At 44.3% G+C, this 72,089-nt stretch overlaps 2 protein-coding genes across 3 annotated transcripts in view; both read left to right on the forward strand.

Moving 5' to 3' along the window:
- Positions 1 to 6,422: 6,422 nt before the first annotated feature.
- LOC121001119 (cytochrome P450 2C42-like) lies at positions 6,423 to 42,200 on the forward strand. 2 transcript variants are annotated; one of them, XM_040432052.1, is made up of 9 exons: positions 6,423 to 6,672; positions 11,371 to 11,533; positions 11,617 to 11,766; positions 11,874 to 12,034; positions 22,649 to 22,825; positions 23,819 to 23,960; positions 33,281 to 33,468; positions 41,135 to 41,200; positions 41,841 to 42,200. In XM_040432052.1, the coding sequence occupies exons 1-9, from the start codon at positions 6,496 to 6,498 to the stop codon at positions 41,922 to 41,924; spliced, it is 1,308 nt and encodes a 435-aa protein (XP_040287986.1). In that variant the 5' UTR covers positions 6,423 to 6,495; the 3' UTR covers positions 41,925 to 42,200. The 2 variants fall into 2 exon arrangements, with proteins under 2 accessions (XP_040287986.1, XP_040287985.1); XM_040432051.1 differs by having other exon boundaries at positions 6,496 to 6,672; positions 41,135 to 41,276.
- A 14,216-nt stretch (positions 42,201 to 56,416) lies between these two features.
- Positions 56,417 to 72,089, forward strand: part of LSM5 (LSM5 homolog, U6 small nuclear RNA and mRNA degradation associated) — a 22,859-nt gene continuing 7,186 nt past the window's right edge. The window contains exons 1-3 of the mRNA XM_040432199.1: positions 56,417 to 56,627; positions 56,753 to 56,848; positions 61,122 to 61,149. Coding sequence (XP_040288133.1) covers positions 56,582 to 56,627; positions 56,753 to 56,848; positions 61,122 to 61,149 — 170 coding nt within the window. The 5' untranslated portion in view covers positions 56,417 to 56,581. The remainder of the gene's footprint in view (positions 56,628 to 56,752; positions 56,849 to 61,121; positions 61,150 to 72,089) is intronic.

Below are 72,089 nucleotides of genomic sequence, written 5' to 3' on the forward strand. Positions count from 1 at the left end.
AGTGCGCGAGAGGCGGCCGAGCTAGCCGATGAATACGTCGCCATGCCCAGCACTAGGGCATTCAAAGACACTCTGTCCCGCCTGGGAGGAACCTCTTCATCTGCTTCTTCCTCCCGGCCAGCTTTGTCGGTTCCGGTCCAGCGACCCTTTCACAGGCCTGCACAAAGACCCGAAGGAGTCAAGCCAGCACCGACAGATGTGCGCAAGTGCTATGCGTGCGGCAAGCCAGGACACCTCAGCCACTCGTGCCCGGAGAAGAAGACAGCACCCCCTGGCAAGCTTGCCCGCAACCCATCATCTGTGCTGTTGGTGAATGGAGCTGCAAGACACACCGCAGACAACCTACAGTCGGTTACTGTGGGCAACCGGTGCACCACAGGCTTCCGCGATACAGGAGCCGAAGTCACACTAGTTCGGCCTGAACTAGTGGATGACGCAGACCTTATTCCCGGCAAAAGCCTCACCATCACGGGAGTTGGGGGGGTGAGCCCTAATGTTCCCCTAGCTCGTGTTTTCCTTGATTGGGGGGCTGGGAGTGGAGTAAGGGAGGTGGGAGTCTCTGCGGAGATCCCCACAAATGTTTTATTAGGCACTGACCTAGGACGATTGGTCTCGTGCTACGTGCCCCCTGGAAGCACACAGGACTCACCCGTCCCTATGGAGGTCCCTAAACATACCGAGGTACTGTGCAAGGATGTTTGCGTAACATCAGAAAACCTTGGGGATGGACCGCGGGAGGTGGGAGGTGGGGTGTGTGGGAGCAGTTCTCCTACGACAGGAGATGTAGAGGGGATGGCGGGTGTATGTACACAGGTAGCGGACATGTGTTTAACTGATTCAAGTTGTGCAAATGTTAAATGTGATGACATTATTGTGCCTGTGTTGCCCGTCACTCGCAGGGCTGCAAAAGCCGCAGCGGAACGCTCCATTGGGGAAGAGCAAGTGGAAGTGTCCCCTTCCACTGGTTCGGACCCCGTGGACTTAACCGCGTCAGAGCCTCAGCCACTGTCCCTGTTCGCCACAGGACAGCTGGCTGGGACTTGTAGTGCCGCCTTTGAGCAGGCCCTGCGAGATGACCCTACCTTGGAGCAGCTAAGAGGGTTAGCTGCCAGCCCTCCCACTGAGGGAGACAAATACCGAGTGTGTTGGGACAATGGGAAACTGTATAAGGAGGACATCTCCCACAGTGACAGTAGGGTGGGGCCACTCAAGAGGCAGCTTATTGTACCTGTGCAGTTCAGGGAACAATTACTGCAAGTGGCTCATGAGATCCCCTTAGCTGGTCACCTGGGAGTAACCAAAACAAAGTCCCGGGTGATGCAGAATTTTTTCTGGCCTGGCCTCGGGGCAGATGTCGCCAAGTACTGCAGGTCCTGCGACACCTGTCAGCGAGTTGGCAAAGCAGGAGACCGTCACCGAGCTCCATTGAATCCCTTACCGATAATTGATGAACCCTTCAGGAGGGTGGCCGTGGACATCATTGGTCCACTGGCCATCCCCAGCAGTTCGGGTAAACGGTTCATATTAACCCTGGTGGATTACGCGACGCGCTACCCGGAAGCAGTGGCGTTATCCTCCATTAGGGCTGACAGGGTTGCGGACGCCCTGCTGGGGATCTTCACGAGAGTGGGGTTCCCAGCTGAGCTTCTCAGCGACCAAGGACCTCAGTTCATGTCTGAACTAATGCAGGGGCTCTGTAGGAAAATACAGGTGAACCATATCGTAGCCAGCCCTTACCACCCACAAACAAACGGCCTCTGTGAGCGCTTCAACGGGACGTTGAAGCAGATGCTGAAGACGTTCGTGGAGGCGCAAGGGATGGACTGGGAACGATATCTACCTCACCTGCTATTTGCCTACAGAGAGGTTCCCCAGGAGTCAACCGGGTTTTCGCCCTTTGAACTCCTGTATGGGCGACGAGTAAGAGGTCCCCTAGACCTAATCAGAGAGTCTTGGGAAGGCAAGGTTGCCGGAACGGAAGTCTCTGTAGTGGACTATGTCCTCAGGTTCCGAGACAAAATGGAGTCGCTTGTAGGTCTGGTACAGGAGAATATGGTGCAGGCCCAAAGCAAACAGAAGCAGTGGTAAAACCGCACTGCCCGAGAGAGAATCTACCAGGAGGGGCAGAAGGTCTATGTCCTGCTGCCGATGCGGCAAAACAAACTGCAAGCTGCATGGGAAGGGCCGAACCCCTACTAGATCTGCTAGCTGACACTCGAGAGTTGGAGGTGGACTTAACCCTCAACCCTCAACTCTCGTCCCAGCAGAGATCTCAGCTCTTAGAAGTGTTGACGGCTCACCGTGACACTTTTACAGGGAAACCCGGGAGAACACACCTTGCAGTCCATCATGTGGACACAGGTACACATGCTCCCACAAAGCAGTCCGCCTACCGCGTCTCAATGGAGGTCCAGGCAGACCTCAGGAGGGAGATAGAGGAGATGAAGCAGCTCGGGGTCATTCAGAAATCCCACAGCGCTTGGGCCTCACCGGTGGTTCTGGTCCCGAAGAAAGATCAGACAACCAGGTTCTGTGTGGATTATCGGAAACTGAATGCCATCACAACCTCGGATGCTTACCCCATGCCCAGGATTGATGAACTGTTAGATAAGTTGGCAGGAGCCAGCTACCTGACAATCATGGACCTGAGCAGGGGGTATTGGCAGATTCCCCTGACCTCGGAGGCTCAGGAGAAGTCGGCCTTCATCACCCCTTTCGGCTTACACGAATTTACTGTAATGCCGTTTGGGATGAAGAATGCGCCAGCCACCTTTCAAAGGCTTGTGAATGACTTGCTGGAAGGACTAGAAGAATGTGCTGTCGCCTATTTAGACGACATTGCCGTGTATAGCCCCACGTGGAAGGAGCACCTGGTGCACCTGTCGCAAGTACTGGACAAACTTGCTGCGGCTGGACTAACTGTTAAGCCTAGCAAGTGCCAGCTGGGCATGAATGAGGTCACTTACTTAGGCCACAGAGTAGGAGGAGGCACACTGAGGCCTGAAATAGAGAAGGTGGAAGCCATTACGAGATGGCCAACACCCCTCACCAAGAAACAGGTCATGTCTTTCTTGGGAACGGCCGGGTACTATAGGAAGTTCATCCCGAACTATAGCACCCTGGCCAAGCCTCTGACAGACTTGACCAAGAAGAAGCTGCCCAGGATGGTGTCATGGACGCCGGAATGCGAGCAAGGCTTCCAGGCCCTGAAGGATGCACTAGCCAGTTCTCCTGTGCTTCAGGCCCCAGATTTCACTCGGAAGTTTGTGGTCCACACGGATGCTTCCGCCTTTGGTCTGGGTGCAGTCCTGAGTCAGGTGAACCAGGCCGGGGAGGAGCATCCTGTACTATACCTGAGCCGTAAGTTACTGGCCAGGGAGACCAGCTACTCCACAATAGAGAAGGAGTGTTTAGCTATTGTGTGGTCCCTGCAAAAGCTACAACACTACCTGTATGGACGCAATTTCACAGTGATCACCGATCACAATCCCCTCAGCTGGTTGGCACGTCTCGCAGGAGACAATGCGAAAATGCTGAGATGGAGCCTGATTTTGCAGCAGTACAACTTCACCGTGCAGCACAGAAAAGGTAGTTTACATGGAAATGCCGACGGGTTGTCGCGGCAGGGAGAATCGGCCGGAGACGGCTGGGTTGCTGTAGAATAGGCTTGTGGCCATTTCCCCAGGCAACCTTTTAAAAGAGGGAGGTGTGCCGGCATACATACATAATTCCTCTGGGTAGCCATTTTGTATGCTTCTGGCCTATGTAAAAGAACAGTGAACTCTCATCTTCCTGAAGCCTGGGTCAAGTATGATATAGATGGACACTTTTATTACCACTACTCTGTGAGGCCGGCTATAAAAGGTCATAAAGGCTATACCAGGCCCAGCTCATCTTGTCCTATAAGATAAAGATCAGCTCGCTGTCAAGCCTGGCTGGAGCGTGACGTCATTAATTTCCAGGTCTGGTTTGAGGAGAGCTAATAGCCCTTAATTAGCTCTGGGCATAAAACCAGTCCACTTTCATATTTCAGTTATGAATCAACTTATGCCCTTTCTGACACCAGATCCAGGCTCTACAGAGTATTGTGGTTAATTGGGTATCAAATATGACCAGAGGATGTGATTCTGTAGCTCACCTATGGGTGGTAGAAGAACTACAGGTCCCAGCATTACCGTGTGTGGTCTTATTCTGTATGTAAATAAATAAGGATCGCAAATATGTATTCTGTATAAAAATATGCCGATGTATCAGGGAGATACAGGCTTAAGTATAATCCTCATTGTAGGAACTGAACTTTGATGGGGGTCATAAAACCCTTGGAGGCCAATCCCTAGGCTTCACAGTCACTCTGCTGCCATTGGCTGACAGGAGTAAGTCTCCTGCCCATGGCAGAGTTCATAAAAATCTGTGCACAAGGACAGAGGCGAGAGACCCATGGAACATCACCATACACTTAATTGGACATTGACGGCATATCCCTGTTCAGAAGAACTTTGAGGGTCTCCCCTGATACATACTGAACGCGGTTTGCAAGGATTCAAAAAGGACATATGAACGACCATCTGAAAGCCTCCAGAGAAACTAAGTATTCTTTCACCTTTTTCCCTTTCATTTGAACTGTCGTGATTATTTATATTGTTATTATTATTCTGTAGATTTATAGTCATTTTCATTAGACTTGTATGCACTGCTTTTTACCTCTTATTAAAGATTATAAAATCTAAGTGGCCAAGTCTTCCATATTCTAAGCTGCTGAACAACGTACCTTGCCTTTGAAGAGACGTTACCAGGTAGTTAGTTAAATTGCATTTAGGAATTGTAGCTGGGGGTGATTGACTGCGGTTGGTCAGTAAGTGATATCCGGTTCATCCACTGATCTGTGTGATAGTGAATGACCCGGATAGTCGGCTCGTGGACCGGGAACCCACGTGGTGGCAGTTACCGAAGTGTAGTGGGGGGGTGTTAGCCGAATGGTAATACCCCTGTCACGTGAGGTCTCTGTGTGTGCGCAGACTCCGTCACAGACCACTACGTCAGAGCTGTGGGATCCGGAGCGATCGGATCCATAGTTCGTGACACCTTGAGTAATCACAGTTCCCCTATTAAACTAACCACCAAAAAAATATTGCACAGGAAAGTAAATATATACCAACCAATGCTTTATTGACAATTCATACAAAATGTATAAAAGATAATTGAGTAAAAAATAGCAATGGAAGTCATACAACAGCCTGCCTGTTTACCCTGTGTGTCCCACCATCTACACTTCAGTTGTCTTGTCTGGATCTCAGAAACCTGCATTGACCCATTACTGACTGTTCAATTATACCTGTGTTTTGGGTGTGGTTTCTGTATCTTGAGCTTTTGGTGCCACCAAAGTCCCTGAACCCTGTCGGTCAGCTACCAACTACACCGAGATTATCCCTGGAGGTAGCGGTCCAGTTGCTTCCTTGCAATGAAGGCCAGATCCCTGTACAGGGCTTAAAGGATAAATACCAGGGGAGCACTGGAATAACGCCTTTAGGGTTTAGCCCAAATTCAAACCAGTTATTTGGCACCGTGGGTTCGCACTCACTAATCTATAATAGCAGGGAGAGATCTGTAAAAGGTAAACTTGTCCTGCTCTTCCCAGCCTAGGCCTGTCAGCAGTTTTGCGTAGTATGGCTCCATTCTGTGTTTCTGGGTCCATGCGGGCACACTGCAAAAGATGAGACATGCCCTATTCTTTGTTGCATCTTTTAGATCTTAGACCCATTGAACTCAATGGGTCCGCACTGTGAGGCAGTATGCACATGGCTAGTATCTTTGTTGATCCACAGTTTTTACAGTCGTGTGAATGGAGCCTTAAACAGACTCTTATCGAATGCATACTTATGCACTTATTGCATTTTGACAAAAATCATGGCAAAAACTCAACAAATGTTTTAAAGCCTCATGTAAATATATCTTAAGGGCTTATTTAGTTGACCGTATTTATGTGTCCACATCCGTTCCACAATTTTGCGGAATGAATGTGGACACATTCATTAAAAAAAATGATAGAGCATGTCCTATTCTTGTCTGCAAATTGGCATTTCTATCATAGGGCTGGCCGGGGCGGAATGCACATGGTTGGTGTCCGTGTTTTGCAGAGCCGTAATTTGTGGACTGTCAAACACATACGGTTGTCTGAACAAGCCTTAAGTGACAGGCTGCATCTTCTCCCTGATCTTGTGCTCACTACACACTGACTTTATGATGCAGCTCTTTCCAATTCTATTTCTTGTTTTTCTAAGGTGTTTCTTCTCAAGTTCTGAAAGACTTTTGATCTCATGTTCAGTGCGATCATCCAGGAGCTGCTACATGGAGGAAGGGGTTTCTCCCATTCATGCAGGAAGGTGTGGCCAAAACTGACAAAAGGACTGACACGGAAACGTCCCACTGTTTACTGCACACATATTACAGAGAGCCTTTCTGTTTCCTAGAGCTGGAATCCCAGCTAAACCAGCAGATATGGAGCTTTCTGGGTTTGGGACACTATTATTGGTTTTTGTGCTTTCGTTCCTGGTAATCATGTGGGTCAGAACAAAAGGACAACAACCCAAGTTTCCCCCAGGACCTACTCCTCTACCTCTCTTGGGGAATATTCTGCAAATAGATTTCAAGAACATTGTAGAAGAGTTTGTTCAGGTCAGTTTGAAGAAATGTGTGTTTTTTAAGGACTTGCAGAAAACAAATTCAACATTCAGCTTTAATGTTTGAAGGAGATTGACAAACTGTACTTGTATGAAAAATTATATAAAATTGTAAAAAAAAAAAAAAAAAAGCTTATGCAATTGTGTTAAGGGGGAGGGGTGATACTGCACCATAGGAAAATCCAAAAGCTGGAAAGGTTCTGTCTTCAGTATTTTTTGCAGCTTTACAGGTTTTACTTGTAGCTTAACAAATAATGTTATAGTTTCTTTACTTATTTCTAATATTGTACAGAATTAATCATGTAAGCACAGACATACTGTAAACCTGCTGAAGACATGTGAAAAGTACATTCTTGTCTTCCCCGTAGAATCCCGAAGATATTCTACAATATACAGTTGGATACTTTGGGGTATATTTGGGGTCATGAGGGGATTTTATAAGTCAATTTTGCTCGAGTCCATTTTATTTAATAAATTTGGTGCATCATTCATAAAACATTTGTCTACAGACATTACTTCAGTTTTTTTTCAACTCCCGTACTGGAGTACTGTAAGTTTGCAACTTTGTGGTTTAAAAAAGCCACATTTGATAAACCTGACATACACCTTAAAGGGGTTTTCCCCCAAAAATTTCTAAGTATTTGATGACGTAATCGCGCGGTGATGTCAGCGCAGGTCCTGCTGAATGAAGATAGAAATCTTCTATCTTCATTCAGCAGGACCTGCGCTGACGTCACCGCGCTCACCACGTGGTTTATGTAATCAAAGGTCCTTTGGCAGGTCCTGAAAGAAGAAAAAAGAAGACATGCCAGCTTTGCGAACAACAGGATGAGGTGAGTTATTTTATTTTTTTTAACCCCTAAAGCCACATTTTAGTAAGCATTCTGTATTAAGAATGCTATTATTTTCCCTTATAACCATGTTATAAGGGAAAATAATACAGTAAATTGACTTTTATCAATTTACTTACATCATCTCCTAGCAACCATGCGTGAAAATCACACACCACATCCGCACTTGCTTGCAGATGTTCGCGATTTTCACGCAGACCCATTAATTTCTATGGGGCCTGCGTTGGTGAAAAATGCAGAATATAGAACATGCTGTGATTTTCACGCAACGCACAAGTGATGCGTGAAAATCACCGCTCATCTGAACAGCCCCATTGAAGTGAATGGGTCCGGATTCAGTGCGGGTGTAATGCGTTCACCTCACGCATTGCACCCGCACGGAATTCTCACCCGTGTGAAAGGGGCCTAACAGCTCATAAACACTCATTGTAGCTGAATTGCTTATCAGTTTCATAGAACTGCAGCTTAACTGAGTGTTTATTAGTTAGGGTTACAGAGATAAGGGTTACAGATCCAGCCATCAGGGAAGTTGCCTGACGTATTTAGTGTGAAACAGAGAGCTTGCTAGTCTGCCAATATACTGAAACTGAAAGCTGCAGAAGAAAACACTTGAACATCTTAATGAAGCCCAACTGATGGACTTGTGTCTTTTTTCAATTGTATTAATTATGCAGCTGCAAAAAATATTTTAGGCCAAAATTAGTAGAATGCAATAATTACATTTTTCTCCTCAAATGTTGTACATTTTAATCTGAGTACTTTGGTTCTTGGTTTTTCCTCAGTATTTGTGTGCCTTCTTGTCGTTATTCCCCCCCCCCCCCCTCTGCTTTTCCCTGGTCTGCCACTTTGAGCAGTCGTACAAGTAGGCAGGGAGAGAGGCGAAGGTGAAATTTCGGGTTCACTTGTTCCCCTAGTGACATGTGAATGTCCACCTTTTACCATGTGATTTTAGGTACAACATTATGTACAGATTAATTTTATGACATTTTATTATGGGAGAAAGAAATATTTCTCTGATATGCAGTGCCTATTTGAGATTGACTGATGTAATTTAGTATTTTTATTGATTAACTTAGTTTTTTTTCGTATAAGCTCTAAAAACAAAAAAATGTTCTCTTGATACCAATGTGTCTGCTCCGAATATTTGTACATAGTTTTTTAGTATTTGGTCTTGCTGTGGGCAGGTTTTTACAACTTACGGAGATTTACTCCTAGCAAGTCCTAACTGGATACTGATTGTAGTCCTGAGTCCCCCTTTTGAATGTGTGTTAGTTTGTGATAGTATAAGCTCATATGGATAAATTTATGGCAACTAACAGTCATATTTTTTTTATAAACGAAAAATACAAATGTGATAGCACTCTACATCCAGCAATTTGCCTCCATACTGGATGAGGCATTGGTGTACATTTTGGCCAAAGCGTAGTAAGCCACTCACCGCGTCAAGGTCGCCTCTATTTGAGTGGTCCCTAACTCTAGTTCCTACCTGTTCATGGGCCATGACAGCCACACAAAATCCAGGGAATGCAGGTCAGCGTGCACGCCTAGCACACTCTGCTTTTAACCCCGTCCGGTGCCATTACAGCTTTCATCGGATCCAGGGATGCAAGTACCAACATGCACGCTGAGCCCACCATATACTTCTCCTGGAGCCAAATGACTACTGGTAGGTTCTATATATGCAGACTCAGTTTTATACTGACTTTAAAACCAGCCTCCAGGACAGATTGACTGGTCAGGTGTGCAATGACTCCAAGGAGATCGCCACGCCTCCAATATATACTGCAAAGAAAAATTTTGGGGGAATTGGGTCAGCACAACCTGTATGTGGTGCACATCACTATGGCGAAATACATATACAAACGAAAAATACAAATGTGATAGCACTCTACATCCAGCAATTTGCCTCCATGGTTAAAAGCAGAGTGTGCTTGGCGTGCACGCTGACCTGCATTCCCTGGATTTTGTGTGGCTGTCATGGCCCATGAACAGGTAGGAACTAGAGTTAGGGACCACTCAAATAGAGGCGACCTTGACGCGGTGAGTGGCTTACTACGCTTTGGCCAAAATGTACACCAATGCCTCATCCAGCATGGAGGCAAATTGCTGGATGTAGAGTGCTATCACATTTGTATTTTTCGTTTGTATATGTATTTCGCCATAGTGATGTGCACCACATACAGGTTGTGCTGACCCAATTCCCCCAAAATATTTCTTTGCAGTATATATTGGAGGCATGGCGATCTCCTTGGAGTCATTGCACACCTGACCAGTTAATCTGTCCTTGAGGCTGGTTTTAAAGTCAGTATAAAACTGAGTCTGCATATATAGAACCTAGTGGTAGGTTGTGGTGGCTCACTAGCAAGTAGTTAAGGTATGGTGCTGCAAGCTCATATAGAGGGAATCACCCCACCCTCTCTTAAAGGCAAATGTAGTAATAGAGTAATGAGCGAGCACCCATACACTTGGCAACCAAATTGACATGTGCAGAAAATATTTATTATATCCCCATAAAATACAAGTAATAAAATTTATAAGAACAATGTAGCAATAATATACAACATTACAATCACATATATTGTGGTAGATATGATCAACACTATATTCATATCACTCAATAGTGTCGATAAGTTCAATAATATATATCACACCAAGAAACTTCAAGTATATGCTGTTATTTGGGAAAGAGGGGGTATTATCTTCTAGCGCTCTATCCCAATTTGGGAAACTGAATGTCACTGAAAATGTTGTAGGTGTATTCACTGGGAGCGCAACATGTTCATAAAGTGTCCACAGGAATCCTGATAATGTGAAAAGTCTCTTATAGCTGATCCTTTTATGGTCGATATGAGCTTTGGATTGAAGACTTTAAATCGATATTTGGCTTACCGTTTAGCGTCTGCTGTCTCCCTATTGCTTCAATGGAGCTTTAAATATTTGCCGGTTTATTCAGTCGCTCCATACAGCAAGCTGGTTTAAATTTCGCGGGAGTTCCAAAGATCGCGGGAGTTGCCACTCTGTTCCGCAATTTCCTTTGGTGCAGCTTTCGACGATAAGAATAGTTAATCCTTTACTGTAGAGATTTTCTTCTGTATGGCCATACAGTATTATCGGAGGCTTTTCAATGCAGGTACATCACTTGTTTCACCATACGCGTTACGGGTAGATTCACTCTCCCTTCCTCAGTGGTCGAAGTTTCTTGGTGTGATATATATTATTGAACTTATCGACACTATTGAGTGATATGAATATAGTGTTGATCATATCTACCACAATATATGTGATTGTAATGTTGTATATTATTGCTACATTGTTCTTATAAATTTTATTACTTGTATTTTATGGGGATATAATAAATATTTTCTGCACATGTCAATTTGGTTGCCAAGTGTATGAGTGCTCGCTCATTACTCTATTAATATATAGAACCTACCAGTAGTCATTTGGCTCCAGGAGAAGTATATGGTGGGCTCAGCGTGCATGTTGGTACTTGCATCCCTGGATCCGATGAAAGCTGTAATGGCACCGGACGGGGTTAAAAGCAGAGTGTGCTTGGCGTGCACGCTGACCTGCATTCCCTGGATTTTGTGTGGCTGTCATGGGCCATGAACAGGTAGGAACTAGAGTTAGGGACCACTCAAATAGAGGCGACCTTGACGCGGTGAGTGGCTTACTACGCTTTGGCCAAAATGTACACCAATGCCTCATCCAGCATGGAGGCAAATTGCTGGATGTAGAGTGCTATCACATTTGTATTTTTCGTTTGTATATGTATTTCGCCATAGTGATGTGCACCACATACAGGTTGTGCTGACCCAATTCCCCCAATATTTTTTTTATAGCTTGGATTGAAGTATGGACCGGTCTCCATGGCATATTTAGGGCCTAAGAAGATGGTGATATTGAATGGCTATGATGTGGTAAGAGAAGCTTTCCAGGAGAAAGGTGAAGTATTCAGTGACCGACCAAGACTTGCCATTCCAGAGATGGTTTTCAAAGATCATGGTAAGCCTATTTAATACTAGAAAATTGTATATTATCAAATGAAAAGTACAGTACTGTATGTATACAATCTTTTTATGATACAGGGTTGATCTTCACTAATGGCGAGAGGTGGAAACAAATGAGAAGATTCACCTTAAGTACTTTAAGAAATTTTGGAATGGGAAAAAGAAGTTTGGAAGAACGGGTACAGCAGGAAGCACAGTGTTTAGGACAAGAGTTGCAGAGGAGAACTGGTATTGCAAATTCTTTAAGCTATTTATTTTATACCAGCTTTGCACAGCAATTTGTTTTGTTGCACTTCATGTATGTATTTCATTTGACTCATTTCACACTTCAATAGGAACATTCTTTGATCCCACCTTGTTATTCAGTTTGGCTGTGTCCAATGTTGTCTGCTCCATCGTTTTTGAAGAGCGTTATGATTATGAAGATAAGGATTTTTTAGATATGCTTGTTCTTATGAAGGAGACTTTCCAAATGATTACCTCACCATGGGCTCAGGTTAGTAATACATCAATACAATTCTGAGTAGCACAATGAATGCTAGTATGTCTAGTGCACATTATGGTAGCTTGTGACTTTGCACTAGCAGAGCTGAATGCATTATGCCTCATTCACACATCAGTGTTCAGTCAGTGATTTTGAGCGAAAACCACAGAACAGGTTCAGATCTTTCCCTGGTTTTGGTTCACAATCACTGATTGAAATCACTGACCAAAACACTGACGTGTGAATGAAGCTTTAGGCTGTACAGCTGCAGAGCCGCAGGCAGGGGCGGAGTGGCCATAGACCTTACAGGGAAATTTCCCGGTGGGCCGATGCCCAGGGGGCCGTCTGAACCCTCCTCATGGCCGGCCATTGGATGTTTTTTTAGGATGTATTTTATGTTGCTGGCAGTATTTTGTGAAGGACTGATATTTGGCTCTGTTGGGATGGTATAATGTGCCACAATATGGTATTGCTGGCCCTGTCTTCCATCTATTTGCTGCAAAATCGCTATATTTCCCTTATGGTGTTAGGATGTGGTGTTTTATTCAATAACTCAAACAAATGTCCATTAGGACTAACTTACACCTATTATCCTACACCTCCTAGATCCTAAAACATAACCTTTAATAGTTGATCTTTAATATCATCTATAATAATTTATTAAAATGATCAGCGGTCACTCAGTCTTATATTATACTAGTACTAGCCTCCTGCCTATGATATCTATCTGGAGTGAGACTAATTGGCTTAACTGGCTGCGCGCTGCCAGTATTGGTATAAGCACAATGTGATATGTCTTCCTATATAAATAGGCTAGGTGACCTCACTGCTTAAAAACTAAATGTCCACACGTGGAGAGCGCCGAAAGCTAAGTGCTCTGACATGCGCAACAGGACGCATTGAGCCCTGGGACGTAAGTCCGATAACTAAGTATTGGTGCATGCGTAGATGGAGTATACCAAGTAGATGCGGCGGCGACCAAGTCAGAGGACATGCGCAGTAAAATGGGTCAAAGATAAGCCAGCGTGCAGTATCCCAAAGTCTATGTTTACCAGACATGCGCCGCGCAATTTGATGACACAGCACGGCGCATATCAAGTAAGGGTTAAAGTTGGAGGGGGCGTAGACATCAGCTGACAAGTGGCCTATCAGCCACTGGGAGACGGACGTATGCACCCTCCTAAGCCAGCCCACAATCTATGACATCACAAACGGAAGTGATATAATCCAGCCGAGCCAGTATACGTTCACACTCTGCCCAAACCCCTGAAGACGCCGGAGCACGGCGAAACATGTCGGGGGGCAGTGTGGACATTTAGTTTTTAAGCAGTGAGGTCACCTAGCCTATTTATATAGGAAGACATATCACATTGTGCTTATACCAATACTGGCAGCGCGCAGCCAGTTAAGCCAATTAGTCTCACTCCAGATAGATATCATAGGCAGGAGGCTAGTACTAGTATAATATAAGACTGAGTGACCGCTGATCATTTTAATAAATTATTATAGATGATATTAAAGATCAACTATTAAAGGTTATGTTTTAGGATCTAGGAGGTGTAGGATAATAGGTATAAGTTAGTCCTAATGGACATTTGTTTGAGTTATTCCATCTATTTGGACCCAACTACAGAACAAGGCCACTTTTAGCATTTTTTCCAGGGCCACTTTAAGTTCCCAGTCTGCCCCTGGCCGCAGGGCTTTAGGATAAGTTTACGTGTGGCTCTATCATAGTATGAGTTTATTGTGAAAATGCTAAATCAAATGAACCACCAGTTCCCATGTTTGAGTAAATCTTATTGCTCTCTAACAGACAGTCACTTCTCCAGAATAACTAATAGGCTCAAATAGGTTATGAATAATAGGGTAAGTTTATCATGAGTGTAATTTTTAAGTGTTTTCAGGCTGTGTTGACCTAACATGTGCCAAATTTATTAAATGTCCCATGTTTGATAAATTTGGTACATATTTAAAAATGGCAATTGTAAAAGGAAATAAACAGTAAGGCACTCACAGGTTCAAAATGTCTTCTATTGATTGTATATCAAGCCATTAAAAGGCAGGGATCCAGGATAGTGAGACTCCTCCATAATACATTTAAAAGTATTATGATAAAGTGAAAGGCAATCTGCAGGCATCATGTTATAGAGGAGCTGAGCAGATTGAGAGATGTTCACAGGGGTGGTCTTACGTTAGGAAAAACCGAAATATACAGTACAGACCAAAAGTTTGGACACACCTTCTCATTCAAAGAGTTTTCTTTATTTTCATGACTATGAAGGCATCAAAACTATGAATTAACACATGTGGAATTATATACATAACAAACAAGTGTGAAACAACTGAAAATATGTCATATTCTAGGTTCTTCAAAGTAGCCACCTTTTGCTTTGATTACTGCTTTGCAAACTCTTGGCATTCTCTTGATGAGCTTCAAGAGGTAGTCCCCTGAAATGGTCTTCCAACAGTCTTGAAGGAGTTCCCAGAGATGCTTAGCACTTGTTGGCCCTTTTGCCTTCACTCTGCGGTCCAGCTCACCCCAAACCATCTCGATTGGGTTCAGGTCTGGTGACTGTGGAGGCCAGGTCATCTGGCGCAGCACCCCATCACTCTCCTTCATGGTCAAATAGCCCTTACTTTCAAAGTTTTCCCAATTTTTCGGCTGACTGACCTTCATTTCTTAAAGTAATGATGGCCACTCGTTTTTCTTTACTTAGCTGCTTTTTTCTTGCCATAATACACATTCTAACAGTCTATTCAGTAGGACTATCAGCTGTGTATCCACCTGACTTCTCCTCAACGCAACTGATGGTCCCAACCCCATTTATAAGGCAAGAAATCCCACTTATTAAACCTGACAGGGCACACCTGTGAAGTGAAAACCATTTCAGGGGACTACCTCTTGAAGCTTATCAAGAGAATGCCAAGAGTGTGCAAAGCAGTAATCAAAGCAAAAGGTGGCTACTTTGAAGAACCTAGAATATGACATATTTTCAGTTGTTTCACACTTGTTTGTTATGTATATAATTCCACATGTGTTAATTCATAGTTTTGATGCCTTCAGTGTGAATCTACAATTTTCATAGTCATGAAAATAAAGAAAACTCTTTAAAAGAGAAGGTGTGTCCAAACTTTTGGTCTGTACTGTATGTATAAATTACAAATTTTACTGAATCTTTTCCCACAAAAACATATATAAATATTTTCAGCTTCTCCTGTTGCCTGTAGATTACACTGCATTTTGTGGTTACAGGTCCTCTTTAACCATGAGCTTTTACAAGGGGCGTAGCTAAAGGCTCATGGGCCCCGATGCAAGAGTTCAGCTTGGGCCACCCTTCCCTCAGTGCTTTGTGGCCAGGGAAGCACATAGCGTTTCTGCTGCCTGAGGCAAAAATTTAAATGGCACACTAGCCTCCCCCCTCCCCATAATGAATTTTTGACCTTACCCCTTCCCTCCAGCCAGAGGTGTAACTTGATCAGCATGCACTTTCTATAATACCAGTGTCTTCTTATGCACTGCAAGGGTCTTTGGGCCCCCAGGCTCCTGGGCCCGGTAGCGACTGCTACCTCTGCACCCCCTATAGCTATGCCCCTGGCTCTTACACTCATAACATTCTTTCACAAGCTCAATTAATCTCAAAGCACCTTCCCCAGTCCTCACTGAGATACTCTTCTCTTTAAAGGTTATGAACACCTTCAGGGGCCATTTTTGTTATTGCCTTTTTCTCATTTTGGGCTGAATACTTTTCTCAATTGGTCTATTAAAAAAAAAAAGAAAAAGTTTTTGTGCTATAGGGTTAAAGGGGTATTCCCATGACAGACAATGGGGGCATAATGCTAGGATATGCCTCTATTGTCTGATAGGTGCGGGTCCTACCTCTGGGACCCGCACCTACAACGAGAATGGAGCGGGGCTGGAAACTACCATCAAGCACTACTCCCCGCTGCTCCCATATAAGTGAATGGGAGCGCACCGCGCATGCACGGCCCCCGCTCCCGTTGATTTCTATGGGGCCGACGGAAATAGCCGAGGCAGCACTCAGCTATTTTCGGCGGCCCCATAGAAATGAATTGAGTGCGGCTGCGCATGCGCAGTGGGCCCTCCACTACCTTCCCGGCTCCGTTCTCCGTGTAGGTGTGGGTCCCAGAGGAGGGACCCGCATATATCAATGGGGGCATATTCTAGCAATATGCCCCCATTGTCTGTGATGGCAAAACCCCTTTAAATTTCAGCCTACTTGTAGAGTATCTTAGTTTCAGTTTTACACAGAGTTGTATCATGTTGCTGTTCTGCAGTTTAATAAGAATTTAGCTATAATGAGTGTGAGGAATATGGGTTAATATTTACTGTCAGCCATGTCCCCACACCCACTGTAACGGACCGTTTCAGCAGACAAGGGGTTAAAATCCGTTTAGGCGATAGGCCCCTTTCTGAGAGACAGGCACAGCTACTGCAGAACACCAAACTCCCGAACTGGATACAAAATAGCACTCCAAACTTGGACCTCACGAATAGCTGCTAGCAGACGAACAGGAATCAGCTTACACTCCTGGCAATCAGTCTCTAACAGCATACAGTAAATCCCCCCAATAACGAGACAAGGCTCCGTGTTGAGGGTCAAGCAGTGGTCTGAGGTCTGGCACACCCAGCCTGGTTTTTATTACAGTTGTTGCAAATACAGGTCCGCCCACAGGGAGGTATAAAACAACCAAGCCCATCTGGTGTACACGCCCCTAGGGGACCAGAAGGAAGACTGGGACACAGGACAGATATGCAGAGACAATACATCCCCACAATGCATCATGGTTTCCTCCTCTCTGCCCTGGAGACACCCGAGGAGCAATGCAATTATCTCTCAAGACAAAGGGAAATCACCAATACACATGTGGGAACAACAGGACAGACATCACCATTTAAACACACAATGGGACAATGGCACAATGGGACAATAGAAACACACCCAGCATATTCCTCCCCTCTGTCTATCCACTCAACTATCTCCCAAGCTGACAAGCTATACTTATTATAAATTGTTACAACTTTGTGAGTTTACATTGTCCATACATATAACTTACATCAATTTAACCAGTATAACCTGGGGACAAACCTATCCAAAATTCACTTGAATAGGTTCAGGGGTTTAAAAGTTAGTATGGGCCATAATCCTGAGGCAAGAGGCCAGCAGCCAGGCCCCTCCAAAACCCAGTAGCGAGGTTGGTTTCGCCACACATCTCCCCCTCCCAGGGAAGGCTAACCAGGTACCTGACCTCATGGTCAGTACCTGAGTTAGTCTGGCAGTCCACCCACAACCCAATACTGGACCTGTTGAATTTGGTAGCCTGTCTCTGTCCAGTGAGTCCACCAAGGTTGTGTTGGTAGCTGGTACTCCCGGTCTCTTTGTTGCTCCCTGGCTTGGAGTGGAGGTTGCTTTGTGGGCAGGTATCAGCGGTACTCTGCCCGGTTGCCAGCGTTACCATGGAAGAAGCCTGGTTGGAGCCTGGTTGTTGGAGGGGGAGACCGACTGTCTCTACCACCTGTGCTGTAAGTGCAGAGACCACGGTCCCATCTGCACTGTTGTGGGGCTTACTGTCTCCCCCTGGTGCGTTAAGCTGCCGCTGGGGAGAGGGGGTAACGAGCTCCTCTCCCATACATACTTCCTGCCGCTGGGGAGGGCGACCGACCGTCTCCGCTCCCAATACAGTGTCCTGCTGCTGGGGAAAGGAGACTGGGCTCTCTATTCCCTGCTGGACACTCTGCCGCTGGGGGACAGGACCGACTGTCTCTGCCCCCTGTAACTCCGCCTGCCGCTGGGGAATGGAGACTGGGCTCCCAATTCCCGGCACATCACTCGGCCGCTGGGGAATGGAGACTGGGCTCCCAATTCCCTGTACATCACTCGGCCGCTGGGGAATGGAGACTGGGCTCCCAATTCCCAAAAAATCATGCTGCTGCTGGGGGGCAGGGACAACTACCTCTGCCCCCTGTAACTCAGCCTGCCGTTGGGGAGGGAGGACGCTGCTCTCCTCTCCCTGCATTTCACACTGCCTTCCCAGCATATCACCCTGCTGCTGGGGGGCAGGAACAACTACCTCTGCCCCCTGTAACTCAGCCTGCCGCTGGGGAGGGAGGACGCTGCTCTCCTCTCCCTGCACTTCACACTGCCTTCCCGGCATATCACTCTGCTGCTGGGGGGCAGGAACAACTACCTCTGCCCCCTGTAACTCAGCCTGCCGCTGGGGAATGGAGACTGGGCTCCCAATTCCCTGCAATTCACACTGCCGCTAGGGAATGGAGACTGGGCTCCCAATTCCCTGCTGGAGACTCTGCCGCTGGGGAGAGGAGACTGAGCTCTCTCTGTCCCGCAACTGTAACTTCCGATGGAGGTCCACCCAACGTGGCAGCTGACCGTCACCTTCTGCCCGGTATAGTAGGGTCTTGAACACTAGACTCCTCACAAACTTCACGAATTTCTCAGCTGGATTGGGTCCGAAGAAGTTCAGCCGCAACCACATCATATGGTCAAATTCCTCAACAGAGTATCTGTACTCCACTGCTGGTTCCATCCTGGTGCTTTTAGGGTCGCTGTACAGAGACATGCGTTGCCCTTAAGTTGTAAAATCCAAAGAAATGGTGTCTCCTGTAGCTGTCCTTCTGGCTGTAGGAATGATCCCGCTGCTTGCCACCAATGTAACGGACCGTTTCAGCAGACAAGGGGTTAAAATCCGTTTAGGCGATAGGCCCCTTTCTGAGAGACAGGCACAGCTACTGCAGAACACCAAACTCCCGAACTGGATACAAAATAGCACTCCAAACTGGGACCTCACGAATAGCTGCTAGCAGACGAACAGGAATCAGCTTACACTCCTGGCAATCAGTCTCTAACAGCATACAGTAAATCCCCCCAATAACGAGACAAGGCTCCGTGTTGAGGGTCAAGCAGTGGTCTGAGGTCTGGCACACCCAGCCTGGTTTTTATTACAGTAGTTGCAAATACAGGTCCGCCCACAAGGAGGTATAAAACAACCAAGCCCATCTGGTGTACACGCCCCTAGGGGACCAGAAGGAAGACTGGGACACAGGACAGATATGCAGAGACAATACATCCCCACAATGCATCATGGTTTCCTCCTCTCTGCCCTGGAGACACCCGAGGAGCAATTCAATTATCTCTCAAGACAAAGGGAAATCACCAATACACATGTGGGAACAACAGGACAGACATCACCATTTAAACACACAATGGGACAATGGCACAATGGGACAATAGAAACACACCCAGCATATTCCTCCCCTCTGTCTATCCACTCAACTATCTCCCAAGCTGACAAGCTATACTTATTATAAATTGTTACAACTTTGTGAGTTTACATTGTCCATACATATAACTTACATCAATTTACCAATATAACCTGGGGACAAACCTATCCAAAATTCACTTGAATAGGTTCAGGGGTTTAAAAGTTAGTATGGGCCATAATCCTGAGGCAAGAGGCCAGCAGCCAGGCCCCTCCAAAACCCAGTGGCGAGGTTGGTTTCGCCACACCCACTATTTGCTGAAAGGTAGCAGTGGTAGTGAGCTCCACAGGGGTCCTGTCTTCAAGCAAGCCACTTGTTTACAAATTCACATGTCCTTCAGTCAGCCAGGAACCCAGCCAATCAAACAGGAAAAGCGTCCCTGCAGGGGGTCTAAGCCATTCCCCAGTTCAATGAAATCTAGCAGACAGCCTGGAACCAGCGATTTATAAGAAATTATGAATCGCCTGGCCATCACAGGCGCAAACCAGATACATATTTGTGTCCCTGTGGCCACGACGAACAGGTCTGTGGTCATGGTTTGGTGGTGGGATGCCAGGGAAGGGAGATATACATATCTCCCCACAGACACTAAATAACGGTACCATGCTTGGACTCTACTTGTAGCCGGAACCCATGCGATCTGTTGGTCCCAGACCCATCCCTCTGTGATGTTCTGGTCTGGAGCTATGAACCCTAAAGGGTTTTGTGGGTCATTTAATGCCAGCCCAGAAGAGGGGGAGTGGACCCTTCCCAGAGGAGGGGCCGACTACAGTTTAAAAGGCTTGTGCCAGCAAGCGGGCGTATCTTTTCTCTGAAGGAGGGTCACATCATGCCATGTGTTTAGAGGGACCTGCAACCAGCTGACATCACTGCCCTCCATGTGAATACAGCAAAGGACTAATCATAACCCAAAGGAACATTTATCTACCCGGTAACTGAGTTGTACTCTGTGTAATCCTGTTTGTACCATACTACATGTATTCATAACCTCAGACCACTGTATATATTATTTTTGTATAGTGTGTTATCTAGTGTGCCCTTAAGGCAATTAAATATATAATTTAATCTTGTGCTGTCTTGTATCTCGATCACGAATCCCCACGTCCATGTTTCAGCGTAGTTATTAGCTACCACGGGTTGGTTTCTCACCCTGTATAATCCCGTTAGCGGACTGGGCTTATATAAAACGAGAAGCTGGTGGCAATATACCCGGGCTTAGAAAGTGCTGTTTCACTGTGGCAGTGAAAAGGCTCTCTCAGCTTGTTGACTCTCTGTGCCCACGTAGACACGAGGTGTCTGTGTAAACTGTACCAAGCTGACCTTACATGCTCCTCTGGGAGGGTGTAACGTCATGTCTTGGTAGCCAGTGACCATACCGCGTTTCGTGAGCTCGACGTAGTTGACGTCAAGCGGGCACGAGGGGTGGTATCCCTTATAATAAGCATTTATGAGCTGCCAGGAATTCAGAGATAAGGGCTATACATAGCCATCAGAAGAGCAACATGACGTTCACTGTAAGACTGAAACTAAGATACTATACAGCTACACTGAAATTTAACCCTGTAGCACAAAAACGGCTGAAACTTTTTAATAAATAGTTGAAAAGATGATTTTTAACCCAAAAAGAGTAAAATTCACTCTTAAACAAAATTGCCCCAAAGAAGTTTATATCCTTTAAATCTAACAAACATGGTTTTGCCTAGGCAAAGCATTTAAGACTGGCATTTGCTGTTTGTTTTTGCCTGTGATTTTGTTCCTGACTCCTGTTAGTTCTGTGTGCTCTTAACTGTGCTGCATTTCTTTTGGCCCCTCCTATGTATTGACTTTAGCTTGTCTCTTGATTAACCTCTTGTGTACTGATTTGACTGGAATTGTCTCTCCTGGTGAACTGATTTAGGCTTATCTCTGGAGTATCTTGTTTACCCTGATATGGTCCATGTGACTTTCCTGGCTTCGAATCTTGCTTGTAATTAATTACATAGATACATAGTTAAAAGGGTTGAAAAAATACATAAGTCCATCAAGTTAAACTAAGAGATAGGTTGTGAATCCTGCTAATCCTTGGCATCTGATAGGTCTGTTACCTGTGAATTCACATCTGTTTTCTGACAACTTACTCACTTTGCAGACGTAACTTTGGTCCCTAGCAGGGAAGTTCATGTGACCTCACTGCAGTCTCTTCCGAACATTTAGGGTTAGCCTTAGACCTGCTAATATGGATTGATAAAGAAATACAGTATAGGTAGCAGAAGACAGTTTACTGGTGGTGGTCTCGGGCCCTGACCCTGTATCCTTCCTCAACTCTGTATCTTAACAAAGGCTGTCTTTGTCACGAGTGTTTCAAAAGTGAACAGAGTGACGTAAATTCACAAAAAGCTGCAATTTTTGGTGCCAACATGGCTTTGCACAAAAATGTGTGACTTTTTGTTGCAATATTTCTGGTGCAGGTAGGGGATAACTATTAGATCGATGGGCTTCCTATTAGTGGGACCCTGACTGATTAGGAGAAAAGGTATCCTGTAACCAGTGGAGCCCCACGGAATGATCAGAATGACTTGTCAGGCATGCAAGCACCTGCTCAGTTCATTTCTATGGGAGTTCTCAAGATAGTGTATAGTGCTTGGCTATCTCTGTAACTCCCATAGAAATTAATGGAGTGGCTGCTCAGTTCATTTTGAGGGGTTCCATGAGGGGAAGGGGTCCATGTTCTCGTGGTCAGTGGGGGTCCCAGCAGTAGGACCCCCACTGAACTAATAGTTATGCCCTATCCTGTGGATAGGGGATACATTTACATAACCAGATTACCCCTTTAATATCTGATCAGTGAGGGTCTGCCATTTCCACCAATCAGCTGTTTGAGAGGCTGTGGCAATTGCGTGATGTAGAGGACCAAACTAATGAATTTAAAAGCTCCAAATTACTAGTGAATTTTTAGAAAGAAAAAAGTGCATGTGTTCTGTGACGATCTATTTGTGGTCAAGAGGACCATATACTATTCTTGAAAAGGGACCCGTCCCTGAGAAACCAAAGTACTGGAAGCTTTTTGTCAAGAAGAATTGATATCTTTACCGCATGAAAAAATAAAGAGCTTCTTTCACAAATATCACAAAATATTGTAAGCCATTTTGATGCTAAATTGACTTTTGAACAGGACCATTGTATTTTCCTTCTTGCAAAGGCATGTGCAATGGTTGTGTTTTTCTGTGATGCTGACTAGTATAATCGGGAACACTCATAAAAAATTCTGCCTTATGAGAAAAACTGAGTATTGATTTACAAAATATGCATATGTTTGAAAAAATCTAATCTAGAACATTTGTTTTTCATAGATGTTTGATTTAGCTCCAAACTTGTTAAAGCACTTACCTGGCCCACAAAACAAACTTTTCAAAAACTTTGACAAACTGAGAAAGTATGTTATGGAGAAAATAAAGGCACACGAGGAAACTCTGGATGAGAACTGTCCAAGAGATTATATCGATTGTTTTCTCATAAGAATGAGTCAGGTAAGTTTGGCTTAGTTCATAGCAAATGAAGTTGGCAGGGTAGTTTGCTCCCAAACTTCTCATTGCATCTAACAGAATGTATTGATTAAACACTTGTTGACTGTGTGACCTACACTGGTTCTTGAAAGTTAGTGAACCCTTCAGAATTTTATGCATAAATTTGACCTGAAAGTACATCAGATTTTCAAGTCCTAAACTTAGTCCCTACTAACATAACAGAGTTGAATCTGTTTTGTACTGAGGAATGGGCAAACATTTTTCCAAGCTGATGTGCAGGACTAATCAACAATTACTTAATGTTTACATCTATTGATGCACAGCGAAGTGACACCAGATACTGAAAGCAGAGGTTTACAGATACTGAAAGCAGAGGTTTACATACTTTTGCCATTCACAGACATGTGATATTGGCAAATTTTTCTTAATAAAAAAAGATCAAGTCTAATATTTTTGACTAATTTGCTTGATTTGGTTATCTTTATCTATTTTTAGGGCGTGTGAAAATCTGATTGTAGTTTTAGGTCAAATTTATGCAGAAAGATAGAAAATTTTGCAGAGTTTTCAAACTTTCAAGTACCACCGTACGTAGATTTCTAAAAAGTGGCGCAGATTGGCACAATTTGGTGCAACTAGGGTTCTTACATTTTTTCCACCTCACTTGAAAAGGGGGTAGGTTTACAGGAAGGGGCAGGACTTTTTTGGGAAAGGGGGCATGACATAAAATATGTTTTTCATCAAAATTGCCACAATTCTAGCGTAAAGTTTTGTCTCAAAGTAAGCGGACCAATAGTTAGTGGTCTAGCTATACATCACATACATCATCCAGTCTGAGTCATGGTGATAAATCTGGGGCAGGTGTAAGCAGCCTAAGTTTATGCCATCTACAGGATTAGTAAATCTGCTCCACAGTGTTGATTTCAATACATTATACTGTGTGGGCTATTGTGATAAACTATGAAAATAATAATTTACATTTTATTATCTTCTTCGTAGGAAAAAGACAATCAAATTACAGAATTTAACTATGAAAATCTCATTGCCAATCTTATACACCTGTTTTTGGCTGGGACAGAAACCACCAGCACCTCATTGAGATATTCGATCATCATTCTGCTAAAATACCCAAACATTGCAAGTAAGTGACCAGCACATTATGTTAGCATAATTATGGTGGTTATTGTAGAAAAAAGAAGCTCAAATATTATCAGCTTTAGTGGCTTAATTTGAGGAACACAAGTAAAGTGATGAAAAGGTTAAATATTTGCTTAAAGGAGTACCCCCCTCTCCATATGGCCTGACTGTAAACCTATTCTAGTTTTCCCAAGTGCTCAACAACTCTTCTCTAGACTACTATTTGTTCCATTGTCCATCTATGGAGTTCTGCAGCTCTCTCATGGGCTTGTGTCTATATGCTGGCAGTCTGCCAGTACTACATTGATGAAGACTTCCCTTCCCATACTTTTCATGCTGCTGTGCAGCTCACTTGGGAGAGCACCCAGTACATGGCCAATCAGCTGCAAGCACCACCGTACTCTCTGCCTCTTTATTTTACTGACAGCTGGCAAATGCTGAGTACTTGCACTGGGTATTGTAACCAGTGTGTGCAGACATTGCATAGGCTTCCCAATCATCCAGAGGTCTAAAACACATTATATGTACATAAAGTGTATTTGTTTCCTCCACTGCCTTATACTGCCCTTTTTTTCAGTAGATATACATATGAATAAGGCCTCATGCACACGACCGTTTTTTTTTTTTTACGGTCCGCAAAAACGGGGTCCGTAGGTCCGTGATCCGTGACCGTTTTTTCGTCCGTGGGTCTTCCTTGATTTTTGGAGGATCCACGGACATGAAAAAAAAGTCGTTTTGGTGTCCACCTGGCCGTGCGGAGCCAAACGGATCTGTCCTGAATTACAATGCAAGTCAATGGGGACGGATCCGTTTGACGTTGACACAATATGGTGCAATTGCAAACGGATCCGTCCCCCATTGACTTTCAATGTAAAGTCAGGAGTCCCTTTTATACCATCAGATCGGAGTTTTCTCCAATCCGATGGTATATTTTAACTTGAAGCATCCCCATCACCATGGGAACGCCTCTATGTTAGAATATACTGTCGGATATGAGTTACATCGTGAATCTCAAATCCGACAGTATATTCTAACACAGAGGCGTTCCCATGGTGATGGGGACGCTTCAGGTTAGAATATACTAAAAGAACTGTGTACATGACTGCCCCCTGCTGCCTGGCAGGTGCTGCCAGGCAGCAGGGGGCAGGCCCCCCCCCCTGTTTTTAACTCATTGGTGGCCAGTGCGGCCGGCCCCCCTCCCCCCTGTAGTTAACTCTTTGTTGTCCAGTGCGGCCGGCCCCCCTCCCTCCCCTGTAGTTAACTCATTGGTGGCCAGTGGGCCCCCCTCCCTCCCCTGTAGTTAACTGTTTGTTGTCCAGTGCGGCTGGCCCCCCCTCCCTCCCCTGTAGTTAACTCGTTGGTGGCCAGTGGGCCCTCCCCCCTCCCTCCCCCTCCTAATTAAAATCTCCCCCCCTATCATTGGTGGCAGCGGAGAGTACCGATCAGAGTTCCAGTTTAATCGCTGGGGCTCCGATCGGTAACCATGGCAACCATGGCGCATTGCTTAATGACCTGTCACTTACCAGTAGGAGGAGCTCCCGGCCGGACACAGACATCGCAGCTCGCAGGTAAGTATAATGCTTCTACAAATTGCTAAGTAACCATGGCAACCGGGACTGCAGTAGCGTCCTGGTTGCCATGGTTACCGATCGGAGCCCCAGCGATTAAACTGGGACTCCGATCGGTACTCTCCGCTGCCACCAATGATAGGGGGGGAGATTTTAATTAGGAGGGGGAGGGAGGGGAGAGGGCCCACTGGCCACCAACGAGTTAACTACAGGGGAGGGAGGGGGGGGCCGGCCGCACTGGACAACAAAGAGTTAACTACAGGGGAGGGAGGGGGGCCCACTGGCCACCAACGAGTTAACTACAGGGGAGGGAGGGGAAGGCCGGCCGCACTGGCCACCAATGTGTTAACTACAGGGGGGGGGGGCTGCCCCCTGCTGCCTGGCAGCACCTGCCAGGCAGCAGGGGGCAGTCATGTACACAGTTCTTTTAGTATATTCTAACCTGAAGCGTCCCCATCACTATGGGAATGCCTCTGTGTTAGAATATACTGTCGGATCTGAGTTTTGAAGTGAAAACTCAGCTCTGAAAAAGCTTTTATGCAGACGGATCTTCGGATCCGTCTGTATGAAAGTAACCTACGGCCACGGATCACGGACACGGATGCCAATCTTGTGTGCATCCGTGTTCTTTCACGGACCCATTGACTTGAATGGGTCCGTGAACCGTTGTCCGTCAAAAAAAATAGGACAGGTCATATTTTTTTGACGGACAGGATACACGGATCACGGTCTCGGCTGCAAATGGTGCATTTTCCGATTTTTCCACGGACCCATTGAAAGTCAATGGGTCCGCGAAAAAAAAAGGACAACGGTCGTGTGCATGAGGCCTAACAGTGCAGACAGGAACCATCTAGAGCACTACTAACATATTGCTGTGACAAAAAAAATAAAAACACAATGCAACAGCATAGTGCCATACTCACTATAGAAAATATACTAGTGCTAATGCTACATTATAAATGTGAGATTCTTGGCAAATACATTTTTAAAAAAAATATTTGTGTCTGTCCGCCAACAACAAGGTGATCTCTTTAGGACAGGAACCTCTCCTGGTGACAAATGTCCTCCATAAATGCTGGGAGAAAAGCTACAGCTTTATACTTGCATTAAATAAAATCAGCCTATGGGACGGACAGGTTAATCAGGATTGTACGACCAATGGAGTCAGCCATACCTCCAATGCAGACAGCATAGAAAAAAAATGGGGGTTAGTCTGCACATCCCAATGCGCAAGTGCATGTCACCATGGCTGAAAGCACAAAAGCAAAAACAAACACAATGCAATCACTCTGCAAACACAAATAATAAAGTAAATACAATAGTGCCATACTCACTACAGAAGATGCTCATGCTACATTATAAATTTGAGGTTCTTGGCAAATACATTTTTTACAAAATTATTTGTGTCTGTCTGCCAACGACAAGGTGATCTCCTTAGGACATGAACCTACACTAAATATTACCTCCTCTGGTGCCATACTGACCTCCATTAAATTCAGGGAATGCAGGTTCCATGTGCATTCTGAGCCCACACTGTATTATACCTCTCCTAGTATATTTTATATGGCACTAAGGGGAAGCATTAATGTGAGGGGGGACTAAGGGGCATAACTTATGTGTGGGGGCACTTAGGGGGGCACACTACTGTGTATAGGCACTAAAGAGGTGTAACTCCTATGTGGAGGCAATAACAGGGTATTCTACTGTGTAGTGGAACTAAGGGGGAGCACTACTGTGAGGGGTTGACTAAGGGGGCATAACTGCATAATAAGATTTTACTGTGTGTGGGGGCACTTAGGGGGCATGATTAATGCATGGGGGTACTAAGGTGGCATTACTATCTGTGTGAGGGCACTAATGGCATTTCACTGTGTGGGGGGCACTAAGGGGGCATAATTACTCTGTGGGGGAACTAAGGGGACATGATTACTGTGTGTGGGGGAACTAAGGGGGCATAACTACTGTGTGGGGGCACTAAGGGGGCATAACTACTGTGTAGGGGCACTAAGGGGTATTCTACTGTAAACATTCTACTAAAGGGGCATAACAACTGTGAGAGGGGACTAAGGGGGTATAACTACTGTGAGGGGGGCTAAGAGGGCATAACTACTGTGTAAGGGCACTAAGAGCCATAATTAATTGTGAGGGTACTAAGAGGGCATTCTGCTGTGTGGGGATAGTAAGGGGGCATAACTACTGTGTGGGGGCACCAAATGGGGCATTGTACTGTGTGGGGGTACTAAGGAGGCACAACTATGTGGGTCACTAAAAAGGTATAACTACAGTGACATTCTACTGTGTGCGTGCACTAACAGGGCATTCTACTGTGTGGGGGTCTACTATTTTGGGGGAATAATGGAGCATAATTACTGTGTGGGGGGCACTTAGGGGGCATAACTGCTCTTTACGGGGCCCCACCTCACATACTGCCATTAAAAGACAGACAGAAGAATAGTCCAGAGTAGTACTAACATATCACCATGAAATGATCCAGAGCAGTACTAAAATATTGCTATGACAGCACAGACAGGGGAACGATCCAGAGCAGAACTAACATTGCCATGACAGGACAGATGGGCGAGCGATACCTAATAGCACTAACACATTGTAATGACAGGATAGACAGGGGAAAGATCCAGGCCAGTAGATATAATTTAGCAGGACAGCACAAACAGGGGCATAGGCCATGACAAAAGTTAGAAAGAGGAATATCAGTCTAATGAAGGTTGCTCACCAAGGGGCAAACTACAGTACAACCACCCCATTGAACAGACTGACTAGCTTATAAAAATTTACATTATCACAGGTGTAAAAAGTCTACTTAGACTGACCACTGGAGAGCAAATGTGGCTATCCTGGCGTAAAAACTGGTATCTGAGATGCTAAGGTACATAGCTTAGGTTGGGAGGCGCATCTGTACATATGCAGAATCTCCTTGAGCTGTGGGAGCAAGCCTGTGAAGAAAGACGCACCCCACTTCCTGCAATCTATTCCTATTTGTTGTCCTTGCTGCTGAAGGCGGTAATGGTGAGAGGACACAATATCATAATCGTGATCATAATCAAAGCAATTTGCACACTTGTTCAGGATCAGGTAAAGTGGTAACTGAAACGTTAGTTAACACTTCCATATAAAAATTTATAGAATTCTTTACTGGACTAATTACATTAGATTTTCTAATATGTTTACACTGTTTTAGCTAGTGCAAAACCTTGGCTACCAAATTGACAATTCCAGCATTGTGTTTCACCGCCCAAGCAGTGGAATGAAACAGGTTGTTGGTAAAACCATGATGCACTGCAATATAGAAGTACTACAGTGTATAGTACAAGGAGTCAAATGACTCCAGGTTTAAATCCCCTAGGGCAGTGGTGGCGAACCCATGGCACGCGTGCCGGAGGCAGCACTCAGAGCCCTCTCTGTGGGCACATGGGCGTGTTTGGGCCGTACATAGGGTTGCCACCTGTACACTCTTTCTAATGAGCGTTTCCAATGTGGAGCATTCATTAGTACAGCCTTTGCCCCCCTCTTCTGCTTGTGTTAAAAAGCTCACCTCATACACACTCACTGCTCACTGGATGTGCAGGACAAGACCTGCGCTCCAGCATGATGACAGGACCTGCGAAACATCCCCACGCTAGAGTGCAGGTCTTGTCTTGAGCATCCAGTGGGCAGCGAGAGTGTTTACCGTGGCGCAATCAAATGGATGAGTTTTATTTTTATTTTGCACAAAAAGAGTAGTGAGGGGGCAATACTAATACTAATGGGGCATTCATTTTACTGGGGTCCATTAATGGGGGCCTTATTAATACATGGGGTCACTAATGGGACATTTTCAATACTAGGGGGTGCCAAAGGAAGCATTCATTTTACTGGGGCGTGTGTTAAGCCTCCCCCCCCCACAGCTTAACTTGGCCAGTATTTTTCAGTATTCAGGTAAAATTGCTGTGTTGGCACTTTGGGTTGCAGTTTGGACACTTGGTCTCTGAAAGATTCGCCATCACTACCCTAGGGGTAATAAAAAAAAAGTAAAGGCAAACTGTCACGTTAATGCTGCCTCATCAAAGGATTCCCTGGAGCGCTCTGTATTGAACAACTCCAGTGCTCCGTTTGCGATGGAGCTACTATAAACAGATTTTAACAAAACAGCTTGGTCAATTCAATAATAATTGATAAAAATAATACAAAAATCAATCAAGAAGCAATTAGAGCAGCATAAAACTGGTGACAGATTCCCTTTAAAATGGTTTAATAAAGTTTATAAAACTATTCGAAAAAACCCACAAAGTACTTAAAATGAAAACCCCTAATTTTAAAAATAGAAGTAAACATACGGTAATTGGTATTGCAGCATCCACAAAACAATGCCAAAATTGCTGTTTCCTTGCCCCTAAAAAAAAATTTATCAAACAGTTGTATGTACACAAAATTGTACCAGTAAAAACTACAGGTCATCCCACAAAAAGTGCTCTGACACAGCATAACTGAAAAAATAAAAACGTTATACATATCATAATATGGGAACGGAAAGGACTTGTTTTTAATTCTTTAAAGGGGTTGTGTAATCTCAGACAATGGGGGCCTATCGCTAGGATATACCCCCATTGTCTGATAGGTGCGGGTCCCACCTCGTAAACAGAGCCTTGAAAGTCACAGAGGGTACACCGTGCATGCACAGCCGCCCTCCATTCATTTCTATGGGGCCACCAAAAATAGGCGAGCGCCGGCTCCATGCTTGCGTGCCCTCCGCTCCCATTCTTTTCTGTGGGGCCTGCGGAAATAGCTGAGCCAGCAATCGGCTGTTTTCAACAGCCCCATAGAAATAAATAGAGGGCGGCCGCGCATTCGCCCTCCGTGACTTTCAATGCTCGGTTTACGAAATAGGTGCAGGAGATCCCAGAGGTGGTACCTGCACCTATCAGACAAATAGCGATATTCCCCCATTCTCTTAGTAGTAAAACATAAAAAACTGTATACATTTGGTGTGATTGTACTGAACTATATAATAAAGGGCACAGTCATGCTGGAACAGGAAAGGACCTTCCTGAAACTGTTGCAAAAGTTGGAAGCATTCCATTATGTAGATAGTCTTTCAATACTGCAAAATTACCCTTCATTACAAATAAGGGGGCTAGTCCAAACCCTGTCAAATAGTCCAGTTCTATTATCCTTCGCCCACAAAATTGTACAGGTAGCACCAGGTGTTATGGTAGGCAGCATTCTCTGAACATCTACCAGCTCAGATTTGTTCACCAGACTTGGCAGTCCTGCACTGCACGTTTTTTTTACAAGGTCTGCCATATCATGGCTGAGCTGTTGTCATTCCTCACGCTCAGAGTAGACCAAGGCAGATCAGAAACTAACTGGGATATCCTATAAAAGGGTCACTGAGATCTTTAGTACAACCCATACTTCTACCAATGTTTGACTATGGAGATTGCCTGGCTGTTTGCTTGATTTTATGCACCTGTTTACAGTATGTGTGCATGAAACATGGTTTGCACTAGGCCTTATTTACATGTCCGTATCCATGATGACATCTGTGACAAGCTGGTCAGTAGTTCATCCGTGAAGAAGCCATGTTTGGTCCACGTGTCCAGTTTTTGCCCTCTTCGAGTCATCCTTATTCCAGGGACACTGCTCAGTGGAAAATAAATTTTCAGAGCATCTCCTACCAATGGCCCATGAAAATCACAGAACAGAACATGAGTGGCATCTGTCTGTGGTTTTCACAGGTGCTTAGACTTTAACCCCTTCAACCCCGGGCCTGTTTTCACCTTCCTGCCCAGGCCATTTTTTTGCAAATCTGACATGTGTCACTTTATGTGGTGATGACAGTGGTAAAAATAAGTAAAAAAAAAAAAACATTTTTATTCATGAAAAAATACCAAATTTACCAAAAATTTCAATTTCTCTACTTTTATAATAGATAGTAATACCTTCAAAAATAGTAATTACGTTACATTCCCGATATGTCAACTTCATGTTTGGATCATTTTGAAAATGACATTTTATTTTTTGGGGACGTTAGAAGGCTTAGAAGTATGGAAACAAATCTTTAAATTTTTCTGTAAATTTCCAAAACCCACTTTTTAAGGACCAGTTCAGGTCTGAAGTCACTTTGTAAAGCTTACATAATAGAAACCACCCAAAAATGACCCCATTTTAGAAACTACACCCCTCAAGGTATACAAAACTGATTTTACAAACTTTGTTAACCCTTTAGGTGTTCCACAAGAATTGATGGAAAATGGAGATGAAATTTCAGAATTTTACTTTTTTGGCAGATTTTACATTTTAATCCATTTTCTCCAGTAGCAAAGCAAGGGTTAACAGCCAAATAAAACTCAATATTTATTACCCTGATTCTGCGGTTTACAGAAACACCCCACATCGTAAACTGCTGTACGGGCACACGGCAGGGCGCAGAAGGAAAGGAACGCCATATGGTTTTTGGAAGGCAAATTTAGCTGAACTGGTTTTTAGATGCCATGTCCCATTTGAAGCCCCCCTGATGCACCCCTACAGTAGAAACTCAAAAAAGTGACCACATTTTGGAAACTATGGGATAAGGTGCCAGTTTTATTGGTACTATTTTGGGGTACATATGATTTTTTATTGCTCTATATTATGTTTTTTGTGAGGCAAGGTAACAAAAATATGGATGTTTTGGCACCGTTTTTTTTTTTTATTTAATTTTTTTACAGCGTTTACCTGAGGGATTAGGTCATGTGACTTTTTTATAGAGCAGATCATTACGCACGTAGCAATACCTAATATGTCTACTTTTTCTTATTTATTTAAGTTTTACACAATAATAGCATTTTTGAAACCGAAATAATGATATTTTAGTGTCTCATAGTCTGAGAGCCATAACTTTTTTATTTTTAGACCGATTCTCTCAGGTAGGGTCTCATTTTTTGCGGGATGAAGTGCCGGTCTGGTACTATTTTGGGGGGCATACGCCTTTTTGATCACTTGCTGTTGCAATTTTTGTGATGTAATGTGACAAAAATGGCTTTTTTTTACACCGTTTTTTTTGTTTTGTTTACGGTGTTCACCTGAGTGGTTAGGTCATGTGATATTTTTATAGAGCTGTTTGTTACAGACGTGGTTATACCTAATATGTATACTTTTTTTTCACTTTAGCACAATAATAGCAGTTTTGAAAAAAACAAAAATTATGTTTTAGTGTCTCCATGTTCTGAGAGCTATAGTTTTTGTATTTTTTGGGCGATTGCCTTAGGTAGGGGCTAATTTTTTGCGGGATGAAGTGACGGTTTTATTGATACCATTTTGGGGGGCATACGCCTTTTTGATCGCTTGGTGTTGTACTTTTTGTGATGTAAGGTGACAAAAATGGCTTTTTTTACACTGTGGTGTTTATCGGACAGGGTGGATCATGTGATATATTTATAGAGCTGGTCATTACGGATGCGGCGATACCTAATATGTGTGGGTTTTGTTAGTTTTTTCTGTTTTTTATTATAAAATAAGGGGAAAGGGGCGTTTTTTTTCTTTTTTACTTTATTAATTTTATTATTATTTATTAAAAACACTTTTTTTTTAAACTTTTTTTACTTTACTTTATTTATGACATTCACTTTTGGGGGTCTGATCCCCTCTGCAATGCATTACAATACATCTATATTGTAATGCATTGCCTGTTAGTGTGTGACTCAGTGTCATACACTAACAGGTTGCCTAGGAGAAAAAACCTGTATAACATGTTATTATTGTGTGAAATGCTCCACAGAGAAAATGCAGGAGGAGATTGACCATATCACTGGAAATAATCGATGCCCTTCAGTTGAGGATCGCATAAAAATGCCATTTACAGATGCAGTGATTCATGAGATCCAGAGGTTTGCAGACATCACACCGTTAGGAGTACCTCGAGCAACCAGCCAGGACACAGTTTTCAGAGGATACCATATACCAAAGGTCTGAAACTACAAAATTCCTAAGACAGCGCTTGTACCTGCAGTATATATATTAGGGTCAATTATACATCTTCATAATTAGTGATATTTTGTGTGAGTGAACATTTGCGTTATAGGTCTCCAGCATGCTGTTCCGGCAGATCCAGCAAAGCCATATGTTACTGAAATGCTTGCCGGCCCCATATATTATAATGGAGTCTGGTGGAGATCCAGCCACGACACAGAAAATATGCTGGGATTCGGCAGGACAAAAAACATTGCATGCAGCATCTCCACCTTAGCATCTGCAACCCAGCCATTTAGGTGGGAGTTAAGGCTACTTTCACACCTCTGGTGTGAATTCCGTCAGAGAACAGCCTACCAGAATTCTTCGGATCCGGCACTGCCTGATGTGGACAGAATATCCGCCGGCCCCATTCTATTTTTGAAAGAGTCTGGCGGAGATCCGTATGCATTCCATCAGACAAGTGGAGAACCGGCCGGACACAAACCGCTGCATGCTGCGGTTTGTGTCCAGCCGATTCTCAGCTTGTCTGCCGGAACAGCCATGCTGGAGTTTCACACCGGTGTGAAAGGTGCCTTAGTTGGCACACATGTGGATTAATAAGTGCATTTTGCTGCTTCCTGGACACATTCCACTGTGAATAACTGATGGTGGAGTGGAGGAAGAGCAGAAGTAGCATTAGCTGATGTTGATGATGATGGCAATGTGGCCTCGCTCACATTGCTGGCCAGTTCTATTCTCCCACATGAGCCTCTATTTTCCCACATGAGCCTCTGATGCTGATACATGTGTTGAGGTACAGCCAAAGCTCCTACATTTCTGCCCTTATGGCCAAATATTGTCTCATTCTCATCCTGCAGAGCTTGCACATTGCAACTCTTCTATTGACTGGCAATGTTGCGAAATATTCCCATACGGAAGATGCTGGCACAGATCCCCCACCACTTCAGCTTGCCCTTACTCTGACAGCTTCTGATCCTACACCAACAACAGTAGTGGCATCACCTGCTTCTAAGCTGACAACAGTAAAAGCAGATTTGTTCCTGGCATGGAGCATTGGATATTTGGCCATAAGTTGGCCTTGTTCTTTATCACTACCACCTGCCTCCTCCTCTGATGTCACCTGCCTCCTCCACCCTGATCCGGATCCGATCCAACACACAATTATCACCATAGTCACCCCCCCCACACACACTTTTCTCAGACTGTGCTATATAACATGGACTCCTTGTTGCCGTTCATGATTCCCATCTCCTACCACCTCCACCATCAATGAGTGTCACTACCACCACCAACACAGCTATATAATTCAGTCATCAAGTCTGCCCCCTCCATCTTAACTTTCTCCTCACGGCAGTCCAAAAGCTGACTGTTCATTAGAGCACCCAGGGTATTGTCTCTTAGGAGAAAAAGACACTCCACTAGGAGGGGTCAGTGAAGTCAGAGATAACAGAAAAGAAATGCTTCTATTGGGCCTAAAAGTAAAAGTTATGGAGGAGCAGGAGGAATGCCCTGAACACTGTCTCAAAGGTACAGTGTCAAACGGAGAGGTAACATTAAAGGGATTCTGTCACCAGGATTATCCCTATAGAGCCAATTACATGTTATTAGAGGTCTCCTACAGCATTTCAGAAATATACCAGTGTATAAGTTATGACTGCTGTAGTTTTGAAAAAAGAAATAAAAAAGATTTTATATGTATGCAAATGAATTGTGAAAAGAGCCCAAGGGGCAGTCCTACCAGTCAGTGGAGCTCAGCTGCACCCATTATGTGTGGGCTCAGCTCCTCCCCACATCCTCAAGTCCTCGCCTAGCTCGCTCGAGTGCATTTACTTGTCACCTAAGCGCTCTTGTTTACTTGTCACTTGAGCTCTCCCATCCATGTGCTGGCATCAGCCTCATGGAAAGAACTGCTCATACGCCATCTTTAAAAAATTATTTCTGGAAAGCTTTTACTGATCCAAGCAATTCTAAGACTTTTCTCATGAAACATCATACTTCATGTTAGTGGTAAAGTTGAGTTGATATGTTTACCTGTTATGTATAAAAAAAAAAAAAAAATTAATTCAAAACTGTGTTAGCCCTTTAGGTGTTCCACGTGAATTAAAGCAAAATGGAGGTGAATTTTTTTGTGCATATTTTCCATTTTAACCCATTTACCTTTAACATAGCAAAGGTTAAAGGGTTTCTATCACTTCGTTTCACCTATTTAGCTTTCAGACACTAGCGATCCGCTAGTGTCTGCTTTATCTAACCATCCTAATATAAGAGCTTATTGTCCTGCCGTTTAGCTAAAAAAATAACTTATATAGATATGCAAATGAGCCTCTAGGTGCGTGATTAGCACCTAGAGGCTCCGTCTACCTTAACAAACTGCCGCCGCCCAGCGCGTCCCTCCAGCCCGCCCATCTCCTCCGGAATGCGATGCTCCTCGTATTCGGCGCATGCGCAGTGAATGTCTGATCGCTTCCCTGCTCAGACATCTCCACTGCGCCTGTTCCTCGGAGCACTATGACGTCATCGGCGCAGGCGCAGTGGAGATGTCTGAGCAGGGAAGCGATCAGACATTCACTGCGCATGCGCCGAATACGAGGAGCATCGCATTCCGGAGGAGATGGGCGGGCTGGAGGGACGCGCTGGGCGGCGGCAGTTTGTTAAGGTAGACGGAGCCTCTAGGTGCTAATCACGCCCCCATAGCACCTAGAGGCTCATTTGCATATCTATATAAGTTATTTTTTTAGCTAAACGGCTGCCCAATAAACAGTTATATTAGGATGGTTAGATAAAGCAGACACTAGCGGATCGCTAGTGTCTGAAAGCTAAATAGGTGAAACGAAGTGATAGAAACCCTTTAACAGGAAAACAAACCTCAATATTTATTACACAGATTTTGAAGTTTACAGAAACACCCCATATGTGGTTGTAAATCTCTTTATGGGCAAACATAGGGCTTAGAAGAAAAGTAGCACAATATTGTTTTTGGAGGGTAGATATTGCTGGGCTGGTTTTCAGGTCCATGTCACATTTGAAGAGACCCTTAGGCACCCCTAGAAAGGAAACCTCAAAAAGTGACTCCATTTTAGAAACTACACCCCTCAAGGAATTGATCAAGAGGTGAAGTGAATGCTTTGACCCAACAAGCATGTCATAGAATTTATTACAATTTTACATTTTCACAAGTCATAACAGGAGAAAATGCACCCCAAAATTTGTTACACATTTTTTCCTGAATATGGCAACACCCCATATGTGGTCATCAACTGCTGTTTGGGGGCATGGCAGAGTTTGTGGGGAGGAGCAAATCTGGATTTTCTAACACAGAAATTGTTTTTAGGAGCCATAACTTTCGTATTTTTTCAGCAATGTAGCTGTGAGCGGGCTTGTTTTTTATTGGTATCATTTTGAGGTACATATTTTTTTAAATCACTTTTTATACCATTTTTTTGAGGTGGGCAAAAATTGCAATTCTGTCAGTGTTTTTTATTTGTATTTTTTTATGGGGTTCCTCATGCAGTATATATGATATGATATATTTATTCTGTGGGTTCAGACAGTTATGGCGATACCAAATTTATATAGTTTTTTTATGTTTTACTACTTTTTCAGCATAAAATCACTTTGTATTAAAAATAAATTATATTTTTGCATCGCCATATACTAACATCCATAACATTTTTACCTTTTCACCAATGTAACTGTGTGAGGGCTTGATTTTTTTGCGGAACGGGCTGCAGTTTTTATTGAAATCATTTTGAGATATATATGACATTTTGATCACTTTTTATTTCATTTTCTTGGGAAGTGAGTTGACAAAAACAGCAATTCTGTCATTGTTTTAAAAAAAAATTCTTATGGCGTTCACTAGAGATGAGCGAATTTCATATTTTGAAATTCATTCACACTTAGTTTGGTGGTAAAAGATGAATACATGACCCCAGCTAGCTAGTATTTAACCACCTCAGCTCCCCTAGCTTAAACACCCTTAATGACCAGGCCACTTTTTACACTTCTGCACTACACTACTTTCACCATTTATTGCTCGGTCATGCAACTTACCACCCAAATGAATTTTACCTCCTTTTCTTCTCACTAATAGAGCTTTCATTTGGTGGTATTTCATTGCTGCTGACATTTTTACTTTTTTTGTTATTAATCGAAATTTAACGAAATTTTTGCAAAAAAATGACATTTTTCACTTTCAGTTGTAATTTTTTTTTTTTAAAACGACATCCATATATAAATTTTTCTCAAAATTTATTGTTCTACATGTCTTTGATAAAAAAAAAATGTTTGGGTAAAAAAAAAAATGGTTTGGGTAAAAGTTATAGCGTTTACAAACTATGGTACAAAAATGTGAATTTCCGCTTTTTGAAGCAGCTCTGACTTTCTGAGCACCTGTCATGTTTCCTGAGGTTCTACAATGCCCAGACAGTAGAAAAACCCCACAAATAACCCCATTTCGGAAAGTAGACACCCTAAGGTATTCGCTGATGGGCATAGTGAGTTCATAGAACTTTTTATTTTTTGTCACAAGTTAGCAGAAAATTATGATTTTTTTTTTCCATACAAAGTCTCATATTCCACTAACTTGTGACAAAAAATAAAAACTTCCATGAACTCACTATGCCCATCACGAAATACCTTGGGGTGTCTTCTTTCCAAAATAGGGTCACTTGTGGGGTAGTTATACTGCCCTGGCATTTTAGGGGCCCTAATGCTTGAGAAGTAGTTTGAAATCAAAATGTGTAAAAAATGCCCTGTGAAATCCGAAAGGTGCTCTTTGGAATGTGGGCCCCTTTGCCCACCTAGGCTGCTAAAAAGTGTCACACATCTGGTATCGCCGTACTCAGGAGAAGTTGGGCAATGTGTTTTGGGGTGTCATTTTACATATACCCATGCTGGGTGAGATAAATATCTCGGCAAAAGACAACTTTTCCCATTTTTTTATACAAAGTTGGCATTTGACCAAGATATTTATCTCACCCAGCATGGGTATATGTAAAATGACACCCCAAAACACATTCCCCAACTTCTCCGGAGTACGGCGATACCACATGTGTGACACTTTTTTGCAGCCTAGATGCGCAAAGGGGCCCACATTCCAAAGAGCACCTTTCGGATTTCACAGGGCATTTTTTACACATTTTGATTTCAAACTACTTCTCACGCATTAGGGCCCCTGGGGGGTGATCTGGGGCTAAGTGTAATGTTTGGTGGCTACTCACTGTGATGTGTGCTCCTGTTAGGCGGTCGGTAAGCAGTTAACAGGCAGCCTAATGGCCACAGGTTGCCTGTTAATTTAGGTTCCTGGCTATTTGTTTGATTCCTGTATGCTTACCTGATCCTGTTCCCTGACGATCCTTTGCCTGCTCCTCCTGTACTGCGCATCCCTCCTGGTATTTTGACCTCTGCTTCCACCTGACTATTCTTTGCGGACTTCTGTTGTACTTCTCTACTCTCCTGGTATTTGACCCCGGCATCTCCTGACCATTCTTTGCTTATCTCTCTGTACTGCGTTGCTCTCTTGGTTTTGACCCGATCCGTTCACGGTCCGTTATTTGTCTCGTCTGTCCTCCCTGCACATGTTCTAAGTTAGGGACTGCCGTCCAGTTGTCCCCTGTCATCAGGACTCGTGAGGCAAGTAGGTAGGGCCAGGGATGAGGGTGGAGCGCAGTGGTCACTATCCTTCCCCCTGTGTGTGTGTGGACGTGACCGTTACAATTATCGACATTTTACAAGCACAAAAGAGGCCAAATTCGGAAGAAAAGTCAATCATATTTTCCCCCCCAACTATTATTTCTTCCACAATACTTAAGAGACATATCTGGGGAATGAGGATTCTAGGGAATTGGAAATGAGTATTAACCTTTTCTACCCCAGTTTTTGCCCTTCCTGCCCAGGCCATTTTTTGCAAGTCTGACATGTGTCATTTTATGTGGCAATAACTTTGGAACACTTTTACTTATCCAAGCCATTCTGAAATTGTTTTTTCATGACACATTGTACTTCACGACAGTGGTAAATTTGAGTCAATATATTTTTCCTTTATTTATAAAAAAAATCCCAAATTTACAAAAATTTTAGAAAAATTCTCAATTTTCTCAATTTGAATTTCTCTACTTTTAAGACAGATAGTAATGCCTTATAAAATAGTTATCAGTCATCATTCCCCATATGTCTGCTTTATGTTGGCATCATTTTGTAAATGTTATTTTATTTTTTTAGGACATTAGAAGCCATTTTTTTAATTTTCAACAAAATTTCCAAAACCATTTTTTTAAGCACCAATTTAGATATAAAGTGATTTTGAGGGGCTTACATAATGAACCCACCCATAAATGACCAGGTTGAGCAGGTTGTTATTGATGGGACGATACCCAATATGTCTATTATTTTTATTTTTGTTAAGTTTTACACAGTAAATGCATTTTTGAACAGAATTAAATCTTGCTTTGGTGTCACCATTTTCTGACTGCCCTATTTATTTATTTTTTTTGGACAACTGTCTTAGGTAGGATCTCATTTTTTGCGGGATGAGTTGACGGTTTGATGGGTACCATTTTGGGGTACATACGCCTTTTTGATCACTTGGTATTACATTTTTTTGTGAGGGAATACAATTGTATTGTAATGCATTGGCTGTAAGTGTATTACACAGAGTAATACACTTACAGCCTTCCTGCCTGTGAGATCCAGGGCGCTGGGTGTCCCCAAGCACTGACTCCAGATATGGACATAGCTATATATGGAGTCAGAGCAGGGAATCCTAAGCCAAACTAGAGTCCCAACACCCTCCCCTCTTCAGAGCAGGCGGTGCCTGGTTTAATGCTCGGGTTCTCCCATTGACTTCCATTGTGCTCGGGTGCTATGTAGAGCACACGAGCACTTTGGTGCACGACCAACACTAAAATCTACCTTTGGCTTTCAACACTGCCTGAATCCTTCTGGGCATGCTATCGTTCAGATTCAAGACCTTTTATAACCAAGTGGCCAACATAATGGTCATAAAAGTTTTTTATGATTACTTAGATGCAGAAAATGTGATCACAAAATTTTGAAATAATAATTAAAAAAAAGGATGAGAGGGTTTTATCTCATACATGCTTATTTATTCAGCATAAAGTGTATTCTTGAATCAACATAGCATTTTCAACAGGTTCAGTTCCTATAGCTATCATCATTACATGCTTTATTTTGGTTTAGTACTTGCTAAATCTTTCTAAGGCCTCATGCACACAACTGTATTTTATGTCTGGATCTGATCCACATTTTTTTGCAGATCCATTCACTTCAATAGGGCCTCAAAAATGGGGACAGTACACTGGGTGCCGTCCACATCTGTACGTATGTCAGTTCCACTGGCCCACAAAAAAAGTTAGAACATGGTCTATTCTTTTCTGTTTTGCGTTCAAGGATAGGACATCTCTATAGACATGCAACAAAATGGTGGCATGCAAACGGCCAGGATCTGTGTTTGGCGGATTCTCAGCATGCAGATAAAACACATACAGTCATGTGCAGAAGGCCTAATTTTTAGGCATTTCCCTTCCAAGCACTTAATAAAAGTTCTGATAAGAGGACAGCAGGCTATTTGGTGTTAAAATGTTTAAATCTTTACTTCAAAGATATTTATTGATGTTACATGTATGTTTTTCTTTCTTAGGGTGTTACTGTGTTTCCCATGATAACCTCTGTTTTAAAGGATTCAACATATTTTAAGGATCCAGAGGTATTTGATCCAGCACATTTCTTAGATGAGCAAAGCAACCTTAAGAAAACTGAAGCATTCATCCCATTTTCAATAGGTAATGACGAGTGCGGCATCTACATTAGGCTACTTTCACACTTGCCGGATCCGTGCTACCGCAAGTCCACCGTGCCGCCGGAAGTCCGCTCTGGCCCTATTCACTACAATGGGGGCGGGCCGGAGGTCCGGCCGCAGCACGCCAAGCAAGCCAAGAGGCAGCCGGACAAAAACCGCAGCATATTGTAGTTTTTGTCTGGCCGCCTCTCTGCACGTTTGCCGTGCTGCGGCCGGACCTCAGGCCCACCCCATTATAGTGAATGGGGCTGAAGTGGACTTCCGGTGGCACGGAGGAGTTGCGGTAGCACGGATCCGGCAGGCTACCTACCGCAAGTGTGAAAATAGTCTAAGCGCTTTATTTTACCTTCTGATTCATGGCATGTTCCATCAGATGACATATTATGTTTTCAGTACTATAGACTTCCACAAGTTGGTGTTGTACTGATGAACTGCCAGGACTCTGCATGCCACTGTACAGGCTCTACTATGTGCATTGGGACTGTTTGGGAGTAGGATTGTAAAAATGCTATATTCATTGTGAAAAACCTATGTACTCTTTTTATAGGGAAACGGGCTTGTCCTGGTGAGGGACTTGCACGTATGGAAATTTTCCTGTTCCTCACATACCTTCTACAGAAGTTTAACCTGAAATGTGACAAGGACCCTGAAGACATTGATCTTTCTCCTATTCCAAACAGTGGTGCTTTTGCACCACGACCATATCAGATCTCTGTGACTTTACGGTAACCACCATCCAGATGACCGTGACATGAAGAATGTATCTTAATATCAAGTTATATGAATAAATGTACTTGTATTGAAATTACATGTAAAAACATCAATATGAGACATTACTGAAAATTTTTATATATCATGTCTTGAATTACAAAGAGGCAAACATTAAATGAGTATAAATTGGTGCCAATGAGTCCCTCTGCTAGCGTGGTCCATTTTTTGTTTAATTGCAACAACCTTTACAACTCTTATTATACTAACACAGGGGGGAGATTTACCGTATCAAGACTGGCTTTTCCATACTCCAATCTTGATCTCCCTGCGCTGGAGTAAGATGCGCCTAATTTATTAAGGCAGATACCTGCAGTAAAGACATTGATAAATGTTGCTCAACCATTTTTAAAAACTCTGGGGGTCATTTATTTGGTGCATATTTTTGCAACATTTGTTGAAATTTTGCGACATTTGGTGAGCCTCGCCACTTTTAGAAGTGGAGTGAAAAGGAGGTCAGGATTTCAGATTAGAACACCTTTAAGTCTCATTTATCATGCGCAACTTTTTAAAAAGTTACATAAAAGACACATCTCCATACCAGGCAACTCGTTTGTGTACTTTTACAGACATAGCCATACACCACATTGCACTTGCATCAAGTATATTATTACTGTGCACCATTTCATAAATTTGGCGTAACCTCACAAAGCAAAGACAAACTTAACACTGACACCAAAACCACAGCAAATAATAATTTCCCCGTTTCTCTTTTTTATGGCCATTATGACCAAAAATTTTATACAAACATAGGGGGTAATTTATTAAGACCAGCATTTTAGGCGCCGGTCTTAATAAGCCCGTGCGCTGGATACGCTGAAGTTATATAGCAGCGCTGGCCTCTACAAAGCTTCAGCATATCCAGCTCCAGTCTAAATGTAAGACAGCTTCCTAGCTGTCTTACATTTAGACCATTTTCTCTGCCTAAAACAGGAGTAGAAAATGATTAATTAGACGGGCCTGCTGGCCTGTCCCTTTCCCAGTCCACGCCCACTTTTTTTAGACCTGGCGTAAGCGGGGAAAAGTCGCAGATCGCAGTGCAAATAACCTTTGAACTGCAATCTGCGCCAGAAATACATAAATGACCCCCATAGTTTTGAGTTAAAGGGGTTGTCTCATGATGGTCAATGGGGGCATATCGCTAGGACCCGCACCTATATTGAGAATGGAGCCCTGCAAGTGAAGGAGGGTGCACTGCGAAAATAGCCGAGCTCTGGGGGGCTCCATTCTCTATATAGGTGCGGGTCCCCCACCTATAAGACAATGGGGGCATATCCTAGCGATATGCCCCCATTGTCTATGATGAGACAACCCCTTTAAAGTGTACCTATAGTGTAAAATAAAAACTTATGATATGTCACAGTGACCTATCAAAGGATTGGATCTGTGAGGGTCCCAGTGCTGAGACCTCTATTGATTGCTAGAATGAAGGAATAGAAGCAAATGTTGCTCCGTTCCTGGCGTCTGGTCCCCAGCAAGTATTTTTTGATCTCCCCGATGATCAAGCAGCTGACTAACCGACAGTAAAAGGTGAGATCCTGGCGAAACTCGGGGTGAATGTATTGGTCCGGGCCCAGCGGGTGCATCAGAGGGAATTTAACCCGGGTGAACCCGCCAGACCACAATATTATGATCTGCTGCACCAATTGCAAAAATGGCTGCAGCCTGACATATTGACTCCCACTGCTATGTTGGATCGGCTGTTGGTGGATGTGTTTTGGAGGGCTTTGCCGTACCCTCTCCAGCACTGGATCGGCCAGGTGTCTCCGGATAATGCCTTGGAGATGGGCGACCTGGTGGAGCGCTACGAGGCCACCAGAAATCTACAGGGGTGTTCTTTTGGGAGGGGGCCAATCAAACCCTGGAAATCTCCACTCCAAACCCGGCTGCTGGTGCCAGCCAAACCCGCCCGGGACGTACCCCCTGCAGACCCAGCCCCGGTGGTCTGCTGGCGGTGTCACGAGCCTGGACACATAAGAGCCGACTGTCCCTAACAGGGTGAACCCATGGAAACCAACTATGGCTACCGCCACTCATTGTATGCCAGGAAGCTGTGCACCACAGGTACCTCTGAGACTGTAGACAATAGTCACCTGTGCCAGGTGGAAGTAGGGGACACTCTGGCAGTGGCACTGCTGGATTCAGGGAGCCTGGTCTCTCTGTCAACAGTGGTCGGCAGGTGGACACATGAGGTGGCTGTCACCACAAAATTCCCGTATGAGTTAATAATTGGGAGAGACTTCCCTGGCACGAAAGTTACCGATACCCGGGAGACAGATGTAACCCTAGCAGAGTGGCCCGGCTCAGGGGGGAGACCAGAACCCTGGGAACCTGAGTCAGAAGGGCCAGCAGTAGGGGTGACCGCCACTTTGGTGGAGGACTTGCCGCCGAGTCCTAAGCTGGCAGACCTTAATGTCTCTGGAGATAATTTTAGTACAGCACAGCACCAGGAACCGACTCTGTCTCGAGCCTGGGAAAATGTGGTAATAGTTGAGGGTGAGCCGCAACAACCGGGAGCCGAGTCTATGTTCCCCCGTTTTGTGGTTCAACAGGAAATGCTGTACCGGATAAATCAACTACGGGGTGAACATATTGAACAGCTGGTGGTGCCCAAAGCGTATCGCAAGCTCGTGTTGGAGTTAGCCCACCAACATGTTCTTGGGGGACACCTGGGCCAGCAGAAAATGCAGGACCATATTCTACAGCGGTTCTACTGGCCAAGTGTGTTCAGAGAGGTGGAAGAGTATTGCAAGTCTTGCCCAACCTGATAATCAGCCCCAGCCACATTTCTGTAGTCCCCTGGTCCTTCTCCCGATTATAAAGGTTCCATTCGAGCAGATTGCTATGAATCTCATAGGCCCAGTACCGAAGTCTGCTAGAGGGCACCAACACATCTTGGTCATCCTCAACTACGCAGCTCGGTACCCGGAGGCGGTTCCACTGCGTCTCACATCAGCCAAACTCATAGCTAAGGAGTTAATGGAGATGTTTTCCCAAGTGGGTCTGCCTAAAGAGGTTCTGATTGACCAAGGGACCCCATTTATGTCCAAGGTCATGAGAGAACTCTGTAAGTTGCTCCACATAAAACAGTTGCGGACCTCCATCTATCACCCGCAAACGGACGGCCTGGTGGAGAGGTTTGATCAAACATTAAAAAAAAATGTTAAAAAGAGTGGTGTCTAAGGATGGGAGGCACTAGGATCTTCTTCTGCCCTATCTCATGTTCGTAGTGCGAGAGGTGCCCCAGGCCTCTACTGGGTTCTCGCCCTTCGAACTGCTTTACGGCAGACACCCTTGTGGTCTGTTGGACGTGGCCAAAGAGGCGTGGGAACAACAACCCACACCGCACAAAAGTGTTGTTGAGTATGTCACCCAGATGCAAAGACGGATGGAAACAGTGTTACCTCTGGTTAGGGAGCATATGGAAGCAGTGCAGCGAGCCCACAGTAGGGTTTATAATCGGCAGGCTCAGGTCCGGAACTTTAACCTGGATGATCGGGTATTGGTGCTGGTACCAACCGTAGACAGTAAGTTCCTAGCTAGGTGGCAGGGGCCCTACGAGGTACTTGAAAAAATTGGAGAGGTAGATCACAAGGTACATCAGCCGGCGAAAGGCGGAGCAGGTGTACCATGTTAATCTGCTCAAACCCTGGAAAGATAGGGAAACCTGTACGGAAGACAGCCCACCTCCAGGGGAAGCGGATTCGGTCCCTCTGTCTGAAGCAAGGGAAGCGGCTGCCACAGTGAGAATTGCTGACAGCCTCTCCTCTAAACAGGCTCAGGAAGCCAGGGAGTTCTTTAGTCAGAACACGGATGTGTTCTCGGACATTCCTGGGCGCACTTTCCTAATCCGACATGACATTATCACTGAGCCTCAGGCTAAAGTCCGGTTAACACCATACCGGGTACCTCCACGACAAGCCATCGTGGAGGAAGTGCAGCTAATGCTACAGCTAGGTGTCATCGAGGAGTCAAAAAGTGAATGGGCCAGTCCGATAGTCTTAATACCCAAGCCGGATGGGACATTGAGCTTCTGTAACGACTTCCGCAAACTGAATGAGGTGTCCAAGTTTGACGCATATCCCATGCCCCGAGTAGATGAGCTTATTGAGAAGTTAGGCCAAGCCCGGTATTTTTCTGTGTTGGACCTCACCAAAGGGTACTGGCAGGCCAAGGCAAAAATGGCTTTCATCACGCCAGAGGGGCTGTATCTGTACAAGGTATTACCCTTTGGTCTACATGTCGCCCCCACCACGTTTCAAAGTCTAATGGATATTGTACTCCGTCCACATTGTCGATACGCTTCAGCGTACCTGGACAATATCGTTATCCACAGCACTGACTGGGAAAGTCACCTACCTAAAGTACAGGCTGTAGTGGACTCCCTTAGCAAGGCTGACTTAACCGCTAATCAAAAAAAGTGTGCGATAGGGTTAGAAGAGATCAAGTACCTGGGGTATGTAATTGGGCGTAGAATTATTAAACCACAGGTAAACAAAAGTCACTACTCGGCAAGTAAAGTCGTTCCTGGGAAAGGTGGGATACTATATGAGGTTTGTTCCCCACTTTGCTACAGTCGCTGCACCATTGACAGGCCTTTTGAAGGGACGCAAGTCAGTGACGGTCCAGTGGAATTAGCAGGCGGAAAAGGCTTTCTCTGCTCTGAAGTCGGCCCTGTGTGGGTCCCCGGTGTTGGTTACGCCCGACTTCAAGAGGGAGTTTGTAGTACAGACCGATGCCTCTGAAGTAGGCCTCGGAGCTGTACTCTCTCAGGGCATCAATGGGGAGGAACATCCTGTTGTTTTCCTGAGCCGCAAACTTACCCCAGCCGAGACTAGGTACAGTATAGTGGAGAGAGAATGCCTGGCCATCAAGTGGACACTCGAGTCTCCGCTATTATCTGTTGGGAGAAAGTTCCGTCTGGTAACTGACCACTCCCCTCTCAAGTGGATGAGCCAAGCCAAAGAGAGGAATGCTCGGGTCACCAGGTGTTTTTTGTCACTACAGAACTTCAAGTTTTCCGTGGAACATAGGGCAGGCAGGTTACAGGGAAATGCAGATGCCCTGTCCCGGGTACACTGTCTGGCGGGTGTTTACCCCCTCAGGGTTGAACAAAGGGGGGAGGTAAGTAGGAAAGCGCAAGGGGCCGTCATTGACAGAAGATATGTGCCACCGAGGTTCCTGGCCTCTGTGAGGTAAGAGCCGGTAATTTTAAGTGGCAGTGGCAGCTAGTGCTGACTGACACTATTGGTTATTTAGTGTGGCTGTAAAGCCGATCCAGGCTGGCTGTTACTGGGAGCAGCCAAAGTGCAGGGTGGGTGGCTGTTCCCCATGTTCCGGGCCGGGTTTTGGTTAGGGATATAAAACCCAGCCAGCAGTCTCAGCTGGGTGTGGATTATCCTCCATTTCATAGTGAATCTGTGGAGTCTCTGTGGTTTGAGATCTGCATGATGTGTGCCGTACTAAAGGGCTGAGAGCCGCATCGCGGGGAAGCAGGCCCTAAAGTCTGTTGGGGACTGCTACTGCCAAAACCGCTGACAAGGTGAATGCTTTTTGTTCTGTGGACTTGCCATGGTGTGAATGAACACCAAGACGACGAACTGTCATTTTTGTTTATTTAAATACTTAAAAAACCTTGAAAAAAAAATTTTTTTTATCAGCATATTGTAACACCTATAACTTTTTTGTAGGTATGCTTACGGAGCTCTGTGGGGGCTAATTTTTTGTGGGGTGATCTGTACTTTTCAGTGATACCATTTTGAAGTGTGTGTATGAGAATAATATTGTTATATTTTAATAGTATGGACATTTTCATACGCAGCGATGCCCATGATGTTAAATTTTTTTTTAAGTATTTTTATTTTGGTGAAAGGGAGGTGATTTGAACTTTTATATTTTTTTTTTACATTTTTAAAAACTTTAAGTCACCCTGGGTGACTATAACTGGCAGTCGTTACATTTCTATAAAGCCATCATTGAACACTTCATTTTCAATAATAGTGTTGCCACCTAGTGGCTTGTATTGGTATATTCCACTAATAACTGCCAAAGCCTGCTCGAGGCTTCGGGGTATTAGCATAGTATAACAGCTTTTCCAATCCCAGCCAGGGAATGCTGTTACAGAAGCAGAAGCGTGCGGCTCCCGCTTCTGGACTGCTCAGATGCAGTTGTCACATTTGACCACGGCATCTGAGAGGGTGAAGTGTGTGCAATGAGCCTTATGTGCAGCAGGCACCATGTTTAAATGCTTTACATTTACGGCTGAGGTTGCAGAGATTAAAATTGCATGTGACTCTGCACAAAATTATACACTTCAATACCATGCAACTGAAGTTACTATTAGATCCTCCATACAGCAATGGCATTCTAGCTGGCTCACTACTGAACCAACTAGAATGGAGTTGCTGCAGGGAGGTTCATGATTTCTTGGCAGACGATAAGTGTTATAGAATGGTTCTCCATAGAGAAACTCTATTCTAGCTGGTGACTACTGAACTCACTAGAATGGAATTGCTGTATGGAGGTACATAAGTTCTGGGTTGACAGTTGTTTTTTTTAGGAGGTCCTCCTTACAGGAACTCCATTCTAGCTGGCGTACTACTGAACTGACTAGAATGGAGAATGGAGTTGATGCAAGGAGGATCTATATGTAGGCGTTATAACGAGTACTTTCCATACATATCCTGTTTTTAATCATCCATTGAGCAGTTTCACCACAACATGTGGGAAGCTATAAATTATTATTCTGGTTTCATTTTTTTTAATAGAAGTTCTGGATTCTGAATGGCCTTTTCCGATCCAATAGTGTGCTAGGAGTTATACTCTTGTTACTCAATCACAATATCAGAGGGGTAAAGTGTCGTCTGCTTTTGCCTGAGGTAAAGCCCCTGGCTCTGAAGTGCTTCTAACAGAAATCTATATTAAATATTATTGGTTCACCATTTATTAAACATTTTCCATATTATAGTGGTCTTGCTGAAGCCAGAGAAGGTCCCACTGGGGCTGTCCCTCATATCAGGCCATATCTTTAGTCAACATGGACTACAATATTTGAATAAATATACTCGCCGTAAAATAGAACCAAACAATCTTATGTTGTGTTTTTAAGATGCAGCAGCCAACATGTGACCACTGCAGCCAATCACTAGCTTTTTCAGTTCACCGCTGAGGCCAGTGATTGGCTGCAGTGGTGATGTCACGTGTTGTTGAAGTAACATCACTGTTGCAGCTTGGAAAACAGGAAGGGGTTAAAGGGAATTTGTCACCTCCAACAAGCCCTTTTAAAGGGGTTGTGGCAAGTTTTTAAGTTATCCCTTATCCACAAGATAGGGGATAAAAGCTGATTGCTGGGGTCCGACCGTTGTTCCCCCGTTCTGATGTAGAAGCAGGTCATGCTTGCGCCAAAGATAGCAGAGTACAGAGCATAGCTTAAAAACTTGGCACAACCCCTTTAAGTACAGTATTACATGAATAGAACATCTGCCACTGACTCCAGAAGAGTAAATTGTACGTCGATACTCAATCCTGCTCCCTCACTGTGCACGCACAAAATGGCCATGGAATATGTAGAGGACTTCTCCTGGAGTCCATTATGTGCACATGTTCAGTAGTCCTCTCAATGCATTTCATGGCTGATGCAGCGTGGGATATTTTAAAGGTGATTTTTTATTTATTTATAATTTTAATAGATCTTGGAGAATCGTTCTAGTATACACCTCCCCAAGTTGCAGTGTCTTTGTAAATACATTCTGTCCCTCTCCTTCCTGCAATGGGGAACTTGCCAGGGATGTCCCTCACCTCTATCCCTACTGGCCTTAGCAGTAAGAACCTGGCCATTGGGACTTGTTCCTCTCCCTACTGACAGCATTAAAATTGCAGAACCTATTGGTATTTTATGCAAACATGGTAATAATTATGGATCAAGCTCGAGACAGTCTGTCAGGTAATCACAGTTATTTATAAGTTTGGATCCTTCCCTGGACTTTTGTTTGGTAAAACCACCAGCTCTAGATGTTAGCTGAAGATTTATGATAAATATGAAACCCACAACACACAAGTTTTTTTTTTTTTGCTCCTGGCTTTAACCCCTTAAGGACTTAGGACGTACCGGTACGCCATGTTTGCCGAGTCCTTAAGGACCCAGGGCGTACCGGTACGTCCTAACTTTAAAATTACATTGCGGCGGGGGTTAATCGTTACAGGATGTCCGCTGAAATCATTCAGCGGGCATCCTATCACAACGCCGGGGGGGGGGGGGGGGGGGTCAATTCAGGGCGATCGCTGCAAACCGCAGGTCAATTCAGACCTGCGGTTTGCGGTTTTACCTTATCCGGCGGGTGGCAGTGCCATCGGGTCCCCATGCGGCTGTAGGGATGCATTCCTTAGGCATCTGCGCTGCCTTCCGGTGACGAGCCTGGATCTCACAGGCCGGAAGCTGTATGAGTAATACACACAGTATTACTCATACAGCCAATGCATTCCAATACAGAAGCATTGGAATGCATTGTAAAGGATTAGACCCCCACAAGTTCAAGTCCCAAAGTGGGACAAAAAATAAAGTAAAAAAAAAGTTGAATAAATTAAGTTTTCCCCTCCAAAAATGAAAAGTTTCAAGTAAAAATAAACAAAAACTAAATTTTTCCCAAATAAAGTTAAAAAAAAAAAAAAAAAAGGAAAAAAAAACAGTATACATATTAGGTATCGCCGCGTCCGTATCGACTGGCTCTATAAAAATATCACATGACCTAACCCCTCAGGTGACCACCGTAAAAAATATTAATTGTGCTAAATAAACCATTTTTTGTCACCTTACATCACAAAAAGTGTAATAGCAAGTGATCAAAACGTCACACGCACCCCAAAATAGTGCCAATAAAACCGTCATCTCATCCCGCAAAAATCATACCCTACCCAAGGTAATCGCCCAAAAACTGAAAAGATTATGGCTCTCAGACTATGGAAACACTAAAACATGATTTTTTTTGCTTCAAAAATGAAATCATTGTGTAAAACTTACATAAATAAATAAAAAGTATACATATTAGGTATCGCCGCATCCGTGACAACCTGGTCTATAAAAATATCACATGATCTAACCTGTCAGATGAATGTTGTAAATGACAAAAAAAAAAAAAAACGGTGCCAAAACAGCTATTTCTTGTTACCTTGCCTCACATAAAGTGTAATATAGAGCAACCAAAAATCATATGTACCCTAAACTAGTACCAACAATACTGCCACCAGGGGCGTAACTAGAAGTGACTGGGCCCCACAGCAAATTTTTGTATGGGCCCCCCCCTTCCCCCAGAAAACTACTGATCGTTAAACAAAAACCCTCACATAGACCGAAATATAGAAAAGTAATTTTTTAAAGTAATTAAACCAAATAAAAACCATACAAGTTTAGTATCGTATTGAGCCGCAGAATAAAGACGGCATTTTTAGTGAACGCTTCGATGTGAAAACCTCAAAAATCTTGGCGGAATTGTGTGTGGTATTTTTTTGTTTTTTTTAACCCACAAATATATTTTTTTCCTGCTTTCTGATACAAGACATGGTAAACTAATTGGCGGCATTTAAAAAATGCATCTTGTCCCACACAAAATAAGCCCTCATATAACTGTGAATGGAAAAATAAAAAGGTTATGGCTAATGTACAAATGAAAATGGGCCCGGTCTTTAAGGGGTAAAAGGTATCAAACTACAATGTTTTATATTGCTTGCTCTTTTTGAGAGCATCAGGGTTTTTGCACATTTTACATACACAGCTCTGCTACATGCGCACACACACACAGCTCTGGGTGGCACATTATATATCACGGTGTTGCACATTTTACATACACAGCTCCGCTGTGCACATTATACATTCCTCTGTCTCATACAGCTCTGCTACATACACCACACACACTACTGTGCTGGATTCACACTATACACCTATCTTTGCTGCATTATACACATGAAGCACCCTCAGCTCTGCTACATGCACCCCACACACAGCTGCTCTGGGTAGGCAGACACACACAGCTATGCTACAAGCTCGCTGTACATCTTGTTTGCAGATTTGACTAAATCTGCAATGTGTGAATGAGGCCATACACATCATCCCTGCATTAACCCCTAAGTACCCGGAATTTTAAGTGCTAGGGTGCTAACCTCATATGTTCAACAGTTCAAGCCAAAGTCAGGAGCACATGAGGATCATAAAGGCGCTACCAGTCCACAGCCTGGCTCCTCCCACCCACATGACCGGTCACATGGTCATGACATCATCAAAGGTCCTGTAGCTTAGAAGGATCTGGCATCTACACTGAGCTGCAGGGCGCAGAGCCCCTATGTCTGGTATACTGGGAGGGGGGTGCAGAGCTGAGGGACCCCCATATGTTTAGCTCTGCAGGGATAGACAGGGCACGCTGCCGGGGGCCGGGCCCCTTGTCAGCCCGGGCCCCGAAGCAGCCGCTTCCCCTGCTTCCCTGGTAGTTACGCCACTGACTGCCACCCTATCCTGTAGTTTCTACTCTAGGGGCGCATCAGGGGGGCTTCAAATGGGACATGGTGTAAAAAAAAACAGTCCAGCAAAATCTGCCTTCCAAAAACCGTATAGCATTCCTTTCCTTCTGCGCCCTGCCGTGTGCCCGTACAGTAGTTTACGACCACATATGGGGTGTTTCTGCAAACTACAGAATCAGGGCCATAAATATTGAGTTTTGTTTGGCTGTTAACCCTTGCTTTGTAACTGGAAAAAAATTATTAAAATTGAAAATCTGCCAAAAAAGTGAAATTTTTTAATTGTATCTCTGATTTCCATTAATTCTTGTGGAACACCTAAAGGGTGGAAAAAAATTATTAAAATTGAAAATCTGCCAAAAAAGTGAAATTTTTTAATTGTATCTCTGATTTCCATTAATTCTTGTGGAACACCTAAAGGGTTAACAAAGTTTGTAAAATCAGTTTTGAATACCTTGAGGGGTGTAGTTTATAGAATGGGGTCATTTTTGGGTGGTTTCTATTATGTAAGCCTTGCAAAGTGACTTCAGACTTGAACTGGTCCCTAAAAATTGGGTTTTTGAAAATTTCTGAAAAATTTCAAGATTTGCTTCTAAACTTCTAAGGCTACTTTCACACTTGCGGCAGGACGGATCCGACATGGTGAACAGCCTGTCGGATCCGTCCTGCCGCAAGTGTGAAAGTACCCTAAGCCTTGTAACATCCCCAAAAAATAAAATATCATTCCCAAAATGATCCAAACATGAAGTAGACATATGGGGAATGTAAAGTAATAACTATTTTTGGAGGTATTACTATGTATTATAGAAGTAAAGAAATTGAAACTTGGAAATTTGGAATTTTTTAGAAATTTTTGGTAAATTTGGTATTTTTTTTTATAAAAAGAATTTTTATAAATTTTTTTTTTTTACTTCATTTTACCAGTGTCATAAAGTACAATATGTGACGAAAAAACAATCTCAGAATGGCCTGGATAAGTCAAAGCAGAGTTTTTTTTTAGTGGTGCATCTTAGTACCCACCCCTTTTAAGCGACTTTCCACCAAGCCCAGCCCATTGTCGCGTATGTCCGGAAAAAAATATATGTAGAAACCACTTTTTTATACAGATTTTTGACACATACATTAGTAAATCTGGGCCACTGTGTGCACAAATGCCCTGCGCTCTCTTTTACTTTGGGGGAACCATTCTGGAGAAAAGTTGTGAATCCCGGACCTATCTGACATTGGTGCCATATCCTAGGGATATGCCACCAATGTCTGAGATGGGTATCGTCTTTAAAAGGAGTCCTCTATTGCTACAATGTGATGTACAGTTACAGCAAATCTTAACTTTTATTATGCAAATTAGCTGATCGGAACATGAGGGGCTGGGCTAACCACTCAGAGCATGGCTTCACCTCCTCCTCTCCTCCGGTCGCAATTCCCCTCCTGGCCATTGGTCATAAACTGAAAAATTTAGTAGCCAAATTTTTCTGCGTCTTACATCCAATGACATCTCCTGTGATGTAGACATTCTCTTTCCTCATCTCCTCCGATTTACCCAGACCGCCATAACAAATTCTTTCAGCAGCATCTCGTCTCTGCAGAGTTTGTTACACAGACATGTTAGATTTCTCGATTTTTCCATCAACCTCCCCACCTTTTCAACACAAACTCCCCATCCTGGTATCCCAACAATGTCATCCTGCTGCCACTCCCTATACTGTGCTCCACAAATACTATAGGGCTGAAAAAAACATGACCCCAGTAGAAATAATGTCCCTATAGTGCGGTGATGGCTAACCTCCGGCACTCCAGCTTTGGTAAAACTAAAACTCCCAAGATGAGCACTTGCTTGGCTGTTCTCAGAACTCCACAGAAATGAATGGTACATGCTGGGAGTCATTGTTTCACCACAGCTGGAGTGCCGGAGGATAGCCATCACTGCTATAGTGCCTCCAGCAATTATAATGCTCCCTAGAGTGCCCCCAGTAATAATATAACCTAAGTTGTGCTCCCAGTAATAATGCCTGTATAGTGTTCCCAGAAATAATGTCCCCTAAGACACCTCTGTAATAGAAATGCCCATACAGTGCCTCCACAAGTAATATACCCTATTTTACCCCATAACAGTGCCCCCAGTATTAATAATGTCTCTTATAGTGCCACCAGTAAAAATGCCCCTGTACAAAAAATCCAGCTATAGTGCTCCAGTATTCAAATGCCCCCAATGCGTCCAGTAATGCCCCATATAGTGCCCTCATATTAAAATGTGGCCCGGTAATGACTCCTACAGTGCCTCAGTATTTAAAGTCCACAGTGCCACCAGTAATGCGTCTTATACTGTCCCCAGTTTTAAAACTTCCCCAAGAATGCCCTCAATAATGCTTCCAGTTATGTCCCCCACCATGCCCCTCCGACAGTCCTATCTCCCACCGTGCCCCTCCGACAGTCCTATCTCCCACCGTGCCCCTCCGACAGTCCTATCTCCCACCGTGCCCCTCCGACAGTCCTGTCCCCCACCGTGCCCCTCCGACAGTCCTGTCCCCCACCGTGCCCCTCCGACATTCTTGTCCATCTCTGTGCCCATTCAGTATTTATGTCCCCCAGTGCCCCCACAATGCTTTCATTTCTGCTAGTAATGTCCCCAAGTGGGCACTGAAAAAACAAAACAAAAAAATAAATTACTCGCATGTGTACTGATCGTCAGCGTTCAGGATGCAGGCCACAATCTCTTTTGGTTTAGGACACACAAACGTCACTGCACTGCATCCCGGCAAAGGTGGGCACAAATACATCATCACACCCGCCTGTGTCGGGAATTACTATCCTAGGCCTGAAGCTTATGTTCTATGAGGGTGATCGGTGGGGCAGGGATCTATTGGCTCCAGAGCCCCGCTGCAGTATTCAAGTGCAACACGGCGGCATGTCTTGTCGCCTTTTGCAATTTTTCCGTTGCATTGGCAACTACTTTAGTCGCCATCTGGAGCACTGGCTGGTAAGACTTAACTGATGATGTCAGTCTCATCCCAGAAGTGTCTTCACTTTTGGGAGGAGACTGACGTCATCAGCGCTTGAACAAATCTCAGAGGGGAGAACCTCATGAGATCAACCACACATGCGCTAATGAAGTCTTGCCTGCGCCAGCACGAAATTTCAGGGCCATACAGTGAGGATACCCGACCATGTCAATCAGGCCATGAGGAGGAGGTGAAGCAGTGCTCGAAGAGGTAGGTCAGCCACTTGCATAAGAAAAAAATATCTAATTATGTTGGTACATCTGATTGCAGCAATTCACCATCATCAACCCTACTAGGCTGTATGCATTACATATGGCTGATCATGGTTAGTATAAATCTGTCAGGAACGCCAACCACTTCTCCAAGCTCTTGGGCAGTCAGAGAGCTGTAACCATGCTGTGGGTTCACAGGCTGGGGGAAGGCTCCATTAATAAAGAGAAAACAAAACTGAAATAAATAAAAAAGTAACAATCATTGGCATCCATGTGAATATAGCTTTTTACTGATCACCCGAAACTTCATTTTAGGGGCCACCACCATTCTGCAGAACATCTCCACCCTCCAACATTCAGTCCCATATAAATAACATCACTCCCCTCTAAAATACAGTCCCACGTAAATAATATTGCACCCTCCCTCCAAAATACAGTCCCATGTAAATACCATCTCTACTCTCCGACATACAATCCCATGTACAGTAAAACATCACTCCTCTCCAACATAGTCCCATAGTCCTCACTCCCACCCATGACCCACTCCTCCGTCTTCACTTCACCAACAAGCACTGAAGTTTCCTTCGTGTTCCAGGAGACCCTGTCCATTAGACCACAAGACTCCGCCTCCTCCTGTGACATCATACCCACCAGGAGGAACTTCATTCTAGTCTCTACCATTGAATAGTAGAGTCTGACCGATCGTTTACTGCGCATGCGCGCATCATAGCTTCGGCGGTTGATTGCACAAGCTGCCAGAAGGCGGACAATTACGAAAACGCGTGAGTCCAGCAGTGTGGGCTAAGATGGCGGCTAATGTCACCACCAACCCTTCACAGTTACTTCCGCTCGGTATGTATGCTCGAGTCTAGTAAGCCCCGTGGTTTCATGCAGGGCATTATGGTGGTTGGCAGAATATGCTGGGACCTGTAGTCCTTCAGCACTGATTTGCATGTTTCCCTGTTGTGTTTTCACAGAGCTAGTGGATAAGTGTATAGGATCTCGTATCCACATTGTCATGAAGAGCGATAAGGAGATTGTCGGCACGCTGCTGGGGTTCGATGATTTTGTTAGTATCCTTTAGTGGTGGGCACTGCAGCATGGGCTGAGGGTCTGGAGTGGAAAACCACAGCGGCAGAGGATTCCGGACGCAAACGGATAGCATTTGTCAGATGAATCCGGATGCAGATCTGTCTGACAAATGCATTGAAAAACCGGATCCGTCTCTGTGTCATCTGGAAAAACGCATCCGTTTTTATATATATATTTTTTGCATTTTTAAAGGTCTGTGCAGATCGGAAAGACGCATCCGTTTTGCCGGAACAATTAAAGGGTTTGTCCGGGTTCAGAGCTGAACCCGGACATACCCTTATTTTCACCCAGGCAGCCCCACTGAGGCTAGCATTGGAGCATCTCATGCTCCTATGCGCTCCCTTGCCCTGCGGCACGGGTTCTTTTGTTTTCAATAACACACTGCCCGGCAGTGTGTTCGGTGACGTCACCGGCTCTGAAGGGCGGGCTTTAGTGCTGCCCTAGCCGTTTTACTGGCTAGGGCAGCACTAAATCCGGCCCATCAGTACCAGTGACGTCACCGGGCTTCCTGGCAGCCCCATGGAGAGCTCCGATACGTCACCGGAACTGGAAAAAAATGCCAAGGGAGCGCATCGGAGCATGATAGGCTACGATGCTAACATCAGGGGGGCTGCGGGGGTGAAAATGGAGGTATGTCCGGGTTCAGCTCTGAACCTGGACAACCCCTTTAATGCCGGATCCGGCACTAATACACTTCAATGTAAATTAATGCCGGATCTGGCATTCCGGCAAGTGTTCAGTATTTTTGGCCAGAGAGAAAAATGCAGCATGCTGCGGTATTTTCTCCGTCCAAAAAACGTGAGAGGGACTGAACGGAATGCATTAGGATAAAATAGATCAGTTTTTTTCCGGTTTTAAGCTCCTGTGATGGAACTCAATACCGGAAAAGAAAAACGCTAGTGTGAAAGTACCCTTAAAAGGGGTTATCCTATTTCACAAACATCCTTTCCCCTTGGGCCGGGCCCCAACCTGGTAATACACTTACCCTGTGCCGCTCTTGGTCCCTGCTGCTGCTTCTCCCTGTACACAAATTAAAACATTCGGTGTCGGGGGGAGCAGCCAATGGCAAGCAGGGACGAGCCTCCCTAGCCTCACCTGCGAGGCTCTTCCCCTGACATCGGATGTTTTCATCTGTGTACAGGGAGAAGCAGCAGTGGGGACCAGGAGCGTCACGGGGTAAGTGTATTACCCGTTAGGGGCCTGGCACATGGGGGTGCTGTTTGTGAAATTGGATAACCCCTTAGTGACCAAGCCTGTTAGGGCCTTTATGACCAACCGTTTTTCTTCCTTTTTTTTATGGTCTCGTTCCAAGAGCTATAACTTTTTTATTTTTTCATCTATATAGCTGTATGAGGGCTTGTTTTTTACGGGACAAGTTGTAGTTTTTAATGGCGCCATTTTGGGGTACACATAACTTTCTGATTAACTTTTATTAACTCTTTCTGGGAGGGAGATGGGGGAAAAATAGCAATACTGCCACTGCGTTTTTACATCATACATTTTTGGCGTTCATTTTTCGGTACAAATAACATAATATCTTTATTCTCTGGGTCAGTACGATTACAGTGATACTAAATACTTTTAATTTTGTTTACGTTTTACTACTTTTTTTTGCAATAAAACACCTTTTATTAACCAAAAAAATTATTTTGCATTGACACTTCACAAGACCCATAACTTTTTTTTATTTTTTTTCTATGGAGTTGTGTGAGGTCTTGATTTTTGAAAGACGACTTGTATTTTTCATTGGTATGACTTTGGAGTAAATGCCGCTTTTTGATCGCTTGTTATTACGTTTTTTTTGGAATTTTTTTATATTTAATAAATGTGTATTTTTTTTCTATTTTTTTTTTTTACTACTTAATAGTCCCACAAGGGGACTATAATATACAGTATTTTGATTGCTTTTAAAATGTAATGCATTATCTCTATAATGCATTGCATTTCAATAGCAATGCTATTCAAACATTGACCAGCAGGCTGCGCCAGAGAGGCACAGCCTGCTGGAGGTAACGGAAGACAGGCTCGGGGCCCTGATCGGAAGCAAGGTAAGTTTCCCAGCACATCAGCACCCCGCGATCGCATTTTCGGGGTGCTGATGGGAGACAGAGGGAGTCCGCTCCCTCTGTCACCACTTTACATGCAGCGGGCGCCATTGTGCCCGGCATGTAAAGGGTTAAACAGCCTGGATCGGCACTCCTGCCTCCGGGCTGTTAGAGCAGGGACCCGGCTCTCATGTGAGAGCCAGGTCCGCACTCCCCGCTGCACGGGGGAGCCGTGCAGCGCTTAAACTGGGCCGCCGTAAAAACGCGGCGGCCCAGCCTAAGGCCCCTTAGCGACCGCCGTAAAAACACGTATGGGTGGTCACTAAGGGGTTAAAGGGCTTGTCCAGAATTTAATATTGATGCGCTATCCTCAGGACAGCTGCCAGTATCAGATTGGTGAGGGTCTATCCTATCCTCAGGATTTTTTAGGAGGTGAGTAGACGCCTGGAAAGAGGAAAGGCTGTGGATATTATGATTTTGGACTTTGTAAAGGCGCTATTATTTACCTTATTCGTTAGTGACATAGAGGATGGGATTAAGGCCTCATGCACACAAACGTATTTTCTTTCCCAGGTCCGTTCCATGTTTGTTTTTTTTCATACCGTATGCTTAACCATTCATTCAACCATTCATCTCGCCGCGCTTCTTCTCCTTCTCTTCCAGCAGAGGATGAAACCATCACTGGGCTCGGCGCATGCCCAGTGAAACACTTGAGGCTGATGCCCTTCAGTTCTGAACACTGCCTGCCTTTCCACTCTTCCGGTTCAACTGAGGGCATCAGCCTCAAATGTTTCACTGGGCATGATGAATGTTGTAAATAGCAAAAAATAAAAACGGTGCCAAAACAGCTATTTCTTGTTATCTTGCCTAACAAAAAGTGTAATATAGACTCTATATATTATAGAGCAACCAAAAATCATATGTACCCTAAACTAGTACCAACAATACTGCCACCCTATCCCGTAGTTTTTAAAATGGGGCCACTTTTTTGGAGTTTCTACTCTAGGGGTGCATCAGGGGGGCTTCAAATGGGACATGGTGTAAATAAACCAGTCCAGCAAAACCTGCCTTCCAAAAACCGTATGGCATTCCTTTCCTTCTGCGCCCTGCCGTGTGCCCGTACAGCGGTTTACGACCACATATGGGGTGTTTCTGTAAACTACAGAATCAGGGCCTTAAATATTGAGTTTTGTTTGGCTGTTAACCCTTGCTTTGTTACTGGGAAAAATTGATTAAAATGGAAAATTTGCCAAAAAATTTAAATTCGGAAATTTCATCTCCATTTGCCAATAACTCTTGTGGAACACCTAAAGGGTTAAAAACGTTTGTAAAATCAGTTTTGAATACCTTGAGGGGTGTAGTTTATAGACTGGGGTTATTTTTAGGTGGTTTCTATTATGTAAGCCTCGCAAAGTGACTTCAGACCTGAACTGGTCCCTAAAAATTGGGTTTTTGAAAATTTCGGAAAAATTTCAAGATTTGCTTCTAAACTTCTAAGCCTTGTAACATCCCCAAAAAATAAAATATCATTCCCAAAATGATCCAAACATGAAGTAGACATATGGGGAATGTAAAGTAATAACTATTTTTGGAGGTATTACTATGTATTATAGAAGTAGAGAAATGGCTTCAAAATAGTTTGGATGACTTTTTAATTCAAAATAACATTGAGGCTTATGACAATGTATAGAAATCTTGTTCTACACACCCTTTCCCTTTGGCTCAACCCCTTCCTCTGGATAGGTCATCAGTATCTAATCGGTGGGGGGCCGACACCTGGGACCCCCACCAATCAGCTGTTTGTGAAGGCGGTGGTGCTCCATTCACTTCAATGGGGCTAAGCACGTTATAAAGCACAGCCATTATACCAAGCACAGCGCCGTACATTGTAAGCTGCGAGGAGGCCGTGGCTCTCAAAGGAGCACCGCTGCCTTCTCAAACAGCTGATCAGCAGGGGTCCCCGGGTGTCGGACTCCCACCGATCAGATACTGCATATTGCCGATTGCGGTCCCATTGAAGCAAATGGGTCTGCACTGTGATACTGGGTGCACATTGCCGGTGTCCATTGTTTGCGGTCCCCAAAATGGACATTCGTGTGAATATGGGTGACAGAACATTTCTGATTGCAGTACAGTGAAGCCAGTGAGCCACGTCTTCAGTTTGTATACTAGTGCACTGTTACCGTGTTTCCTTTACGTTGCTCTTCAGATATGGTACTAGAAGACGTCACTGAATTGTAAGTACACTAAATTATGGTATTTTGCTAGTTTTATCATGCATGTTAGAGTATTCAGTTTACAGAAACTCCTGATAATACTCAGTTGTTTCTATATATTTTTTTTTTATCAGATATTTTTTATTGTAAAGAGTTATACAATGTACATGAGCAGAGCACACAGTACAAACATTGCACCATCGCCCAATTTTCGAGTAGAAAAGTACATAATAGAGAAAAATGTAACAACAATATCCCCCATAACATCGATTGAGATGAGCAGCAAGCGTGACATATCATATAGGTATAGTATGATATAAAATAGAATGTGTGACATGTAGATTACAGCGGTGACCTTATTAGCAAAAACAAGGTAATCAGCGGAAAGTCCGCTGCATAAGTACCCCTGTCCAGCAAGTGTAGGCGATAGATATAACCCCAGTAACAGAAAGGAGGGCGGCAGCGGCAGATCCAGAAGCCAAAATCCATTATTCCAATTATGAACGCACAAATGCCCTACCCATTCTAAGTCCGGCCTACAATATTCCAGCAGCTAGAATGTAGGGATAGCCACTGACTACTCGCACCAGATTTGTCTATCCAGGTTCCCCAAATGGATTCAAATTTCGAAAGACAACCTCGTTTCAAGTATGTCCCCCTCTCCAGCCGTATGATCACAATTATTCTGGCCACAAATTCCGCAAACCTAGGAGGGAACTATTTAGCAGCAATAGTTTTCCTGGCCTGATATAAGATCCTATTTATGCCCATCTTAATGGGAGGTTGTAAGGAGTCAGAGTCGAGTAACCCCAGTATACACGTCCTAGCATGTATGTAGCACTATATATTTTATTAATCAAAGACAGTATCTTCGACCAATATATATGTAGCGCGCTACAGCTCCAGATCATATGCAACAATCCAGCTTCATCCACCCTACATTTTGGACAAGAGGAATCAGGACGTGACCCTATCTTCAGAAAGAGTGGCGATCTGTATACTCTCTCAAATCTTTCTTCTGCATAATCTCGCCGTCTCACTAAGTGACAAAGCCGGAGTTACGCCAATACCTCCTCCCATTGAGCATCTGAGATAGGGCCTACATCTTTCTCCCATTTGCTTCTGATTGTTCATGGATATTTTTTCAGATTCTCCTTTTGCATTGCCCAATATGCCCTAGAGATCGCCCCTCTAGAGGGTCCTACCTCCGCCAGCATAAACAACACCTGGTGGGAAGCAAATATCAATGGCCCACCTTTGGTCTGTGTGGTTATGGCATGCCGAAGCTGTAGGTACTTATAGAATTGCCTGGACTCCAGCTCAAATTCTGTACTGAGTTGTTCATACTGCTTCAGGATACCCCGGGTGTAAAGCTGACCTACTCTCCACAGCCCTTTATGCTCCCAACCCTTAAAACCAGACAGCCCAAATAACTCCACCAAATTAGGATTGTTCCAGATCGGTGATAAGTCGAGCAAGTCCGCTACATTTTAAAGCTCCCGAGATTTAGCCCATACTGTGCACATTAGTTTAAAGATTGGGAGGGACTTTACTGGCTCCACCAGGTCTTTTTCCAGGATTGCCATTGGAGGACCATACCCGGTTGCCCATGTGACCAATTCCCCGCTTCTCCCAGCTGCTCTTGTCCCATCCCAGCCCTTTAAAGTGCTGTAGTTGAGCTGCCAAAAAATATAAAAAGGGGTTTGGCAGAGCAAGCCCCCCCCCCCCCATTTCCTTCCCTCTCTGTATAGTCTTATACCGAATCCTACCTCGACTGGCTTTCCATACTAATAAATGGAAAATTAGCTGAATCTTCTAGAAATGATGCTGAGCTACCCAAACTGGCGCGTTGTGTAGGATGTATAATAACTGTGGCATGAAAATCATTGTTTCCATCTTTTTAAACCTGTGCAACTATATTAACAGGTCCGCCTGACATTTATCTAATGTGCATAACCAGTTTAAAAGGGTTATGCACTTTTGGGGGCCGGTTGGCAACCTTTCCCTTCATGGCCAGACCCAAAGGGAAGCAAACTTACCTGCTTCTCTGCGCTGGCTCTCCCCGCTCCTTCTGTCCCTGGCTTTGGCTGCTTTACTGTGCTCTCAGAATGTAAAGTTCCATTTGATGCTGCTGCAGCAGTGTCCTGCTTCTCTTCCGTCATGTGACCATTTGACATGATGCAAGGGGAGCAGGTCACCACTGTGGCCAGCGACTGGCTGCAGTGGCTTTAAACTGGAACTTTATATCCTGGGAGCACAGTAGAGCAGCCAAGGCCGGGAAGCAGCTTCACAGGTCTGCCCAAGAGGGACATATGCATAAGTGCATTCCCCGTGTCTACCCTGTGATGGCAACAAGCTGTATTCTGCTCTGTGGAAAATATAGGCTGCTACAAATGGCAACCTTTTTGGGGAGCAGAAGCGAAACGTTAAAACTGAACCCAGCCATACGATGTTTATTACAACTTTCCTAAAAATCTGTTTCTACAAGCATACAGTATGTTAGTGAATTTCTAGCAGGGCTGTGGCATCGGTAAGGCTACCTGCATATGTTGCAGATTACACACCTTTTTTTTTCATGTGGATTCTCATGCCGGCAAAGTGTGAGACTTCACAAATCTCATGTACACTTTGCTTCTTCACTCCGTGCCGATATTGACCTGCCATGCAGATTTTTAAATCCTCAGCGTGTTAGTACTTTGTGAGGTTCTTTTCTGCGGATTTCATCTTTTTCAATGCAAGGGTAAGATCTGCGGCAAAACCGCACCGAAAACCCACAACTCGAGTGCAGGTAGCCTAAGCCAAACTTCCAAATTCAACTCCGACTCCAGCTCCGGACTTCTTTATAAAATGGCTCCTGTATTATACTTAGTAACTAGAAAAGCTACAATTTCTGGGGAAATTGTGTGAAGTGTTCTTGCCTCCACCAGTAGTCTACAACTGGAGTGGGTGGAGTGGCTTGAGTAACTGTTGTGTGGCTGGAGTAACCGTGGAAAGGTTGGACTGGACAGAGTAACTTTATGAAGTGAGTAAAGATAGTAAACATTACACTAACCAATTGATGCACATGGCAAGCTTGATAGAGTGAGAAATGCATTTCAACTTATATTTATTTATATAGCACATTTAATTGCAATGTTGTTGCCCAAAGTGCTTCACAGTTACATTAAAACATACATTTATAGCTGTAAAGTGAAAGTAAATATCCCAGCATGCATTGCAGCAAGCAGAGGAGTAGTCACATGACATCCCCGCCCACCTCTGGAGCCCCTCAGACTTCTGGACAACACAGCAATAGAAAGCACACCCCAGTCCCAGCAGTAAAGAGAGGTCACTTCACTGGCAGTTGCCATCTTCAAACGGTTGTAGTTTTAAAAATTATAAATCCTACAGCGAAGAGCTTTATATGCGAGAATCACATGACCCAGACCTACATTATGATGCATAGTATGTGTAATGAAGACACAGTCGCAGTTTAGAAATTTGCCCTTCAAATTTGAGGTTTGGCTAGAGTGGAGTGGAGTTCAATGAATCTCAATGGGCGGCGTGAGATGCAAACAAATGGTCATATTGTGAAAACGATCAGGACTATGGCTTAGCCATTTTTAGTGGCAGCAGGGATAGCTGAACGTTTTGATATAAGATTTGTGTAGGTGGGCCTGAAAATGAGGCAGTGGTGGCAGTTTAGAAATCATGTCCTGATTTTTCAGCTCTCACAATACCTTTGAACATTCAGCCATTCATTCCTATGGGACCAATTTCACCACAAAAACGCCGATATTTGGTGAACCATTCAGCGAAACGTTCCACAAAGTAATAGCGCACCAATCGGGAACAATCCGCACGTTTGGGTATATTACTGTCTATGTAGTGTAAAAACGGTGGGAGGAGTTAGGGTGGTAAATTTGGCTATAATAATAAGAATATATATGTGAGATAACAGTAAGTGGTCTTGCCATGCAAAAACACTTAATCATTACCATCATGTAAATACTCAAGGCTCTTTAGAACATTAAAATAAATTCCCTAGTCATCTCCATGACACCACATCCTGAGACTGACTTCCTCTGATAGGACAGGAAAAACACAGAGCGGTTTAAATCCCACCCCTCCCCTCCATCACCAGTGTTTTTCCTGTCCTACCAGGGTAGGAAATAGGAGAGGTGCATGGAGGCTCTTTTGGGGCCCACCTGTAAAGCACATAGACAGGCCGAGGTGGGATCCGGAGTGCGGCTCTCCCTCCTCTTCTGGGGGCCTGTGCACGGGCGCAGGCGGTTGCTGTCCCATGCGAAGATCCCCCTGCAGCGGTCCAGGTGTATTTTCTGCAGAGGGGAAGGAAGATGGCGGGCGGAGCGACACTGTGATGCGTTCCCTTCGCTGCCAACGCGTGACATCAGACGCGGGGGCGGGGCTGGACGTCATGACTAGGACCCCCTGCCATCGGTCCCCAACACCCTTACACTTTTCTGGGAGAAAAGGATTCTGCTTCAGCTCCTAAAAAGACAAGGAAATGTGGAATATGTTATAAGCGTTTACCCAGCACAGGAGCTAAACCCTTATGTAAAGAATGTACTTCTAATCTTCTAAAAGATATCAGGACATTAGTTAAAGAAGAAGTCCAGTCCGCACTAGCTTCTCAGGATCCAGATCACCCTAACCCTCCTCAAATCATCCGTGATAATCGCAATCCAGTGTATCACTCGGATTCTGACGTTTTGTGCGTCTCGGACGCTGAAATGTATAAAAAAACATATGTATCTTCTGACGAAGATGATGAATATAAACGTTTCTTATTTAATCCTGATGACATTGATGAGCTTATAAAAGCGATTAGAGCCACAATACAGATGGAAGTGCCTAAAAAGCCTAAGTCGGTTCAGGAAGAGATATTTGGGGGGCTGGGGGAAAAGAGGAAGTCTGTATTCCCAGTTCCAGATAATAATCAAAAGTTAATCAGGTCAGAATGGGAGAAGCCAGATAAAAGGTCTTTCATTCCTAGGGGTATCAAGAGGCGCTGTCCTTTTAATGATGAGGATTGTGCCGATTGGGAATCCATTTCCAGAGTGGATGCTCCTGTGGCTAAGGTAGCAAAACATACCGCCCTGCCATTTGAAGATTCAGTGCAGCTTAAAGACCCCATGGATAGGAAAGCAGAGAGCCTACTAAGAAAAACCTGGGAGGCTATGGCAGCTCTTCTTCTTTTTTATTTTTTATTTTTTTCTCTTAATTGTCTATTTATTGAAAAAAAATAAAAAATCCCAAGAATAAACATGTATGAAAAACTTTCTCTGGTGTACACTATTCATGTTACAGAGATATAACGAAGAGCATTGAGCAAAAGATAGCATGTATTACAACGCTATGCAAATAAACAGGTTCAAAGCATGTATTAAAAATTACAGAGATAATAATCATTGAAAAGTAATATTGTGGTAGGAATCAACAGATTACTATAATGACAGTGTCTATTACCATTCAATCTGTATGAAGGCATACAAAAATTACTGTAAGAGAGAGATTTAGACACAGAAATGAGAGTGACAAGACATGACACAGTAGGGTTAGGATGGGGGGAAAAAGGTGAAGGCCCAGTCATTCTAGAGCATCAAACACTAGGTCCCATTGCTTCCAAACTTGGTCGAATTTATCCACCGTGGCAAGCAATGCGGCCGACAAATGCTCAAGGCGTCTGACTTCTAGTATACTAGTGATGAGTTTAGCCTGTGACGGGCAATCTGCCAGTTTCCAAAATCTAGCCAGTAAACGTCTGGCCGCAGTCAGAACATATAGCATTAACTTCAATAAGTGTTTCTTTAGAGGTATATGTGGGATATTTTTGCAGATGTGTAAGGGTCCAGGGGGAACCTAACCTCAAACAGACTGTAGAGAACTTCCTGCACCATGGTCCAGAAAGGAGTAGTAATCCGGCATTCCCCAAAAATATGGATATGTGAACCCTCCTCTATGTCACATCTCCATCATCGAAATCCGAAATATTAGCATTAAACTTATGTAATAATCGTGGAGTGTGGTACCAGAACATAATTATTTTGTAAGTGTTCTCTCTGTGAGTAACACAGGTTGATGTCATCGCAGCCCTCTGCCAGATCATTTTCCACTCTTCCAGGGGAATAGGGCAATGTAGGAGCGATTCCTATTTAGACATTTGAGTGCCGGATGGATGTAGGAGAGGTTGGGGACGAGAGGAGTACATATATTTCAGATTTAAGACCTCTGGTCGATTCCGAAAGCTTGCACGTCTTCTCAAAGGACGTGGGGATAGATACTTGTTTCGAGTGAAACAGAGTGGTAAACAAATGCTGAATTTGTAGGTAATGGTACCTAGTTGCCTCCAGAAGCGACCTAGAGCTCCTAAGTTTGTCAAATGGAAGTAATTGTAACGTTCTGTAATCGATCAGATCTGCAAATCTAAACATTTTCTTGAAAAACCACGGTTTAAAGAAAGAAACTTGTGACCCAGCACTAAAGAGGGGGGTAAATAAGAAGAATGTCATGGAGGACCTCTCGGAGGTTAGAGAGAAACAATGTTTACAATATTGCCATATTTTGTATGTGTGTGGCATTGGGCCTAATAATTCTGGTAGTTGGGATTGGGGACCACAACAGAGAGTTAGGATGTATTGAGGCGATCCATAATTTTTCAATTTCCATCCACCTGGAGTAAGCATAGAGTCTAGACCACGCCGGTAGCCGTCTAAGGTGGGTGGCTCAATAATATTTGGCAATATCTGGAACCGCCAGCCCCCCCTGAGTCTTCAGGGCCACAAGGGTACTACTAGCTATCCTATGTCTCTTCCCATTCCATATAAATTTAAATATACCGTCCTGCAGTGCTCGTAGTTCCATTCTTGGTACATGTACCGGGAGAGTCTCAAATTAATAGAGTAATTTCGGCTAAATGGACATTTTAACTGCCGCTATGCGGCCAAACATAGATATGGGAAGAGACATCCATTTAGTCATCTGACGCTTAAGATCCTGAAATAAGGCGGTAAAGTTATGGGAATATATAGATGAATACGATGCCGTCAGGTTTTCTCCCAAATAGCCCAAAATAGTATCTTGCCATCTAAAATGGTAGTTAGACCGAAGCGGGGTTAAGACTTCCGCGGGTAGATTCAAAGGGAGGGCTTCTGTTTTCGTGGAGTTAACCTTATATCCGGAGAGCTGACTATATACTGCTAGCAAACCAAATAAATTAGGTAAAGTAATATGTAGGTCAGATGGAGTAAGAAGAACATCATCCGCGAATAATGATATTTTATATTCAACTTGATTAACCATGATTCCATGGATGTCTGGGTGGGACCTAATTGCTGCAGCTAAAGGTTCAATGCAAAGCACAAACAAAAGAGGGGAAAGCGTACACCCCTGTCTGGCGCCATTTTTTTAATCAAGAAAGGGGCTGAGTTAGCATATGGTAATTTAATTGTCGCCGTACGACGACTATATAGTGACCGGAGGGCTAAGAGGAAAGGACTGGAGAATCCAAAAGCCTGTAGGGTGGAAAACATGATTGGCCAACCAAAGCGATCAAACGCTTTTTCAGCGTCTAGACTCAATAGTAGTACCCGCTGATGTTGCCTATTGGCAATATCTATCAGGTTAATAAGCCTCCTCGTGTTATCGCCACACTGACGGCCCCTCACAAAGCCAACCTGGTCAGAGTGTACTAATTGCGGGAGCTAATACGCCAACCGGTCTGCTAACAGTTTGGTGAATATTTTTAGATCGGAGTTTAGAAGAGCAATAGGGCGGTAATTAGTGCAATCTAGGGGGTCCTTTCCCGGTTTCGGAATAAGAGTAATATGGGAATGAAGCATAGTCTCTGGTATAGCTGTGCCTTGCAGGAATCGGTTAAAAAGGGTACATAAGTGGGGTACTAGCAGAGATGAGAATGTCTTGTAATAAGAGTAGGGTAACCCATCCGGCCCAGGCGACTTACCATTAGGTAATTGGGAGATTACCCCCTGTATTTCCTCAGTCGTGATCTGAGCGTTAAGCGCAGACCCTGCTTCCGGTGACAGCTTAGGTAGATTGCCCCGAGCCAAAAAAGAATCAAAGAGTCTTTGGCAGTCCACTGGGTTGGAGGGCGTCTGTGGTTGGAGGGAGTATAAGAAGCATAGTATTTCTGAAATTGATCCAATATCGTTTTGGGGTTGTACACCAAATCTCCACTGCTCGTTCTCAAGGCCATTGGGGTGGTAGTCGCAGTCGATTCCCGTAGTTGACGGGCCAGAATGGTGTGGGATTTATTCCCCCACATATAAAACCGTTGTCGCGAATACAATAGGAGTTTACCGTTTTTTTCTGATGCCATTTCACGCAACCGGACGCGAAGGAGCACTATACGCCGTAATAAGTGACAAGAGCGATGAAACCCCAAACGGGCTTCTAACTGTTTTAACTGGGCAAGGGTGTTATTATAACGCAAGTTATAGTCTCTTTTCAATCTAGTGCTCACGCTAATACCCGTGCCTCTGAAAACTGCTTCATGCGCATCCCATAGTATAGCTACAGATGGAGCTGAGGGTTGGTTGAGAGAGAAATATTCCTCTAAGGAACTACCCAATTCCTGCATAGTCGGTAGCTTAGTTAGCAGAGATTCATTAAGCCGCCAGTGACACACCCGAGGCCGGGTACCCCCTGGGTTAAATGTAACAGATTGGCGCGTGGTCTGACCATGTGATAGTGCCCATCTCAGCATCTGTCAACATTCTGAGGGCGGGCATATTCCCAAAGAAATAATCTATCTGGGTATGAGTCCTATGTGGGTGAGAATAAAATGAATATGTTCTAGCCAAAGGGTTATTAACCCTCCACAGGTCATATAGTGCATATTGTCTAATGAGCTTTCTGAAGAGGCGTGACAATTTCCGCTGAGCTCTAGACAGCAGTACGTTCCCGGGGGTCAGTCTGTCCCAGTGTTCAGAGAACGCGGCATTAAAATCACCGCCGACAACAAGTGCCGCTGGCAGATATTTGTCTAGGTCCCGGAAAACCCTTTACAGGAAGGGGATCTTACCCGAGTTTGGGGAATAGACATTACATAAAATAAGTGGGGTACCGTGAAGGGAGGTCTGGAGAATTATATATCTACCGTGATCATCAATCCGGCAAGATTCAATTTGGATAGGGCAGGTAGCAGATAGAAGAATAGCAACCCCAGCAGTCTTTTTGTCTGCACTAGCTGAATACACTCGCAGATAGGTTCGGGCCGCAAACTTAAAGGAACCCTCTCTGTCAAAATGGGTTTCTTGTAAAAAAAAACGACATCTGCTTTTTGAGATTTACATTCAGCGAGAGCCAGCCTCCTCTTTTGCATTTGAATTAAGACCTTTAACGTTTAGAGAAATACACTTAATCATGTGTGTACGTGGGATAATACTTGCCAATGACCAGAGAGAGATCCTTCAGGAGGCCCACCTCTCCATACACTGAAACTCGTCTCAATGTTGTAGCATTAAGGAACCTAGGGGAGATACACAAAAGGAAAAAGGGGGAGACAAAAGACAACATATACGACAAAGAACATGGAATAGGATGCTGAACAATGGGTGTGATCACCCAGTCAAGACTTAATATAATGTGAGCAAAAGTGAAAAAAAAAAAAACACGTCTGTCCCACCTCATAATCTAGAGAGAGGGCAAAGAATAGAGTCCCGTCGGTAGGGACCTGACTGGACGCCATGACAGGCGAGGCAAGAAAAAAAACTTAGGGATCACCTGAAAGAAAACAAGTCAAAGACCAATGCAATAAAAACAATTGCACTAAACTTAAGAGCTGCTGCTCAGTAACATGAAAATCAACAGAAGGCCTCGGAGGGGGTCAAGCACTCAAGGAGGCGCGTCACGGAGGGGAGATCCAGATGTTCCCGCCTGAGGAGGGGATCAATTTATTTTCTGCTGGACTGTGTGCCACAATGGAGCAGGAGCTGGGGGAGGGTCAAGGGTCGGAGTGTTGAGGCCCAGAGAGGAGCAGAAACGGGGTAAGTCCGCGTGAGTGCGTAGAACTGAAGACTTGCCATTCTTTGTAGCGATTAAAGCAAAGGGAAAGCCCCAGCGGTATGGGATTTTAAGATCTTTCAGACAGGCTAAAAGAGGTTGAAGAGCTCTTCTTTTCTGTAAGGTCAGCCAAGATAAGTCCTGGTATAGATGAACACTGGAGCCTTTAAAAGATATTGTACGTAGAGCACGAGCTTTGGCCATAATAGATTCCTTCAAGCGGAAGTCATGCAGGCAACAGATCACATCTCGTGGTTGTGAAGTAGCGCTTTTCGGCCGAAGTGCCCTTTGAGCCCGGTCGAGTTTAATGACCAGCGGTGTTTGGGGGACCAGAATTAAATTAAACAGTTCGTTCAATATGATGTCCAGGTCCTCGTCAGAATCTGACTCCAGCAGACCCCTGATCCATATATTATTAGGGCGTCCCCTGTTATCAAGGTCTTCCAGATGCTTAGTATTCTCTTTAATGGCTTGGGACTGGGTGGCTATAATAGACTGTAACTGAGATGCATACCGCCTGGTGTCATCATGCTCCGTCTCAATTTGATCCACGCGGGCGGACATTTGTTGCAAGTCCAAACGTAGAGAAGAGATTTCTGCTTTACATGCATTCCGTACCTCAGCCACCATTACTTTAAAATCAGTCTTTGTGGGCAATTGCTGTAAAGTCTGCTGCAGAGATATTGTAGGTTGGGGGTACAGAGGGGGCCATCTTCACCCTCATCCCAAGAAGCTGGACGTTGATCCCAGGCGTTCATGTCTCTAGGGGGGTGCATATGAGCAGAGACAGTGTCCACCTCAACATCAGGGGGGTCTCCCCACTCACAGCGGTGTGATGGAGTAGCTGCAGGCTGTCTGGCCTGTTTGGGAGCTGCTTTGGAAGGCATAATGGGGGCGTCAGGCTGGGAGCCCTGCAAGCGTCCAGGAGGCTCTAAGGT

This window comes from Bufo bufo, chromosome 5, assembly GCF_905171765.1.
Source record: "Bufo bufo chromosome 5, aBufBuf1.1, whole genome shotgun sequence".
Classification (NCBI taxonomy): domain Eukaryota; kingdom Metazoa; phylum Chordata; class Amphibia; order Anura; family Bufonidae; genus Bufo; species Bufo bufo.

Coding starts and splice junctions, on each gene's coding strand:
- LOC121001119 (XM_040432051.1), top strand. CDS start 6,496: ATGGAGCTTTCTGGGTTTGGGACACTATTATTGGTTTTTGTGCTTTCG. Junction 11,534..11,616: donor GATGGTTTTCAAAGATCATG/GTAAGCCTATTT, acceptor TTTATGATACAG/GGTTGATCTTCACTAATGGC. Junction 23,961..33,280: donor AAAATACCCAAACATTGCAA/GTAAGTGACCAG, acceptor AATGCTCCACAG/AGAAAATGCAGGAGGAGATT.